The following is a 60,868-nucleotide window of genomic DNA, read 5'->3' on the forward strand; positions in this document are numbered from 1 at the left end:
CCCCCCTCCCAGAATGGCAAGCAATCTGATATAAGTTGTACATATAAAATCATATTAAACATATTTCTATATTAGTCATGTTGTGAAAAAAGAATCAGACCAAAAAGTAAAAACCATCAGAGAGAAAAAAAAGTGAAAAGAGTATGCTTTGATTTGAATTCAGGCTCCATAGTTCTTTCTCTGCATGTGGATAAGATTTGTTTCATGAATTCTTGCTGTGTGATTCTAATTGTGGTACTGCCATATATAATTTTTTCTTGTTTTTTGTAATATTTTATTCTTGAGCTGGGGGTTTCACAATTTGACTGTGATAATCCTGTGTGTATTGCTTGTAAGATCTGTTTCAGGTGGTGATTGGTGGATTTCTTTTCTATTTCTACTTTCTCCTCTTGTTCTAATTCTTTGGGACAATTTTCTTTAATTATTTCTTGTATTATTGTATCTTTTTTATCACAGTTTTCAGGTAGTCTGATTATTCTTATATTTTCTCTTCCTGATATGTTTTCCATATCAGTTACTTTTCTTATGAGATGCTTCACTTTCCCTCCTATTTTTTCATTCTTTATAATTTGTTTTATTATTTCTTGATCTCTCATAACTATCTTTCCCTTGTCAATTCTGATTTTTGAGGAGTCATTTTCTTCTTTAAGATTCGGGATCTTCTTTTCTAATTGTTTGATTTTGTTTTCATAGTCTTTTTGTTTTTCTTGGATTGTTTTTGTTTTTGTTTTTGTTTTTTTTTAGTTTTTCCTCAATTTCTCTCATTTGATTTTTAAATTCTTTTTAAAATTCTTCTATGCACTCTTTTTGGGCAGGTAACCATTTGACAGTACTCTTTGGGGGTAGAAGAGGGTTTCTTTGCTTCAGTATCCTCCTCTGAAGATAAATCACAGTCTTCTCTATTCCCATAGTAACTCCATTTTTTCTCCTTTGCTTACTCTCTCTCTCTCTCTCTCTCTCTCTCTCTCTCTCTCTCTCTCTCTCTCTCTCTCTCTCTTTCTCTTACTCTCACTCTCTCTCTCTAATTTGTAGAAGTTTAATTTCTGTAATCACCTCTAGCCCTGGGGTATAGGGAATGGTGCCTCTGACCTCATTCTCATTCAGTTTTCTCCTCTGGCCAGGAACCAAAATCAAGACCATAAACCTCCTATAAGTGCCCACAGCCAGCAATGATCCCACCCTGCTGCTTCTGAACTCACTGAGCATCTCCTGGTTCCTTCTCATCCCTGGCCATGTCTATACACTACAGCTGGGTCTGACATTCTTTTGTCAGCTGAGGTTTCCACAATCTTCGGTGATTCAGACTTCCCTCATTATCCCAGGAATAAAAATTCTTGTGTTGAAGACTGAGGCAGCCTCCTAACTCATCTAACCTTAGGTGTTGATGTTTGTTGTTTAAGTGGACCTAGCCTGGAGATGTTTACTCTTCACAGGAACCAAACCTTGTCCTGGGATTTTTCTTCAGATCTTCTCTGATTGTCCCAGGAGGACCACTGTTCCGCCATTGCTCTTACTTATTTTTGCCGCTTAGTGTTTGCCTTAAGGAATGATTTTGTCTCATTTGTGCGAGAAATCTGAACAGCTTGGAATTTTCTGACCTGTTCTACCATCTTCCCAGAATTCTCCACCCAAGTCTTTTTTAACTTTTGTGCTTCCTTTTCTTTATGGTTCTATTCTATAATTCTCATTTCTTTTCTCAATTTTCTTCTACCTATCTTACTTGATTATTAGAATCTCTTTTGAGCTCTTCTAGGAGGACTTTTTCGGGTATGAGACCAATTAAAATTCCTCTTTGAGGCCACACATGTAGGCATTTTGATTTGGTGTCTTCTGAATTTGTTTTGATCATTCCTTTTGCCATAGTTACATAGTAGTTTTCTATAGTCAGGGATCTTTTTTTTTTTTTTTTTTTTTTTGCTAATTTTAAAAGTTGAGCTCTGCTTCTAGGGCACAAGGCACTGTCCCAAGCCTTTTGTGCTTGTAATCTGGGGTCTGGTCACTCACTTTCTATGCTAAGGCCTCAGGTGTTTATGGCTTGCCTACTGTGCTGGAACAGCTCAGTCTAGTCCCACCTGTTGTGCTGGGTTTCCAGGCTTGGCAACTTGCCTTCTGGGTTCTGGCTGGAGGCCTCACAGCTAGTGTACTGTGGCACTTGCCTTCTGAGCCAGAATGGAGGGGCCTTGGTTACTGATCTGTTCTGTGACCAGGAACCTGCCTCTGGTTTGCCCATACATTGTATGTGCTGCACTGTGTTCCCCTTTTACCCAAATGAGACAGATCTTTCCTGTCCTTCTAAATTCTCTTAAGCTGAAAAATTGTTTCACTTCTTCTTTTTGTGAGTTCTATCACTCCAGTATCTGTTTGGAGGCTTCATGGACACACCCTCCCAGCAAAAACTGGCATGTTATAGACTACGTGGTTGTAAGGAGAAGAGGCAGACAAGATGTGAGAGTGACAAAGGCACTGTGTGGTGCAGAGTACAGGACTGATCATAGACTTATCCTTTCCATGCTAAATATTCACATTCAGCAAAAGTGCAACCCCCGAGGTAAAATGACCACCAGAAGAATTAATGCCAACAAATTAGAGCACTTCTCTGAGCCTGAACAGTTGGTTGCTGTCTTGGAGGGAAAATTGAGCCAAGATACAGCTGGCAGCAATGGAGCAGAAAAGAAGTGGACAGCTTTCAGAGATTTGGTGTACAGTACTGCATTTGCTTATCTGGGTCAGAACACTCGCAAACACCAAGACTACTTTGATGAAAATGCTGGGGAAATTCAGAAGCTGCTAAACGAAAAATGAGAACTCCATAGGATTTACCAGAAAGATATTTAATCCACCTCTAAGAAGGCAGCATTTAATTTCATCAAAAGCAAAGTACAAACAAAGCTTAGAGAGATGCAGGATTCCTGGCTCAGTAAGAAGGCAGATGAAATTCAGTTTTATGCTGATAGTAACAATCCAAAACAATTTTATGATTCCCTGAAAGCTAGTTATGGAACAAAAACTTTTGGTGCATCACAACTACTCAGTGCTGATGGAGCCACATTGATTAGTGATAAGGACATGATCCTAGAGATATAGGCTGAACACTTCCATAGTGTTCTCAATAGACCATCATCAATCAATGCTGAAGCCATTGACTATTTACCTGAGGTTGAAGTCAATCCCTCCTTAGCTGAACTTCCAACTGAAGAAGAGGTTTTGTGGGCCATTAGGTTCCTTTTATGTGGCAAAGCACCTGGTGCTGATTCTATTCCAGCTGAGATTTACAAGGTAGGGGGAGCATTACTTATACAAAAGCAGACTGAAATTTTCCGGGTTATATGGCAAGAGGAGGTTATCCCCCAGGAATTCAAGGATGCCTCCATTGTCCATCTCTATCAAGGTAAAGGGAATAGATTGTCCTGTAACAATCACAAGGAGAGCTCTCTCTCTCTTAGTCATTGCTGGCATAGTTATTGCTAGAGTACTCCTTAATAGGCTGATCCTTCACCTGGAAGATGGTCATATACCTGAGAGCTATTGTGGCTTCCAAAAGGGTTGAGAAACAATTGATATGGTGTTTGCTGCCTGAGAACTCCATGAGAAATGCCAGGAGCAGAACAGATATCTGTACACAACATTTGTAGATCTAACCAAGGTCTTTGACACTGTTAGTCATGAGGGCTTATGGAAAATTATGTCAAAATTTAGTTGTCAGGAGAAGTTCATCAGCATTGTAAATCAATTTCATGATGGCATGTTTGCCCAGGTTCTAGATAATGGACAATGCTCTCATGCCTTTCCAGTCACCAATGGAGTAAAACAGGGCTATGTGCTTGCTCCCATGCTTTTTAGCATGATGCTTTCAGCCAAGTTGACAAATGCTTTCAATGAGGATGAACACAGCATCAAGGTCAAGTACCATTCTGATGCCAAGTTCTTCAATTTGAAAAGGCTGCTAGCCAAGACCAAAGTGCAGGGAGTGTTGGTACATGATTTCCTGTCTGCAAATGAAAGTGTACTCAATGCAGCCTCTGAAGCTAAGATGCAACAAAGTATGGATCAATACTCTGTTGCCTGTGCTAATTTTGGCTGATAATTAACACCAAGAAAACAGAGGTGCTCCATCAGCCACCACCATACCATCTATATGTGGAACCATCAGTTACAACAAATGGAGAAGTTTTGAATGCTGTGGATAAGTTCACTTACTTTGGTAGTGTACTTTCCAGGGATGTACACATTGACAATGATGTTAATGCACACCTTGCCAGAGCTAGCTTGGTGTTTGGGGGGCCCCAAAGAAAAGTTTGGGAGAGAAGAGGTATTAGACTGACTACCAAACTGAAGGTCTACAGAGCCATTGTGCTGACCTCATTGTTATATGCTTGTGAAACATGGACAGTCTCCCAGCGCCATGCCAAGAAACTGAATCGCTTCTATTTGAACTGTCTTAGGAAGATTCTGAGGATCACCTGGCAGGATAAGGTACCTGACACTGAAGTCTTTGCTTGAGCTGAACTGCCAAGTATTCAGACTATGCTTCAGAGAGTGCAATTCTGATTGACTGGCCATGTTATTCGAATGCAGAATGTATGCTTGCCAAAAAGACTATTTTATGGAGAACTCACATGGAGCAGGCGATCACATGGTGGTCAGAAGACATGATACAAGGACAATCTCAAGATCTCTCTGAAGAATTTTGGATTTGACTGTGAAACATGGGAGACACTGGTACAGGACCGCTCAGCATGGCGTGCCCACATCAGAAAGGGTGCTGTTCTGTTTGAGCAAAGCAGAATTGAGAGACCACAAAGTAAATGCAGGATATGCAAATTTGGGATGCCACCCCAAATATTCACACAAACTATCTGTGCCCAACCTGTTGTAGAGCATTCCGAGTTTGTATTGGTCTGATCAGCCACAGTAGGACACACTGAAATTTCATTTCATCATGGTGATGTCACTTTGGTCCTCTTCGAAGACAAAGGACAGCAACCAATCATCTGTTTGGAGGCTTGATTTAAGATTGCTTCTGAGGTGACTGATAATTTCACGTATTATACACGGTAAAAAATCAGAAGATTGTTTCCATTGCTAATGTGTTGTGGGAAAAAATGTTTCACGTATATGACTTCACAGTAAGAATTCACTCTGATCAAAATAGACTAGGAAAGCAAATTAGTCAATGAGATGTCAGCTTTAGTAGGGATCAAGAATTCCCTGCCCAAGGAGATCTACAGCCTGAGCATTTCAACCCAAACTTACTAGATATGTGAAAACCTTAAAATCTGAGCAGACATCAACTTGTATCAATTTAAAGCATGTAATTTATTCACTGCTACATACAATGATGCCATAAGGCTTACATCTTACTTGTTAATGTTTAGAAGAGAAACATCCTTGCCTATTCACTTGTGCTTTAGAGTTCAAGATAATGAAGAAGACAGTGGTCATAATCTGCTGAGGTAGAAACCTCTGTGGAGGTAGAAACATGAAGATTTGGCAATTGATTGCATATGGGAACTGAGGGAAAAACATAATAAGTATTTACTAATTCTGCATTCTAATTTGAGTATACATGATCTTTCCATACTCCTCAAGAAAAGTCCGTAACTTTTCTTTGATCTTGTTCTCTTCCAATACAGCCTAAACAAACAGAAGCAACTTTGTGATCCTTAGATATCACAAAAGGGAGAAAGGTTGTTGTCTTTCTAATTTTCAGGGTTCACTCTAAAGAACTTAAGTATTGCTAATATTGGGCAGCTAGGTGGTGCAATGGGGATTCTTCCTGAACCTTGAGTCAGGAAGAATCATCTTCCTGAGTTCAAAGCTGGCCTCAAACACTTACTAGCTGTGTGACCCTGGGCCAGTCACTCAACTCTATTTACCTCAGTTCCTCCTCTATAAAGTGAGCTGTAGAAGAACATGACAAAAAACCACTCCAGTATCTTTGCCAAGAAAAATCCATATGGAGTCCCAAAGAGTTGGAGGCAACCGAACAACTGCTTTAGACATACATGTTGTTCCACAGCTAACTCCTGTTATGCTAAATACTGAAGGTGCAAAATTTCCTTCAAAGCTCAGCACAAAGGCTACCTCATACCTAGTTCTAGAAATGTTAGTTCTAGCAATAGGGAAGACTACAAAATTAGAAGGATATCCATTATCCGAGAGGAGACAGGGTGGTCTATATTTCAGGAAAGAATCTATCATTGATCATTGAGCATGAAGAGCTGAAAAGGTGGGGGAGGGAGCACCATTTATTACACACCTTGAAATTCAATTCAATTAATTTATTTAAGTCCTTACTTTATGGCAGGCATTGTGTAACTCTTTACAAATATTTTCCGTGAAAAGACAGGCATCTCAGAGGCCATTTAGTCCAATTTCTGTCCTACATTTTACAGATGAGGAAACTGAAGTCTATGGAGGTTAAGTGACTTGAGTAAGGCGATGCTGGCAACCGTTGTCATAAGAGGAATTTAAATTCAGGACCTCTGATTCCAAGTCTCTAGATCAGCGCAGTCTGAAGACGCAGCCGGAAGAAGGAAAAGGCAGATATCTGGGCTGGGGTAGGGTGTCATCCCCGATCTCATCCCCAGGCTCACCCCCAGGGACCTCTAGTTCTGACCAAGTGCTAGGAGTGGTCCAGGCCCTTAAGAGTTAACAGTCAAAAAAAGAAGCCTGGCCCCTGAGCCTAATCAAGCTCCTCCTCCCTTCCCCTTTAACAAGTGGTGCAGCAGAAAATTCAAAGGTCCTAGAGTATGAGCCTGTTCTTTGCTCTTTGGTTGCGATTTCCAGGGGCGTGGCCCAGACCCACTGAGGCTGCTTGCCCGAGTCCACTTCACTTGCACTTTCTTTTCCATCTAGTCCCACTTGGTCTGAGGCAGGACAGCAGACTGGGCCGAGATGGCTGACACTGTCCGCTGCCGCCTGCTTTATCACTTGGAATACCTGACGTCGGGGGAGCTGAAGAAATTCAAGTTGTACCTGGTGAACGATCTGCCCCGGAGCTCCCTGGAAGGGGCCGATCTCACAAAACTGGCGGATCTCTTGGTCAGTACTCTTGGGCATCAAGAGGCTTGGGAGAAAGCTCTGAGTATCTGGAAAGAGATGGGCTTGAGAGAGCTGTGGGAGCGAGCCAAGAAGGGTAAGGGCCAACTCGAGTGCTGGGACATCCCCCTCCAGCTTGCACAAGCCCTTGCTAACTCTCCCCACTCCCCCGCCCCAAGTTCTCTTCCTCCTTCTTTCCTCCCTCCTCCCCTCCTTGCTCTCTTCTTTCTTTCCTTCTTCCCTCTTTCCTTCCTTGGAATCCTCTTCTAGAGTTTCTCTCAAACCAAAAATTACCTTATATGTTTGCAAAGATTTTTTATTGACAAGTAGTTTGCCTCTAAAGAATGTAAGCTTTCTTCAGAGCAGACACTATTTCATTTTTATGTTTGTGTCCCTAGCATCTAGCCCAGTGTTTGGCGCGTCAAAGATACTTAATAAATGTTTATCGAATAATTTCTGACTTTTGACTATAGAATAAGAGGATCCCATTGGGATACATGGCATAGGCTTGAGATAGGGAGAGAGGGTCATCTCTATGCTTTTTCCTAACAATGGAGATGGGAGCTCAGTCACTGTTTCTTGATACTGGAGAGGAAGAACCTCTGGGCTATGAGTAGGGTTTGCTGGTGGCAAGAGAATGTTTAGAAGGCCCCAGTAGGTGGCGGAAGGAATTGGAGAGAAAGAGAGATGGTATATCTGGGAGAATGGAGTTAATTGAGGAGATTTCATCTGTGGTCTCAACTGGGGAAAGGAGAAAAGGGGAATGGGGACCAGTGAAGAAAGAAGATGAAATTAATTGGGTCAGGGTTTGATCAACTATTGTCCCAGGAAGAGAGTTATTAGACTTGTGATCTTAAGACAATTCCCTGGAGTCTGCACTGAGTCAGGAGCAAGAGTAGAAGTTCTTTTCTTTTTTTAAAAATGAGTGTGAAATACCCAGAAGTCAATCAGATGGCAAGTTCAATAGCAACCATAAGAAACTATTTTGTTCTATTTAAAAACCTTTTGTTGCTGAGTCATGACTCTCTGTGATCACATATGGGATTTTCTTGGCAAAGATACTGGGGAGTTTTGCCATTTTCTTCTCCATTTCATTTTACAGAGGAGAAAGTGACTTGCCCAGGGTCACAAGCTAGTAAATGTCTGTGCCCAAATTTGAACTTTGATGAATCTTCCTGACTTCATGTCCAGCCCTCTACCCATTATGTCATCTAGCTGCCCCAAATCTTAATGAATCATTGACAAAAAGTCACCCCATAGGCCTGCAGAGAGTTCAGGACTGGCCCATACCCTTTCCATCCCTATGCCCATTCCCCTTTAGGACTTGATATTCAGGTACCCTGGGTCAGGGAGGAGAGAAGAAACAGGAAATAGCAAGAATTGTCATTTATAGTTCTACAGTGGAGACGAGATGGGATCTTTGAAAAAGTGATGTGATATTTGGGACTCCATCTCTCACTAAGTTTCTCAAGCTAGTTCAGCCTGATCAAGAAACAGAGGTCTAAACTATGAGCTTTCTGTTCACTTAAAACTTCTTCTAAGAGCCCTGGGGTGTGTTGAACATTTTTGTCCACTTAATATCAGTCTCCAGTTTGAACATCTGAAGCCAGTCATTAAAAAAGTTAAAACTCCCCATGTATTCACTGAGAATTAAAAATAAGAATCAACAGGATAGCAACATTAAGCCATGATTCTACTCAGATGGGGCAAAGAGGGCTTTCTCTTCTCCACCTGGGCAATGAAATTGATCCTCCCACTCCCTTGAGAACTAAATAAAATCCCTCAAGAAGTCTTTTTTAATCCATCAGCCTGCAGAGACTCCTCTCTCTTCCTGAATTCCTGGTTATCTCCATGCCTTTAGTAGAGCAGTGCCTGGCACACAGTCAGTGCTTAATAAATGCTTGTTGCTTAATTGATTCACTGTCTGGTCTAGTTAACCTTTCAAAGCTTACAAATCACATTATTGTGTTTATATCAGTCAACAAGCCTTTACTTGTGGAGTTTGTGGTGCTGGGACCCAGCATATTTCATTCCAACTCCTCAGGGCCCAAACTGAAATTTCCTCCTTAATGCTGTGCTCCATCTCCATCCCTTCTTTCAGCTCCCAACTATCTACTTATGCGATAGATCTCTATTTATCTTCTGTTTTTCTTTCCTACAGAAGATCTTGGATTAACTCCTGCTCCAGTCCTCTCAGCCTCCTCAGGTCAGTAACCACTGTAATGTATAAATCTAAGCTGAATTAGTTTTTTTTTTTTTTCATCTGTCTTCCTGGACCTCAGATTGTCCATTAATGGGGTCCCATTGGTAAATTTTAAGGGGATGTACTGCAAGAACCTGGACCACTTCCCCAACTATTGAGTGAATTAAAGTCTTGTGGGTTATAGCAGGTAATATACCTCCTTAAAGGGCAAGATGAAAAAAAAACTATTGGAAGTGCCCTTGTTTAGTAATAGAGGAAATGGTCAGACCAACCCTGTACTGATGCTAGAGGTAATAGAGAATTGCTGGAATTTATTGATGAGGAAAATGACATGATAAGACCTATGCTTTAGTAATGTCACTTTTATAGTAGTATGGTAGATGGAGATGGGAAAGATTAGAGATGACATGCTAATAATTAGGAGGCTAATGTAACAGTACAGGAGAGAGGTAATGTACTTTCAAATTCAGTGACACTGACCTAGGTTTTTACAGGTATAAGATACTCCATCTCTCTCCTCTTAGTATTTTCTCTGGCTGTCCCCTGTATCTGGAATACTCTTCCCTCATCATCTCTTCCTACTGGTTTCTCTGGCTTACTTTAAGTCTTAACTAAAATACCATTTTTTACACTGAGGTTTTCCTGACACCTTTTAATGCTATTGCCTTCCCTCTCTTAATTATTTTCTATTTAGTTTGTATGTAGCTCATGTAGTACATATTGGTTTGCTAATTTCCCCAACTAGATTGTGAGCTCTGTGAGGGAAAGGACTGTTTTTTGCCTCTTTTTGTGTACTTAGTGCTTAGCATGGTGCCTGACATACACTAGACACTTAATAAATGTTTATTGGCCTATTAATAAATACTCTTATGCATACATGTTTACTTTAACATGGGCATACAGCATACACACATACATACATATACATATATATACATACATAAACTCTGATATACATGAAAATATATATTTATATCCATATATGCAAGTTCACTCATGGGCTCCCAGAAAGCCATTCCAAGTTCTAGGTACTTTGTGGTTCATACTATTTTGCAGACTATAGCTCTTGACTCTTCCATCATTAGTGTATTTACTTTTACTAATTATCAAAACCGTGCACTTAGTTTTAATCAAAGTCACCCAAAGATTTAAAGTAGAATAGATGCATCAAAAATGTGGCCCCCAGACTGCATGCTGCCCATAACACATATGAGTACAGCTTGAAACAGATTAAAATGGTATTGGAAAATATTTAAGTAAATGAATTAAAATATAATAAAACATACATATTATATTTTAAAATTAAGTCATAGAGATCCTTATGTGTTACAGGTTAGTAGCCTCCATTTCTATTTGAATTTAACATCACTAATGGAGAGGAACTCATTCTCCTACAAATACACACCCTTAGTTAGAAGAGTAGAAATGCCTAAGAATTGTATATAGGATATATACACATGGGGACACTTTTGATCAGAGGACATGTATTGAGGTTAGTCAGTATTACCAATTCTGAGATCTGCCTGTATCTTCTGGAAGTATCATTGATAGATCTGGTACTACTTCCAGATCTTCTCCCTTTTGGGTGCCATGTCTCCAGAGCATCTTAGTGAATGGCATGGTTCCTTTTTAGTTAGCTTTCAATGCTCCAGCTAACTTTCTGGCTACCTAATACAGTTTGGACGCCTAATACAACATCTAGGTGGTATAGCAGATAGGGTCCCAGAGGAGAAGAGTCACTAAATGGAGGAGATCCTTTGACTCCAAGTAGTTTTTTCCCTGCACTACCTCTGATAGTGTTAAAGGCAGGATTGAACCCAGATCTGCCCTGACTCCATGTCTAGTGCTGCCTTTCTAGTATTCCTTTTCTCACCTATTACTGCTTTATCTTTTCACCTTTCATTGTGCTCCCCCTCCAGAGGAAAAAAAAAATATAGGATGAAACTGAAAGGCAAACCCAGTGAAACATCGGACACAAAAATAACATAACCAAGAACATGAGGCAATACACAGAATCTACTCTTTGTCTAGCCTATAAAAATATTGTCAGTATGATTAGGATCAGTTAATTTCACCCTCCGCTCTGGCCTAGCAACCCTTCTAATAAAGTCACTTTCTGAAACTCCCTGGTGAGTTGGGGATGAGGCAGGCAGGCAGAGGATCTTGGAGGTGGGGGATAAAGTTCAAGAGCTTTAATTTTTATTACAAGTCCTTGAATTCAGATTGTATAGTTATACAAACTCTCAGGGGCAATATGCCCTTGATGGGTGTTTGTTTTTTTTTTTTTGTTTGTTTTGTTTTGGTTTTTTGTTAACTGCTGTTTCTCTTCTGGGCCTCAGGGAACTGCTGCTTCATGATTCCTCATGAATCATGGTTCTTCCACACAAAAGACTTGATTCTCATTTCTGATTTTCCAATTTCCCTGTGGGATTTGTATTTACTTCTATCTACCCTTGTATTCCACATCAAGGACTAAGGAATTTGTATCTTAAGTGCTGAGTAGAAAAATCTCCATCTCAGAAAAAAAGTCCAGTCTGTGAGGGGGTTAACACACTAAGAGGAAAGTGCTGCAGAGGAAAATGATCTTATCGCAAACCTGTTACGTTTTCCCTCTCTACAGGATCTGAGACAGGACAACGACTAACTGTGTCTAATGTTGAAATGTTTTGGAAAAATTCTCCTTCCTTAACAGGTAAACAACCACAAAAAACATGCCCTGGGGACCCTTTCTGCTCAAAACAAAACAGACAAACCTTCAGGGTAAGGGTGACATGGATAATGGAGAGTTCTCTTTGCAAATTCCTGAGCTCAAATTCCCCACCATCAAATCAAGAAAAGGCTTATCAAGGAATAGTGGCTAGGTTAGGGGTAAAATAAGTGGGAAATTTGCCTTCATCCTTGGTCATAAGCAAAAACATTTTTATCTCCTTTAGTATAGAGATGTGTAGAAAGCGCCAAGACACAGGGACTAGGGGAGGGTTGTAGACAGTTCTTATTCACAATATCTAGAACACCAGGAGTGGCAAGTCAACCCGGACAACAAGACTGTGTTAGGCCCCCAAACACCATGATTTGGCCATATGAGTTCATTATAATTCTCTATGCCACACTTATTTTCTTTCTACATTTTTTTTCTTCCTCAGGAGTAACTCTTTTTCTTTGACCAAAGGTTCACCAATGGTTACTGTACTATTTTCTCCTTATTGTCTCTTTCTTCAATCCCAGTTGGTATCTCCCTGATTCCTATATTTTCTTTGATCCTACTTACCCTGAATCCTGCTCCAGATCTGCCTTCACCTTCTACTATGCTCTCTAGTATGTGTTCTATTATTAACATCTTAAAAAAAGAAACAAACATATCTTTTCTTTTCTCACTCTTTCCATCTTCTGGTACTTAGTGAGATCAATCTCCATTTTGATGACAATGATTGCCAGAATGGCACTGGTTGTGGAATCAGGGAGAGAGAATATTCCTCATTTTTCCTTACCACTTGCAGTTGCTGTCTTTGCAGCAGTAGCTTAGCAGCCTTGAAGAATGCTGTGAAAAATGACTGATGTTCTCTTTATTATAGTATATTATGGGCTTTTTCTCAACTCTCACTCTTTTCAAACTCTTTGCAGCATTCAGTACTGTCATCTTCTATTGGACTTTCTCCTCTCCTTTGGTTTCCATGGCACTACTCTTTCTGGATTCTCCTACATTTTTGATCTCAAGCTCTTTTAATGGATCTTCATCCATTAAATGGATGAATTAATTAAAATGGATCTTCATTCAATTCAATCTGTAATGGTGGGTGTCCCTCAAGGCCTTGCCCTGTACCCTGTTTCTATACCATTGTTTTTCAGACCTTTACAACCAACCCTACTTATTTTTTAACCAACTTCTCTTTTTTGTTTAGGCATCTCAAACTAAAAATATCTAAAGCAGAATTCTTTATATTTCTTCCCACACTCTTCCTTCTTTTGAACTCTCCTATTCTATTGAAAGTTCCACAATCTTCCCAGTCTTCCAGGTTTGAGACTTTGATATATTCCTTCACTGCACTTACTTGACCTGTGTCCAAATCACTTGTCAATTCTTATTATTTCTATCTTTACAACATCTCTCACGTATATATTGCTTTATCCTCATTCACAAAGCCAAAACCCTAGCTCAAGTTCTCATCTCCCTTCACTTCAACTATTGCACTTGCCTTCTACTTGGTCTCTCTGCTTTAAGTCTCTTTCCCCTCCATTCATTCTTCACAGGGATGTCAAGTCTGCTTGAAGAAATGTACTGTTCTTGTGTTATTTCCTTTCTTTGTATCCCCAGTGCTTAATATGATTCTTGTCTCACAGAAAGCACTTAATAAATGCTTCTTGACTGATTGAATTCATGGAAACAAAAACCTAGAGGCTTTTCACTAGAAGACAAGAGGATCATAGCATGTAGTAAGGATTCTCATGCAAGCAATATCACCTATCACAAGATGTCTTCTATTTTGTAGTCCCTCAGGCAATCCAGGCCAGTGCTACAGATACACTCAAGCTTTGCTCTCATGAAGACTTCCAAACTTTGAGAAAGAAGATGGCAGCCCAGGTACTATGTATGCTCTTTTCTGTCAGGTTGAAGGAAGAAAGAATTGATAGCTCACCTAGTTACATAAATATGTGATGCTCTGGTGGGAAGGGGGTCATTTCTATAGCTACCTTAATGATTGTGAGACATCAAAGACCAAGACCTTTTCAGTTCACACACAGCTTTCTTGACCCTTTTTTCTCCAGTTGCTAAGCAAAGTTCACATTGTTGTCCAAGACCTTTCAATGAACGCCAGTACTCCACCCTGGATTTCTGATTTTGGATATTTTCTTCTTCTGCTCCCTATGTCCAACACCATATCTATTTAAGACAGTGTTTGCATGGTGACATCCCATAAAGGTTGGGGAAGAAGTCTACTGTACTCTTATCTGAGAAATTTGTATTTGACTGAATTGAAAATGGCTGGGGAAGACTCATTCACATTCATATTTATCCCCTACAGATATACCCAGTGATGGAGAGAAAAGCCCGCACACGCCAGGCTCTCATCATCTGTAACAGGGAGTTTGACTGGCTTGATGAGCGGAAAGGGGCTGAACATGACCTCAAAGGCATGCAAGACCTCCTTGAAGGTCTAGGTTACAGGGTAGATGTTGAAGAGAACCTCACAGCTTTGGTAAGTACAGAGGCAAGTCCTTTCCTGCTCCAAAAGTGATAGAAAATCCCTATCCCAGGCAATGCAGAAGTTTCATTCCAAAGTCTAAGAGAACTTAGATTTATCTCCAGAGAGTTCAGCACCATTTAGCACACTATTTCACAGCAAGATGGTAATAAATCTTTACTGTGGATAGTATTTTGTGGACTTGATGAGACAACTCTCATCCCTGATACTTCTCTAAAGGTGCTGATTTTGGAATGTTTCTGTGCTTGCTTTAAAAAGTAACTTGAATTTCTCCTTTCAATTCAAACCATCCATTTTACCCCTAAGATACAGCTAATTCCCCTGAATGTCCACATTACCAGTTTCTTTGACTTTACATTCCTGGGTCAGCCAATCTAGACTTTCCCTTAGGCAATGGAGTCAGTGCTGCAGCAGTTTGCCTTGCGTCCAGAGCACCGGACTTCTGATAGTACTTTTCTGGTACTCATGTCTCATGGTGTGCCAGGTGGCATCTGTGGGAAGGATTACAGAAAGGAAGCCCCCCGGATTTTACCTGTTGACAGGATCTTCCAAATTTTCAACACTTCCAACTGTCCCAGTTTGAAGGACAAGCCCAAGATCATCATCCTTCAGGCTTGCCGAGGGGGTGAGTATAGATTAGGATTAATCTGGAGCATAATTACTCCAGGTTCTTCATCTCCTTTAAGATAATCCACACATCTCAACTATTATGGATTTCAACGGGGATGGAAAAAGTATGCAATGTCACCAATAGATATATTTTCCTATGGGAATTCTTTGAATTGCCTGATGCTCATCTTGGGAATAGGTCTAGTAAGTTAGGAAGAAGTTGCTTTAATTATTTGAAATATTCCCATGTACCAGTCCTTGGGAATGAGTCTCATCCCATTCTATCACCTTACAATCTAAGCAGTTAGGAGATGTCCTGTGGTTTAATGGAGAGTAGTGGACCTGGATTCAGGAAGTCTTTGGTTTAAATTAAGTGGAAAGATCAATGAATTTGACATATGAGGACCCAGATTCAAATCAACCCCTGTATAATACAATCTCATATAGGAAATGGTCATAACTCCTAAGGCAGAGTTGATTTTACTCTTGTAGTATCAGGGAAAGAATACTAACTCTAAAATCAGAAGACTTGGGTCTAAATCCTTCCTCTGACACTGGGGGCAAGTCACTTAAACTTTCTTAGTTACTTTCAATCTTAAAATAATTGTGTTAACTAAAATGTCTCTGAGTTCCTATAGATTCAGCCTTTGACACTAATTAGACAGGTCATTATGTGAGTTTCTTAAAATCTCACTGTGACAGTTTCTTGTTCAATAAAATTGGAGACGTAGCATCTGTTGTGAGATTTCAGTGAGGTAATATATGTAAAATATTTTGCAATGCTTAAAGTTCTATAGAAATGTTACTGTTACAGTGATCTTGAGAAAAGCCATATCAGTTGTAGAAGAAATAGGTTCTCAGGGGTCTGTGTGTGTGTGTGCACACGTGCATGTGTGCATGAAAGAGAGAGAGATTGAGAGAGAGAAAGAAGGTATATAAATTGTTAGTGCCAGATGTTAGCTTAACATTTGAGGATATTTGCTCTGCTCAATGCCCAGATCTCATGTTTCTGCAGATAATCCAGGGGTTGTTTGGGTCAGTGACTCTGCAACACCCTCTACAGACAGATGTGACCAGGACTTACACAGCTTTGAAAATGATGCTCTCCGTAGAGCCCATGTGGAGAAGGACTTCATTGCTTTCTGCTCATCAACTCCAGGTAAATTGTTTCCTGGGCAAGAATTTTGTATTGAGGGCCTTCCAATGCACAATCTCCACTAATCTAGTGCAAAATGGAACAAGAATCCTTGTTTGTTAGGGATTTGGTGGAAGATCATATGATGACTGTAGCATTCTTGCTTTCTCTAGTCCTTTTCCAGAAAACCTTATTAGTTCTTTCCAATTAAATTTTATGTACATTTTCCTAGAAACATTGATCTCATGCACATGCTTCTATTGTTGTCATTCAGTAAGGCTTACTTACTGTAAGGCTTAGTGAAAAAAGAACAATAAGAAAGCTATATTATTGAAGAAGTTATCCTTGGGACAAGAGGAACTAACCTAATGTCATTTTTTTCATTCACTTACCATTTATTAAGCATATATTATAAGTAGGATATTATAATTTTTTCTGGAAATTGCCTCTTTGCTTCTCCTTCTTCAGAATGACAGGGACATAAGTTGCCTAGCTTATAGAATCTAAGACCAGGTTAATTTAGGTCCCCATTACTTCTAGCTCGGACTATTGTAATGAGTTCCTAACAACTGTCTCTTTCTGATCCATCTTTTACATAGCTGCCAGAAGGATCTTTTTAAGGTACAGATCTGAAATTGTGTCATTCATTTGCTCAGAAGTCTTCAGTTGTGTCTCATTTTTATCCCTTGCACCCTGCACAATATCTTGCAAATAACAGGCATTTAATCAATGGCTGCTTAATTGAATTTCCTAAAAGGTAGAAGAGGTTGATCCTTTGTCTTGCCTTTAAGGCCCTCCAAAATGTTTATGACATCATACCTTCTTCTTTCCTTTTATCTTCTAGTTAAACCAAACAAATAGTACCTTCATCTTACCCTCCATCCTTTTCTCTACTGTCACTGATGAAATACTTGTACTCCTTCAGAACTCCCTTTAAGTGGCATTTTCTCTGGGAAACCTTCTTTAATCCCCTTTACCAAGGTGAAAATATTCTTTCCCTTTACAGCAATTTTACTGAATCTCTTCTTTGCCCTTATTACACTCTACCTTTTTATGTACTTAAGTGTGTTTATGTCCACTCTTGAATTTTTGATTGTAAATACCTTGAAAGAAGGAAATGTATTATTTTTCATATTTGAAATGCCTTGCATTTATCAGATGTCTAATACCTGGAAAATTTAATTCAATTCCCAGATAATATGTCTTGGAGACACATTCACAAGGGCTCTCTCTTCATCATCCAATTAATTCGTTACTTCAGAGAGTATGCTTGGTGTTGTCATCTGTATGATATTTTCTGCAAGGTAAGGTAATCAACACATCATAGGCTTTTATCCCAGTGCTTTACGAGTCCATTTCTGTTCATCTTTATTCTCCATTTTGCCCTTCTGTCACGTTAAACTATGAAGATATTTCCTACGCTTGAAGACCTAGGTCAGAATCAGCCTGACCTTTCATAAATCGCAATAGCCATGGGACAGTCATTTCTTCATATTCGTTTCCTGCCCTGTAGCAATCTATTTCAGTGGTCACCAGTTTCGGGCAAAAACCTAGAACTACTTCATTTGCTCTCTTCTCCTGGAAGGCTAGCAAATGGGAAGGGAGATTTGCTTGGTACCATATTTTCCTTGTTTCTGGGACATACGACTGTTTTGTTTTGTTTTGTTTTGTTTTCTCAGAAACTCATCTCTTTTCGTTTAGGTCCAGAATTCATTTGAGACCCAAGAACTGAAAATGCAAATGCCAACCATTGAAAGAGCAACATTAACAAAGTATTTCTATCTTTTCCCGGGCAATTAAAGCTAGTAATCAACAGCAACAGCGGCTATTGGCAGCTCAGGTAAATTACACTAATGTGGAAGTGATAAAATTTTCCATCTCTGGGTCTAATTTGGTTAACAGAGAAAAGTGCAAAATGGCAGTTGTTTTTGTGAATAATGTAGAACTCTCTTCCTGAATTTTTAAAACATCTTATATGTTCTTGCCCTGATTGTATAAATGGAGAAGGTAATGATCAGGCTAATAAAAACCTAGCCAGAGCATTCTCTTGCCCTTGGTGATACTAGTGCCTTGGAGTTCTTCCCTCACTTAGTTCTTGAATATAGCCACACTGATGTGAATGCAGTAGAATTTTTAGGTTTGAAAGTTAACTTGTGACACTTTTACTGTGGAGTCAGTTATACCTTTTATTATAGCAAGTAACAGTTATACCTCTGTCACTAAATTATACTCCACAGCATTTCATTACAAAGGTATTCTTTTATGAGATCATCCCAAGATAGAATTTGGTGTAATTGGTAGGTTTGCAATTAATACTATTCTGAGTCTTTCTTCTCATTAGTTTGATGAGTCAATATTGGGGAATATCCAGGCATCATACTTTTGTGGCTGTGTCCTTCACTACAGGGGTTGGGCCTGCGCTAAGAATTAACTGTGGCATTACCCTTTCTCATGTTGTACTTCTATCTTTCTTTTCTCTAGGGAGTCACAGGTGATGCAACACTTATATACCTCTGGCCTCTGGAAGGATAGTTTTATCATGGTAATTGTCAATAATGTTGTTATTGTCTGAATTTTCCTTAAGCAATCCAATAAATACAAAATCAAATAATTTGTCAGCCTTTTGGATTCTTTACTGGGCAAAAAAATTCATCCAGGATAGATTTTCAAGAGTGCTTGCAGTAGTTCTCTGAGTGGGACTGAGCAGTACAGACTATTCTAGCTTTCCCAGTATAGCACTATGGAATTCAGTTAAGTAAGTATTTTTTGAGCAGGTGCTGCTATTCAGCCCCTTGTTATGGCCTGTGAGAGATACAAAAGAAGTAGAAAACTCAGACCCTGTCTTTTAGGAACTTACAGTTTTGTTGAAGATACAGGATATATACACAAAATAAATATGCAAATAAAGATTACAAAATCCTTCCTCTGCTATTCACCACTTCAGAGTCTATCTAATTCCAATCTTCTTATTTTACAGATGAGAAAAAATGATTTGCTCAAGTCACACAGTAACAACCTCTCTGGGAGATTTTTTTAAATCTGTTACCCAATAGGATTCAATTTATTGATTTCTGAAATCCCTTTCAGGTCTGCTCTATGCTCAGAAATGCTCATATGTACATTATTGTAAATTCACTGCATGCAGTACCATGTCCTTAAAACATGCTTGTTGTTCATGAGTCACTAATAGCTTCCTCAGAACAGCACTATGTAGCAGGTTCTGTTATTATTCCCATTTTACTAGAGAGAAAACTAAGAGTCATTCTCCTCTGTCTCTGAAAACAATTCATTTTAGAGATGCCTTATGATTTATTCTCCTGGTTACTACAGGGAAATAGCCAGGTTTAAAATAATACAATAAGTGGGAAAGTTTCAAGATGCTTTGAAAACGAATCCTCATCTGTAATTAATATGTGAATTTAGTTTGGACTAGTGTGTCTTATTTTCTCTCTCTTTTCCACTGACTTATTTTGTAACTCTTGTACCTAAAGTAAAAATTTTAATCAGTGTACTCTGGGTTGAAGGCTAGACCCTAACTCATACATAGTTTGAAGAATGTTTGATTTAGCAAGGTTGCCAGCACTTGAAAGATTGCAGATAAAGGTATAAGTAGTGGATTAATCATGCAAGGATCTGGTTTCAAAAATGTGTGGTCTCTTTCTTACAACCTGAGAGATTTTGGCCAAGTTCTTTATCTCTGAAATTTAATTTGCTCATTTGTAAAATTAGGTGACTATAGTAGATCTTTTCTCAGCTCCTTTCCAGCTCTAAGTCTTGTGGCAGAATTTGTAGGTCCTTCTCACATCTGCTTCCTAATTTTCTGACATGGTGGTCTGAAGAGCATTGCTGACAAAAGACATTTTCTTAAAAAGAACTCCTGCTCCCCCCCAAAAAAACCAACAACTCCAAACTCTTGGAATGAAATCACTCTGAATGTCATGTCTTTGAAGTCATATCCTACATCCTTCCTGGTGTCTCTAGGCACTTGGTAGCTTTGTCTTCTGTCTTTCTGGATACAAATGGCATTTCTCTATCTATACCCACAAACTGGTAGCATCATTTAAGAAGAGCAGGGCTAAAGCTTACAATGAACTAAATTTGGTCCTAGAAAAGAAAAGTTTTTCCCCCTATATCTAACTTTCTATTTTGGCTATGTGTTATATAATATAAGAGTGAAAGAAGATATGGGACATAAATGTATATAAAAGAGATGATAACAGATAAAGAGTAGTCAGAACTACCCACCTCTAGTTTTTTGTTTGTTCACTTTATTCAATTTTCTTTGTCAAGGAGAATGATCTTCAGGATATAAAAGATTACACAAAGGTGTATTGCCAAAGCAGAATTCACACCCCTGACCGCGACTATGGATATACTGGTGTAGTTCTGAATGGCAAAGAATAACAGACTCTCCATATAGAAGGCAGAAGAAAAACATTTATTCAGACACCAGAAAGTCAAATCCCAGCACCAGAAAGTCATATCTGTCATAATAACCAAAAAGTCAATACCTATTAACACTTCAGGGGCCAAAACCATTTCCAAGCCTTCCCCCCTCCTGACCCCATGGTGTTCCCACAAACAGGCACTCACAGCCTAGCTGTCTGCTTGCCTTTATCCTCTCCTCCCACAGCTCTAACTGCTCCCACCAACTTCCAGTTCTGCTCCACCCTTCCTGTTCCACTTGTGCAGCAAGCTCCTCCTACCACATGTGACTTCGGCTTCCATGTTATTTAAGCAGGTCACATGGGCCTATTAATGAATAGGAAAGATCTTCCCATTTAAACTAACATTGCAATTTGATCAAAAGAAATTTGAAATCCAAAATAAATGAGATAAATTCAGTTAATCAGGTTCTGAAGAATTATTGCTCGTAACAGTATAATAAAAGAAATGATAGGTATGATTGTTGAGCTGTTGTGAGCAATCTTTGAAAAATCCTGTAGAGCAAAAGAAGGGCAATTATTTCACTTTTCAAAAGAGGAGAAAGGGTGGAGTCTTTGAAATATAGATTCGTGACTATGATTTTTATCACTGCTAATATTCTAGAATTCGTTAAAAGGGAGATTTTAAAAATGTGAAAAACAAATATTCATTACTAACAACCAGCTTCATAAAGAACAGATAATAGCAGTTAGCCACCCTCATTTCCATTATTCATAGGGTTACTAGGCTGATATGTCTAGTAGACAGTATATTGAAGGAGAATACCTAGCTATTAGCAAAACATTTCACAATTTTCTTTGTGGACAACATAGAGAAATGTAGTACAGCAGACTATAAAATTCAATGCATTCAGAACAGAGCATGATTCTGCAAATAATTATAAGGAAAGAGGGGACAAGTATTGAACTTTCATTAGGCAAACTATGAAATTCAAATAGTTATAGTTCAAAGGAAAATATTAACTCAAAATTCAAATAAAAAGGGTTACGATAAACTCTGCTTAGTCACGTAATCCTTTTTGCCTTAGTTTGTCATCTGTAAAATGAGCTGGGGAAGTAAATGGCAAACCATTCCCGTGTCTTTATCAAGAAAATCCCAAAAGGGGTCGTGAAGAGTCTGACACAACTGAAAAAGGACCAAACAACAAGAAAACCTCTACTTAATACAAATATTTCTACCAAGGAAGGAAAAATCTCCAAATGTGGGATGCAGAATCAGGTTCAGTATAGAAAAAATAATAAACAAATCTACTTCCACGTAAGGGCTTTGTTCATCATTTAACCTTACTCCTTTAACATAAAAGGTCACACAGATAGCAACTGGAATATTTTGGACTAAATCCAAATCTTCTGATTTCAAATCCAAATCATTTCTGTTATATTACACTTTCATATCCTCACCACCATCCCTAAATAATAAGAGATTTCCCTCATGTTCATGTGTCACAAATTTATCCCTAATGATAACCCAGTGCAGCAAGAAGGGAATCTCTGATGGTTCTTTGACCTTCCAAAGTTGAAATTAAACAGATTTTTCTCAGTACACCATAATAATGTAAGTAAAATTCTTCTTATTATTTCATATATACTACTTTCTCTCATATAAGTCCTTTTGGAAATCTATTCACCATATTTTATAAACATTATATTTTTCAAAAGCATCCTCTCCATGAATTTAATTTCCTAGTGTTATAAGGAGTGAATGAGAAAGCAGTATTGTATTGCCTTCTAAAAGAGAAGAATAACGTGGAATAGGTTCTATTGAGAAAAGCCTGAACAATATAGCTCTCTTACGCCATCTGGATTTGTCTGTATGCATGAGCTACAGTAGAAGAAAGTAATGACATTAACAAAAATAATGACAATACTTGCTCATATTTATTTTACAGAACTTTCCTTAACTCTAACGTATGAGTTAGGTAGTTTCATACAACCATACTAAATTTACACATAACCCTTGTGTTAGAGTATTTCTGGTCACAAAAGGTACAAGTATTCTTTGGGCATTTTCTCTTTTGATTCAAGAAGCCTGAGAAAAGGTAAGTATGGTCCTATCTAATGTATTGAGATGGATTTTCCATTTGCAGGCATACATTTCACAGTATGTGTATGTTCGGTGGGGAGAAGATGGGAAAAGCAAAAGTGGAGTCCAGAGCTTATGGCAACTCCAGAAAAGAAAGAACTTTGTTAAAACATTCCAAAAAAAAAAAAAAAAAAACTACACAGAAATTAAAAGAAAAAATTCAAAGACGAACAAATAGACAAATTTTGTCACTTGCTAAATCTAAGAAATGCATAGTTTTATATGCAGTTCTTTCTCTTTTTGTTATTTATACATTGAAACATTTAGGCTTATTGGGGATTAAGTCTATAATATAACATAAAGTAATAAAAAAAAGAAACTCTTACTGTCAGTGTAGAATAGTAGCCCTCAATTTTCAGTCTTTGAAAGTTGTCTGAGGCACTGAGATGTTATGCGAATTGCCTATGATGCAGTATGTGTCACAGTTAGGGCCCCAGGTTTTCCCTGAATCTAATTCCAGCTCTCTCTCCCTACTACTACACGACTTCCCAGAATTACATAGAAATTTAAAAAAAGGAAAGATAAACATAGGCTTTGAAGTGAGCTACTATTAGTACCAAAGATGGATATAAACCTCTCAAATAAGCATCCCTCATACACATTATTACCACTATTGCCCCCTCGTGCATGAGAAGGGAAAGGCAGAAAAAGTACCATAATTAGGGCTGACAGGACCATAGTAGTAAGGGGAGAGAGAGAGAGTTGTTTGAGTTAGGCCTTGCCAAATAAATCTTGGGATGTTTCTTGAGCATCCATGATCAGCAAGAAAGGGATTGGAGTGATGCTTCTGAAGAGACTCACAAGAATAAGCAAAGACCATTGAGATGGAAAAGAATCCAAATGGAATCCTGCTATATCCAGACCAAGCCAAGTGGTCTCACTACACTCCAGTATACCCTGAGAGGGTAGAAGATCTCAACATTGTCCTGTGAAGACACACTGAAAGGAGTCAGGGGACAAATTAGCTGTTTCTTCCCATTCCCTCTTCCTCCACTCCTCACTTCTTACCCAGAGGGACAATTTCCTCACCCTTTCCTGAGTTTTGCTAGAAGATTTCTATTCCATCCTTGTATCTAGGAAGATTTAGAAAGATTTGTACCGTTTGGTACATGGGGTCATAGTGCTGCATCCCACACAGCAGAGTTTGGACAGGGGTCCCCTGTAAGGAGATAGGAGCGCATGCGGGAACAGGAGAGCACACAGATATTAAACTATTCAAAACATAGCCTGGGCAGGCTCTGGAAACAGTGACTGCCCCGAGCCACTTCAGGAATCAACTCTTACTTCGAGATATTGACTTCATGATTACATTCCAAGATAAGGAGAGGAAAACCTTTGTTTCCGGGGAGAGCACACAGATATACAATGCATAACTTTTACGACCCTTACAATATTTAACTTTTACCACCCATTGTCCTGTCTTCCAGACATAGAATTCTATGCAATTTACTTAGGGGATTTCCTGCCCAGCTGGGTTCCCAAGGAGGCATGCTTGACCTCACAGTCATGTCCCTGCTGTTGCAGGAGACATATGTGTCACATACAACTTTTACCGCTTATGAGGCTTGTAAAATCAAGCTGCAGTAGGATGTAGTCCTGCGTCATAGAATGACTACTACTTTATTCTCTTTCTGACTATTTACATACACAGTTAAGTTTTTTCTATTGTATTACTACCTCTGTCTTGGCCTAGTAATAGACCATGACGTATTGGATCAGCTCAGGCTGTGATTTGCATGAATGATTACCCTAAACAGTCACGCTGAATTGGGAAAAATAGCTAGGGGCTTCAGAGCCAGAGTTGTCTACAGACTTCTGGTATTTTATATTCATATACCTCGAAATGAACATGCACCATATATCTTGCAACTTCAGTTTTCTTCATCTGTAAAATTTTGCAGTTTAACTAGATGATTTCTAAGATCCCTTTGTTTCTCTTTGTCGATGATCTTATAGGGGAAAAAGTCATTTAATTTCCCTAGCAACTCAAATGGGAGGCAAAAGGTGAAAATGTTGTAGCCCTTATTACATACAGATAAGGAAAGTGAGGTTTGTAAAGGATGACCTTTTGTTTATTATTAAACAGCCAATGTGATCTAGACCTTTTGAACTCATTTAGAACTCTTTTGACTATGCAATTATCACCCATTAAGCAAACTAAATGACCAGAATTTGAGACTAAATGCTCTCTTTGTAGACAGTGTTATCTAGGACAGACTTTCCGCTGGTTCTGGAGGTCAGCTAGGTGGGGCAGTGGGTAAAGCTCTAGCCTTGGAGTTGGGAAGGCTGAAGTTCAGATTTGGTTTTAGACACTATCTGTGTGGCTAGAGTAAGTCACTTAGCCCCTGCCTTAATTTTTTCAACTGCAAAATTAGGGTAAAAATAGCTTCTGCTTCACAGCGTTGTTATTAGTATTAAATGAGATAATATTTGTAAAGTTCTAAGCATAGTGCCCGGCATATAGTAGGTTTTTATTAAATGCATGTTCCCTTCAACCTCTCTCTCTCTCTCTCTCTCTCTCTCTCTCTCTCTCTCTCTCTCTCTCTCTCTCGTCCAACCGCAAAATTTTACAGATGAAGAAAACTGAGATTGCAAGATACATGATGCATGTTCATTTCCAGATATATGAACATAAAATGCCAGAAGTCTATAGATAACTCTGACTTTGGAGTCCTTAGCTCTTTTTACCAAGTCTAGTGTGACAGGCTGAAGTAAGCATTTATGCAGTCACAGCCTGAGTTGATCCAGTACATCACAGTCTATTACCAGAGTAGGAAAGAGGTGTTAATTCAATAGCAAACATTTAACTGAGTATGTAAATAGAGAAGAAGAGAATAAAATAGTAGTCATTCTCTGCCTTTTTGGAGAAAGAGAAGTTAGGAGGGAAGAAAGAAGGAGTGAGAGAGAGAATGAGACAAAGTTCTAGGCAGAAACAAAGAAGCAAAATATTAAAGAAGGGAAGGCAAAAGGGAAGAAAGAAAAAGGGTGGGGGGGAAGAGAATGAGAGAAAAGAAGAGGGAGGGAGACAAAAAGTGAAAGTGAAGCTGGGGTGGGGGTGGCAGAACCAGCAAGTACTTTGACAAAATCACAGGGAATTTCCTCACAAAAGCTCTGCCTTACAGAAAGCAGGAGTTTCACAACTGAAGTCTGTCCCCTCCTCTTCTTAGAGGAAATTCTTAGTAACTTTCGATATCCTTCCATGTTTTCAGACCTGGCGTGAAGTAGAACAAGAGGCACAAACCTGAGGGTCATGGCTGGTGAGTAAGGGGACTTTAACTGACTAAAAGTTCAGATCCTGGAGCAAGAGCCCTCTGGATCTTATAGTCCACTCGCTTTCTCCTTGATCTCACTTTGAAGGAGGAAGAAAATCAGGGAGGCAGATAGCATGGAGCTCTCTGAAACAAATTGTTTTCATTCCATTCTTTATTTCCATGATCTAAACAGGACTCTGTTCATAGATACTGGGGAAGTGAGCCAAGGGCTATTTAAAACCAGGGAGTGGCAAATTCCTATCTCATAGCTTCCAAGAAACAAAACGGAGAGGCGGGCAGAGACTGGTAACTGCTGCCTTGAGGACATTCTTAGGCTTTCACTCCAAATTTTCAAATGCTTCTCTGCTTTCCTCATATTACCCTCTTTCAAAGATTTGCACCACTCTCTGTTGCTCATCATGTAAAATCTAATTCCTTTTACCTTTTGAGACCCTCCACATTCTGCTACCAACCTACCAAATGAAATCTCTCTCTACCCCCACTGGAGTATAACATCTTACAGCTTTCTCTAATAAACCACTGCTCCCTCCCCAACAGTGTAGCTCTGCTTTATTCAGACTGGTCTCCTGACTGATCCATTTTCAACCTAATTCTCACATGTCCTTACTTTTGCTGCTATCATATGTTTGCAGTGCCCAGTACTTTCCTTTCTGTCAGTTAGTCTGATTTTTCAAGGTGTAACCAGATCATTTCCCACCAGCTCTATAAAGCATTCTCTACCTCCTTAAAAACCAAATCAAATCAAACTTTTATATTATGATCTTAAACACCCAAAATGGGCATATCTAGTTATATAGAACACAAAAGAAGGAATACAATGAAACCAACAAACTCTGTCATATATATATATATATATATATATATATATATATATATATATATATATATATATATATATATATATATATATATATATATATATATACATATGTTTCCATATTACTTTCAAAACTCTCTTACTTTTCTCTGATTTTTTCCCCTATACTACCTTATTTTCTCTTCTGTGCATTAAAAAAAAAAAATTTACATGACTCTCTCATCATTACTGCTACTTCTCTCCTTCAACTTCTCCTCAATTAAAAAAAAAAATTAGAATTAAAAACAACCAAAAAAAAAAAACCCAACAAACTATTAACAATCATAGTCAAATCCACTTAATCAGTACTGTCTAAAAATTTATGTTTTTCTCTGCATTTTGAGTCTGTCACCTTACAGGAGGAGGTTAGCATGTTCATATTGGGTCTTAGAGGGACAAGGTTGGTCATTGCATTGATCAGAGTCCTTAAGTATTTCAAAGTTATTTTTTTATATTGTTGTTCTTCTGTGATTTGGGCTGCTCAGTTCACATCCATCCATACTATCCAGGATTTTCTGCAATTATCTTTTTTGTCAACCCGCATGGTTCCAAAATATTTCATTACATTAAATTCCATAGGTCATTTAGTCATTTCCTAAATGATAGGAAGTTACTTGAATTCTTATTCTTTCTGCCCCCCTCTAACTTTTCTTTTTGTAATTATTTTTTCCAATTACATGTAAAGATAATTTTCAACATTAATTTTTATAAGATTTTGAGTTCTAGATTTTTCTCCCTCTCCCCCAGACTTTCTCACCAAGACAGCAAGCAATCTGATATAGGTTATACATGCATATTCATGTTAAACATATTTCCACATTAGTCATAGTATAAAGAAGAAACAGAACAAGAGGGGAAAACCATGAAAAAAATTAAAAATAGCGTGCTTCAATCTGCATTCAGACTCAATAATTCTTTCTCTGGGTATGGATAGCATTTTCCATCATGAGTTTTTTGGAACTGTCCTGGATCATTGTATTGCTGAGAGGAGCTAAGTCTATCTATCATTGCTGATCTCACACAATGTTGTTGTTACTGTGTATAATGTTCTTGTTCTCTTCACTTCACTCAGCATCATTTCATGTGAGTCTTTCCAGGTTTTTCTGAAATCCACCTGCTCATTCTTTCTTATAGCACAATAGTATTCTATCACATTCATATACTACAACTTGTTCGGCCATTCCCCAATTGTTGGGTATTCCCTCACTTTCCAGCTTTTTGCCACCACCGAAAAGAACTGCTATAAATATTTTTGTACATGTGGGTCCTTTCCCCTTTTTTATTATCTCTTTGGGATACAGACCTAGTAGTAGTAGCCCCTTCCCTCTTTAATCCCCTTATTGATCAAGAAGTTTGTTTTGTTTGCTACTATTTCTTTCCCAGTATTTTTGTCAATCTAAACTCTCACTCCTATTTCCTTGTTGAGTTTGATGTATTGCTATTAACAACTTGTGTGTTTTCAACATTCAACTGTCTATTTCAGATAACTGTTCATTTCATTTAATGCCTGCTGCCTCATCCATTCATTCATGTTTTTAATACTCTACTCATGAATCTTAATTATGAGAAATAGAAAGCTATGTCCCCTTCTTTCATTTTTCTACCTTAGTGTATCCCTTTTAACTATACTTCTCTTTCTCCTCTTCAAATTGTCAGATTTCAATTTATTTAACTCCCTCATAATCAGCCTTTGGAGACATTAAGTTTCTGAAGGGGCACTTGTTTATCTCCCCCTGTTACATGTTAGCATAACACCATCACATGGCCCCATCTAATTATTCCAATATATTTGCCTTTCTAGGCTTCTCTTGCCTCTTGTATTTGTGTTTCAAATTTCCTACCCACATCTAAACTTTTCATCCGAAATTATTGAAAATCCTCTATTCCATTGAGGGTTTATATCATTTCCCATAGAATTATACTCAGATTTGAAAGAAAACTTATTGTTGGTTTCAAATCTATTCTTTTGCCTTTGGGAATACTGTTCTCGAAGATCTCCTCTGTCTTTGGAAAAGGGTGACAGATTTTGACTCATGTTAAATATTACTCCTTGATACTTGAACTGCTTCTTTCCACATATATGCAGCATTCACTCATTTATCTACTTACTTATTCATTTATTCATAAAAAAGTAGTATGGGACCTCTGGATTTTGGTAATAGCACTTCTGAGACTTCTGGTGTTTGTTCTGTTTTTTCAGGTTGTGATTGATAGGAGTCCTTCTTATCTTACTTTGTTATCTGGTTCTAATAGATTGGAGAAGTTTTCATTTATGATTTCTTGACATATTTTCCAGGTTTTTAAAAATATGGTCTTTATCATTGCTCTTTGATATGTTTTTGAAGTCAGGTGTTTTGAGACAACTTAAATTTTCTTCTATCTTTTCAAATCTTTTGATTTTATTCTAATATTTCTCACTCTCTTATACAGTCATTCCTTTCAATTGAGCCTACTCTAGTTTTTAGGGAATGCATTTCTAGGTTTAATCATATGTCCTTCTCTTCTAAGCTACTTATTCTTATTCCCGTTTTTTTTTCTCAAGTGCTTCTATTTCACTTTTTATCTCTTATCACATTTCTTCTAGGTATTCATGCAGACTCTGTGGAAAATCTATCCCTCTCTCCCCCTTGCTTCACTGCTTCTTGTTGATATGAGGTGACTCACTCCTTCAGTGGGAACTCCTGAGATCTTCAATTATTTTTAATATCAGTTGACATTTTATTTGATTTGTTCTTTCTGCTTCCTAGTTTTTTCTTTTAAACTTTTTTCAATTAACAAACATTTATTTTCGCCCTGTTTCTCGACTCCTCATTGTAAAAAGAAAAACAAAACCCTTAAAAAAATATACATTTAAGAAAAATAAATTTTGACATTAGCCATGCATAAATGTATGACTAACTCTGTATCTGAAGTTCATCACTTCTCAGTCTAAAGTGGGGGTGACACTCTTCATCAGTCTTCTGGAATTATGGTTGGTCATTGCATCGATCAGAGCTATTAATAAGTTTTGAAACTTTCACTTCATTCTGTCCCTACATTTCTCTGAAACTATCCTTTTCATTTTGATATTCCATTACATTCTTACAAGAAAATTTCTTTAGCCATTCCTCAACTGATGAACACCTCTTTATTTGCCACACCAATAAGAATCACTATAATTCTTTTCATACATATGTACCCTTTTCCTGCATTTTTTATCTCTTTCATGTAAAGATCTAGTAATACTGTTACATCAGAATGTGTCAAAGTTGCAGTTTAGGAACTTTGGGGTCATAGTTCCAAATTACTTTCCAGAAATATTGCACATCTTTTCCAAAACTGTTTTGTATTTCTTTTCTCATTTTTGCAGCCTTACTTCCTGACTTTGATTTTTTTTAAATTTCCTCTTAAAGTGCTGCTTCTACTTCTTCAGAATGTTGAATATTAAGTTTTATTATTAATTAATTACTATTAATTAATATTAAGGATCTCAGGGACAGCACAGACTTGAGACTTGTAAGTTTTTAGTGAACTCAGAGTGGTCTAATCCCGGGCACTGTCTGAGTGTACCTTCTTGATCTGAGCTCAGCAAGCTCCTGAACTGGACTTGGGTCTAAGCAACACAGTTATGGACTTGCCTTTGGTTGCAATTCCATTACAGGTTCAGAATAACAGAACTACAGGGTTCTCTTTGGTCAGATCTGCTTGTTATTCTACTTCAGGCTTCAGACTGGTCTTGGGGCTGTATCTGAGATCTATTCCATTCTCCATGATCAAAATCACAAAGTTACTGATTGCTTCAATATTTTCTTCTTGCTCAAGTGCATAGGTTAGGGACGCTTTATGGCTCCTTGCCCTGAAGACTAAATATCTAGGCTTCAGGCTTCTTCTTCAGTCCCACACTAGATTTGTGACACAGAACTAGATAGTGAACTACCTAGGATGTGCAAGACACTCTAGAAATAAATGTAAAGAAAGAAACAATGCTGTTTCTCAAGAAGTTTACATCATGATGGGAAGACAGCACAATAACTTTAAAGAGAATAAATACTAACGAATACAAAGTTAAATTAAAGGTAGTTTGGAAAGGAGGGCTTTAGCAGCTATGGTTCTGGAGGTCAGCTAGGTGGTGCAGTGGGTAAAGGAGGGCTTTAGCAGCTATGGTTCTGGAGGTCAGCTAGGTGGTGTAGTGGGTAAAGGAGGGCTTTAGCAGCTATGGGAATCAGAAAGACTTCATGGAGGAAGTGGTGTTTGATCTGTGTGTCAAAGGAAGAGAGGACCTTCATGTTCAATAGAGAGTGCATAACAGGTATGTGGGATAGTCAAAATGGAGGGAGAGAGACAGAGGAATGGAGTGTCATATATAAGGAACACAGAGAAGGGCAATTTTGTTAGAATGAAAAGTGAGAAAGGGGGAAATAATGTTTAATGAGACTTGAAAGATAAATGAAAGCTAAGTAATAAGAGACTTTAAACATTTATAAAAACTCATTATTTATATTTATTCTAGGGGCATAAAGAGTTCCTGTAGTTTATGGAGTAAGAAAGTGCCATGGTCAGATCTTCCCTTCTAGAAAGTTACTTTGATAGCAATAGTGGAAGTGAGAGATCTGATGTAGAGAAATCCACTGGGAGGCCATTGAAGTAGACTAGATCAGAGGGTCTGAACTAAGGTACTAAGTGCATGAATAGAAAGAAGGGATTAGAAATGGTGAGAATTAGAAATGGTAGAAATGGTAAGATTTGACAGTTGGTAAGATATGTGGCATAAAGGAGAATGAAGAGTTTAGACTATATGATATATATGTATATGAAATATACATGAAATCCTAGAAGGATAGTAGTACCTGATAGAAATAAAGAAGTTTGGAACAGGGTAAGGTTGAAGGAGATGGGTTAGAATAATTCCATTTTGGACTTGGTGATTTTGAGATATTTCTTTGAACTCTTACTTCTATGAACTCCTCAGCTGTAGTTAATATCATATAATTTATCATAGAATTACAGGTTTAGAGATAGAATGGAAAACAAAAATTTATCTATTCCAACACTTCCCTCTCCTCCATTTTATTTTTAAGGAAAAAGAGACCTAGAGAGGTTATGGCTTACCTAGGCTCACACATTTTGTAAAAAGCAGCTCTAGGATGTGCACCCAGATAGGGATTATCTTTTATATCTTTCCAATCTTGCCAGTGCTAGATTCACAAAACACTCTGATATATCATAGGAAACAAACAAACAAAAACCCATTAGGTTAAGAGTTCAAAGACCTGATTTCTCATCTCAACTCTGCCAGTAAAATACTAGATGATCTTATGTGAGTCATTAACAAGTTCCACACTTCAGTTTACCTGTGCAACAGAGTAGTATAGTCTTTAGAGTTGAAGTGAAAAAAAAATCAGAAAACTTGGATTTGAATCATGTCTAATTCTTTCTAGATACTTTGGTTTGAGCCATCTATTCTGTAAGCCTTAATTTCTTCATCTATAAATTAAATATAATATCTTTACTCTACCTACCTCACAAGGTAGTTGTGAGATTGGACTTTGTAAACTTTAAAAGGCATGTAAGCATGAAGTTTTTTTTTCACAGGGCTGTTGTGAAGATAAAAGAGATATTTGATATCAAAATACTCAAAGGAAAGTAAGATCCCTGAAAAAAGTATGAGGTAGCATGGTATAATACTTCCATAAATATTTGTTACAACAACATGTTACAATTGGAAGAATGTTGAATTCGGAATTTGAACTTGGGGTTGTTCAGTCATGGCTGACTCTTTGTGATGATATTTGGGGTTTTCTTGGCAGAGCCACTGGCACAATTTGCCATTTTCACATTCAGCTCGTTTTACAAATGAGTAAACTGGAGCAAACAGGGTTAAGTGACTTGCCCAGGGTCACACAACTAGTTAAGTGTCTGACAGTGGATTTGCGTTCATGTCTTTCTGACTCCAGTTCTGGTGCTCTATCCACTATGCCACCTAACTACCTTGAGGTGTGAGGACCTGAATTCAAATCCCAACTCTGTTATATACAGCTGTATGACTGGGCAAGTTCCTCAACTTCCTTGGGACTCTGGTTCATTATTTATCAAATGACATTGTTAGACCTCTAAGGTTTCTTACAATTCTTATCCTGTAGTTTTAATAGATAGTCACACTGGGTTCTTATTCTTGGAATCAATTTGACAAATGAATGATATTTGATCGCTGACTTGTACTGAGTATTCTCCTATGTTTTCGCATCATGATTCTCCACATGCATTTATCAATTGCCTTAAAACAAATAAAGGTATTTGTGATAACCATACTATTTATCTCATAGACCCTGTCTCCTGACAACCCTGGTAAGTCTCTTGTCTCATGAAAAATCTATAAAAGCTTAGAGAATTGCATCCGTTACTTTGTGCCTGAATTGTCCTGACAGCTTTTTAATTCAAGTCTCTGCTCCAAATCCATTGTGTCTCCTTGTATGCATCTGTTAGACTAACTTTCATGAGTCATGGCTGATCATATCATTACTTGATGGAAAGACTTTAAATAACACTGTTAATTAATTTTCTTCTTTTACAATGAATATCTGAATTATCAAAAATCACAGACTTTCCAATATACAAAGAAATGAGCTTTTCAGATCCTTGCCCCTACCAGACTGTCACATCCATGAGGCCAAGGAAAATAACGCAGGATTTATAATCAGAGGAACTAGATTCAGCCTCCGTCTTGACTTGTTGTCACATGAGCGACCTTGGTGAAGAAGTCAAGTATTCTCATTTAAATTGAGAGAGTTGGATTGAATCTTTAAGATCCCTTATAGCTCTAAAATAGTCATTTAAATTTTATACCATTTGAAGCATCTAGCATAAGTCTCTGCACATAGTAGGTTACTAATACATTTGTGGAGTTGAATTATTTGGGAGAGCTACTCAAAATAATTTCTAAGTACTTTGGGGGAGAGTACAGGTCCACATGAGGCAGTATAGTGGAAGGTGGGAGAAAGAGAAGTTGGGTTTTTTATTTTTCAACATCCACTTTCATAATTTTTAAATTTTCCCCCTCCCTCTCCCCTCCCTCCCCAAGACAGCATACAATCTGATTTGGAATCTAAACATGCATTCTTACTAAATACATTTTTACATTAGTCATGTTGCATAGATGAATTTTATAAAATGGAAGAAACCATGAGAAGGAAAAAATAAAATAAAACAACACAAAATAAAACAAAAAAGAAAATAGTCTGCTTTACTCTATATTCCTATTCCTTAGTTTTTTCTCTGGATGTGTATGCATTTTCCATCATTTGTCATTTGGAATTGTTTTAGGTCTTTGCATTGCTGAGAAGTCTATCAAAATCAGTCACTGCACACTATGCCTCTTTCTGTGAACAATGTTCTCCTGGTTCTGCTCATTTCACTCAGCATCAGTTAGTATAAGTCTTTCTAGAATTTTCTGAAGTCTGCCTGTTCATCATTTCTTATAACACAATATTATTCTATTACATTCATATACCACAACTTGTTCAGACATTTCACAATTGATGGGCATCCTTTCAATTTCCAATTCTTGGCCACCACAAAAAGAGTTGCTATAAATATTTTCTTACATGTGAATCATTTTCCCATTTTTATGATCTCTTTGGGATACATTCCTAGAAGTGCTATTGCTGGGGGAAAAAGTATACACATTTTTGTAGCCCTTTGGGCATAGCTTCAAATTGCTCTCCAGAATGGTTGGATCAATCCACCAACAACGAATTAGTGTTCCAACTTTCCTACAACTTCTCCAAGATTTATCATCCTCCTGTCATGTCATGTTAGCCAATGTAAGAGGTAGGATGTGGTATCTCAGAGTTGTTTTGATTTATATCTCTCTAATCAATAATGATTTAAAGTATTTTTTTCATATGAATATAGATAGCTTTAATTTTGAGAGAGAAGTTTTTAAAGAGCATTGTACTAACACAATGCTTGGCACACAGTAAGTGCTAAATAAATATTTCTTGATGGATTGGAAGTAAAAGAAAAGTGAATAAGGAAAATGGAGAAGAACACTGAAGGGGAGGAAGGAGAAACCAAAACCAGATTAGCTTATTGACTGTTATTTTATAAAAGAGTCAAATATTGTTTTGAGTGAGTAAGTGAGGGCATGGGAGTGGGAGAAACGGTTTCTGAGAGGTTAAAAAAAAAAGATTAAAAGGCAAAGGGTGTTGAGTTCTAAGGAGTTACAGACCTCAGGGATCACAGTCTGTTGGTAACTTTCTCTAAAATTTAGGGCAAGTATGTCCTATTTCCATGATCTAAGAAATATATTTGCTTTCAACAGATAAAGATACCAAGAAAAATCCACTTAAGGCTTTTGAAATACTGGGAAAGAACATACTCAATAATGCTTTGGATGATTTGCTAGAAAAGGATATACTGAAGTTGGAGGAAGATGAACAAGAGGAGTACCGGGAAGCTCAAGCTGATGCCAAAGCTGAAAAGAAAGCTAGGGTCTTGTTAAATTCTTTGACTCGGAAAGCCCGCCATGTAGGACAAGCATTCACTGAAAGCCTGCTTACCAGAAATGAAGAGGATGACAATGAGAAGTCACTACCTTCTGGTAAGATTTCTAGCTCAGTGAAAGGAGTGCCTAAATAATTTCTGAAATAGCTCACTTCTCTATCTTTGTAGTAGGCAAGATAAGGTTACCTCACTCTTTCACTTCTCAGCTATTATCCCCAAGACTTAAGTTTTGTCTTTCACTTATTTCTCATCATCATCTCAACATTCTGTACTTCTGCCCTCTGTGTTGTCACCTGGGCTTGCATGGTGGTACTTCTTAGGAGAAGGGATTGGCTACTGTGAAAATAATGTGTATTATCCCATTTATTCTTCCTCAATATTCAGGCTATTAGATTTTAGATGTCAAAATTCTTAAATCCCTGACACTGTTCTCCAAGATGAAGAGTTAAGATCTAGGGAAGAGGAAAGGAGTGCTTACCATGCCCCATTCTATTCCTTCCCTTTTCAAATTTTAAACCAGAGGGATGTATAATGTAAAGGCCTTACATTCCTGAGTCACAATCTTTTCAATGACTTGATATGTTCATTGGTGTATGGATCTGGAATTCAAAGTGATGCTCAGTTGAGACCCTGTTTTGCTGGATCTCACCTTTTATAATAACAGATGGCACAAATGAGGCAAAGTTTACTGTGGGAATAAAGCTACCCTTAGGAGTGCCTTTGATTGCTTCTTCAGAGTCTGGAGATGACTCTGGCCTCTAAATGGGTCTTCTGAAAACTATAGTACACCATCTACTCGGTCACTTGGAGCCCTGCAGTTTCAGGTCTCAACAGGAACCATGCTCTTCCACATTGTATATACTCTAGCGTCTGATGATTTCCTGAATCCCATTTTCATTTTGTAGTAAATCAAGAAAATGAGAATAATAAGAGTAATAATGGAAACAATACATAGCAAGGGTTGATCAATTATGGTTTAGTAATGTAATGTAACAATATTGTGCCTTAAAAAAAGATAGCATGTAGATCTACCCAAGGTGATGAAAAGTGAAATCATAAGAACTAGAACTGTATGTACATTAAAAATGATATTTTTCTTTTAAAACAAGATAATAGAAGTTAATAAGTAAACCAAGTAAGGTCAAAGGTGGTGGAACTTGGAATGCATAGAAAAAGACACATACTTATTTGCTGCATGTTAATTCATTCTCTTTTTTTCCTATCAAACACTAAGTAAGGATTTTATACTTTGTGGATTTTCAAAATTGTTTACTAGATATTTTAGCTCATAATTATTGTATATATTATAAGCAAAAAAAAACCTTGGAAGGAACAAAGGAATGAATTCCTTTTACACACATACATATATATGCATATATATGTATATGCATATATATATATATGTATATGTAAAGAACCTGGTTCTTTGTTTACTGAAGGAAAAAAAAATGAATGTCAGAAATAAAGTTGGCCTTGATGACATCATAGAAAGATGCTTCTTCTTTCATGAGGTCTGTCTTTATCCTCCTAGCTAGAAATAATTTCTTTTCCTCAAATCTTTCGTCTAACTTTCTTTAGCCTCTTTCAGTCACTTTAGCAAAATATGACTTAAATTGTCTGTCAGTTAATCCAGTAGAAAGTAAGTATTTTGAAGACAGGGGCTGCTTTTATCTTTGTATCTCCAGCGCCCAACACAGTGCTTGATGTATAACAGGAGTTTAATAAATGTATACTACATGAATGAATGAACTCACATTTATAGGTATTTACACGTTCTTAGGCATAGTGTTTTGGTACAGACTCAAAGTTAAAATTAAAACAGTTTACATTGTATTGAGAGGAAATAGATGTGAACATAGAATGAAATACAAAATATATTCAAGTGAATACAGAATAACTGAAGAGACACTGGCATCTGAGGGAATTATAGTAATGTGTGCGTACACATCTTTTATACTCTTATTTGACTATAAAGTGATTGAGGTAGTTCTGTCTTCTTTTCAGGGTATCACAGAATATAATAAGTAGAACACTTCAACAGTCTTCTAGTCCAATCTACCTGCTTGAGAAAGTCTTTCCACACAAATGATTATCCATCTGTTGATTAAATATCTCAAATACAGGGAAACCCAAGGATTGTCTAGTAAATGGAATTGAAATCCTTCAGCAGATCAGTCTTTTCAATCCCTGCCCTTTATTTTCTATCAGATTCTCAAACAGGAAAACAAACTGACTAATATTTTAAGGAACAGGTCATCAGAGGTCATCTAGTCTAAACTCTAATTTTATTGCAACCCTAGTTACTTCCCTCTGAACCCAGTCCAGGTTGTCTGTGTTCTTTCTAAAATGTGACACTAAGAATTGAACAGAACAGAGAAGATGTGTAGACTGAGCAGAAGAGAATATTGTGCTACTATTATTTGGCTGATTCTGGGCTCCACGTCTCCCTTAATGCAGCCAAAAATCGCATTAGTTTTGGGGGGCTGCCATGCCACACAACTGATTTGTGTTGAACTGGTAATTTACTTCAAGCCCCAAACCTTTTTTACTTCAACTGCTGCTTAGTCATGACTACCCTATCCAAGTTCTAAATAATGTAATCTACCTGAGCAACTGTATACAAGACATTTCATTTTTCTTTGCTTTTGTTTCCTTATCTGTAAAATATGGGGATTGGACTAGCTGATTTCTCAATCTCCTTCCAACTCTAAATCCTGTGAATCTATTTTGCAGAAAGGAAAGGAGAATAAGAACTGTATCTGTGGTTTCATGTGTATGAGATGTCCCTGGTGAGGGATTACCTTTGCCAGTACAGATCTTCACTTTTTCTGCCACTTATGGGCTTAGAGATTTTCTTAAGACTAGTGAGATGTTAAGTGGGCAGCTCAGTGTAATGCAACTAGTATACAACCAAGGCAAGACTTCAGCTCAGATCTTCCTGGCTCTGATACATGATATTGAGAGGAAATGGCATATAAAAAGAATAAATACAAAACATATTCAAGTGAATATGAAGTACTAACCTGACATTGGATGTTTTGCTTCTGCATATATTGAAATGTATTTTTATTAGTTTTGATTCATCTTTTTAGGCATTGGGTATGTCATGGAAACTTTATTTTGTCATCCAATATGTCATTCTCGGTTTCATGTAATCTGCAAATTTAGACATAATATAAAACCTTCATCTTTGTCTTCAATAATTTTAAACACCATTGTATCAGACAAATGGGTGGAGCACTCTTCTAGAGAATTCTTAGCACAAATAACAGTACTTTGAATGTTGGAAGAGATTAATAAATACATCGTTAATTGATTTTGATAGTCAGCCTGTGGTTCAATCATTTAGTCATGTTCAACTCTTTGTGATCCTATTTGAGGTTTTCCTTGACAAAGATACTAGAGTGGTTTGCAATTTCCTTCTCTAGCTCATTTTATAGATGAGAAACTGAGGCAAGCAAGATTAAGTGACTTATCCAGGGCTATCCAGCTAATAAGTGTCTGAGGTCAGATTTGAACTCAGATCCTCCTGAGTCCGGGACTGGCACTCTATCCATTGTACCAACTAGCTGCCTGATAGTCAGTCTATTTGCATTTATTAAACACTTACTGTGCCTCACGTGCTGTGTTAAGCATTAGTGTTCTATAGGTACAGAAATGGAAACAAAGAAATGCTAGCAATGAAGAATTAAGTAAAAAACAATAGATATTTATTAAGCACCTACTATGTTCAGAAAATGTACTAAATTCTGGGGAAGATACAGCATTCAGATTAGATATGTTCTCTCTCTCTTCATAGACCTCCTGTTATAATAAGAGAATAAGACACAAACAGAGATAGGTGTTGTAGAACACTATGTAAACTTTGAGAATCATTATTGACCAAGAGGATTACAGATTTCAAAGGAGTGTCTTTTAAGGTGGACTCTAAATGATAGATAGAAGTTTAACACACAAAGCTATTTTGGATTGGAGGACATTTCAGGCATTGCGAAGAGGTGACTTAGTTATAGGATGGCTAAGTGGTGCAGTGGATACAGTACTGGACTTGGAGTCAGGAAGACCTGACATTAACTACATGACCCTAGACAAGTAACTTAAGCTCTTAGTCTCAGTTTTCTTATCTGTAAAATGAGGGTAAAAAATGACACCTGTCTTACAAGGTTGTTTTATTAAATGACTTAATATTTGTAAAGCGCTTTACAAATCTTAAAGCACTACATAAATGTGATGATGATGATGGCACTAATGATGATGATGATAATGATGATGATGGTGGTGCTGATGATGATGGTGACAGACATTTAAATGACATGGGAATATCGTAATGTAGACAAGTTTGGATGTAGTGTGGGTAGAAAGGAGTAATGTAAGATAAGGCTAGACTGTCAAGGCAGCTCCAAATTGTAGAAGGCATTGAGTTCTGAATAGAGGAATTTGACCTTTACTTGAGAGGTAATAGGGAGCTATTCAAGATTTTTGAGTACCTTAGTGACTTAACCAGATCAATCCAAGGCCAAAACGTAATACTGGCATATCCATGCAATGGCTCCTTCCTATAAATTAGTAACTGTGCTTCTGAACCAAGAACAACCACTGAATCCTACCACTTCTATCTTCACTGGGTATTTTAAAGGGAGTAACCACTGAGTCACATCTCTCTCTCTCTCTCTCTCTCTCTCTCTCTCTCTCTCTCTCTCTCTCTCTCTCTCTCTCTTTCTCTCTCTCTCTGTCTCTTTCCCTCTCTTCTCTCTCTCAATTATTATCCTTTTGGTTTAAGAAATCTTTGAAAAGATTATCTCTTGTTGATACATATTAGTCCTCTTTTCCAGTCTTTAATGAGAAAAACAATTTGGCTAGAGGATCAGTTTCATTTCCAAGACAATCAAAGTTACTACTAACAATATTTTTATCTTTTGTAGCTTCTGCAGCAAGCCAGGCCATGCCAGCTGAGACCACTGGTACACTCAAGCTTTGTTCTCCAAAAGATTTCCAAAGGCAGAGGAAAGAGAGAGAAGCCGAGGTACTAAACTTTTTTTTTAAATAAATTTTAGGCCAAGGTGGCAGAGTAGAAGTAAGGACCAAGTTGAGGTCTCCCCCTCAAATCCCTTAATAAAATTGTAAAAATGACTCTAAACAAATTTCTAGAGCAGCAGAAGCCACAAAATGACAGAATGAAAGAGATTTCCAGCCCAAAACAACCTGGAAGACTGAAAGGGTCTATTACATGGGACTTAGAGTGGAGCACAGTGTAGCCCAGCATTGGCCACTCCAGCACAGACTGGACTGGAGCAGGCCTCAGAGCGCTGCTGTAGTTTCCAGATTTTTCAGCCCACAAATGCCAAAGAAAGCTTTGGGTGAAAAAGCTTTCTCTCACATGGGTGAAAGAGAAGCGTGGTCTGGCTCCAGCCCCAGTCCCAGAGTGGCTTTAACCATGCCATACCAGTTGCTGCTTCTTGAGCACTTGGCATACAGATGGTGGGGGAATTGAGAGGCTGATCTGAGTCTCACTCCTAAGTGGCAGCCCTGGTTTGAGGAAGAGTGCTGAGTATGTTTGAGTGTTTGAGGAAGGTGTAGTGCAGTTGGTGGAGGCTATGGAGAGGGAATCCTACTTGCAGTTACAGGGCAGAAAAGAGTGCTTGTGGTTGCTCACAGATGAGAGCACAGGACAGGAGAGTGCCTCTCCCTTGGTTACACCACTTTGGAAGAACTGAGAGCTGTAACTAGAGATAGCTCTGAAAGCAACTGCACAAAACCTTTGAAACCTAGGATAGTATATCCTTCACCTAACAAAAAGCTCAAAAGTCAAGTAATTGGCTTTGAAAATGCCACTCCCCCCCCAAGGGAAAAATAATACTGTAGAATGTTACTTTCTTGGTGACAAGGTATTTTCTTTCATCCTTTTGGATGAGGAAGACCAAAGAATATAACTGGAGGAAGATAGCAAGGTGAACACTCCTACAACCAAAGCCTCCAAGAAAAATATGAAATGGTCTCAGGTCATGGAACACCTCAGGAAGGATTTTGAAAATCAAGTAAGAGAAGTAGAGGAAAAAATGGGAAGAGAAATGAGAGTGATGCAAGAAAATCATGAACAATGAATCAACAGCTTGCTAAAGGAGACCCCAAAAAATGCTGAAGAAAAGAATACCTTCAAAAATAGAGTAATCCAAATGGCAAATGACATCCAAAAAACCAATGAGGAGAAGAATGCCTTAAAAGCATTGCTTGCCAACTGGAAAAAGAGGTCCAAAAGCTCACTGAAGAAAATTGTTCTTTAAAAATTAGAATGGAGCAGATGGAAGCTAATGACTTTACAAGAGATCAAGAAATTATAAAACACAAAGAAGGAAAAAATAGAAGGCAATGTGAAATATCTTATTAGAAAAACAACTGTCATGGAAAATAGATCGAGGAGAATTAATTTTAAAATTATTGGTCTATCTGAATACTATGATAAAAAAAAAAGCACCTAGACATCATCTTCCAAGAAATTATCAAGGAAAACTGTCCTGATATTCTAGAACCAGAGGGCAAAATAGAAATTGAAAGAATTCACTGATCATCTCCAGAAAGAGACCCCAAAATTTCTATTTACATGCTTCTCTTTATATCTATCTCCACATCATTCAAATCTATATGTATAAAGGCGTGTGTATATAGTATGTGTGTATGATTGTATATGTATTGATATGTGTATGTATGTATGACACACTCTCATGCACTCACACACATCTCAGGCCTATACCAGTTTTCCACACTAATTACTTTCTTTCATAGACAATATTCATAAACAAGAAGGAATGAAAGAACAATGGGGAGAGTCATTCTGATTCCCTAAGTATGAGCACTTTGTTTGGTCTGTGAAGGAGAAAGGAGAGAAAGCTCACCCTATATTTATTCTTTGCAGATATACCCAGTGAAGGAGAAGGAAGGCCGTACACGATTGGCCCTCATCATCTGCAACATAAAATTTGAACATCTCTCTGAGAGGACCGGGGCTGAACTTGACATTGAAAGGATGAAAATTCTTCTTGAAGAGCTAGGATACAGTGTGGATGTCCTAAAGAACCTCACATCTTTGGTAAGAACCAGAGGTAAACCCTCTGCCCCTCATAATAGATCCTAGACTCTTGATCTGGGTATCACCAGGGTAGAGTTTCAGTGTCCTGTCAGAAATCTGATTCCACTCTGGGGATACTTGGGGCTTTAACTCTGCATAGGTCACATTCACAGTGTATGCCTCAGCACATCGATGACTATTAGACCCTCTTCAGAGAGTTGGTATCCACTAAATTTGGTGACTATTCACATGCCCTTTTGAGAAGCTGTTCCCTGAGTTTGTAAGGATAATAGCATTTATATGGAACTTAAGAGAGGAAACTGATTTATAGTAAGGAAAATCACCTGCTCAAGGACAAAGACACAATCTATCTCCTCTGACACTAATATTTCTATTTAACCAGGAAACTCTGATTTTTGGAGACTTTTATTTTTAGAGTTATTTGGGTGATGTTTTCCCTCCTGTTTCCAACATTGCTGCCTGAAACATTTACATATCCCTACATTAACTTGGCTACTTATTGTATTTTTTTTCCAAATGTCCTAAATGCCTTTTCTGTAAAATAGCATAACTTGTATTCTCATTTTAAGATCACTAAGCCATGCCCTATGCCCATCATCTATTCTTCCTCTCAGTCTCCATTTTACTAAAATAACACAATTTCAGATATATTAGTATAATATGAAGGAATGAACTGAGTGATCTTTGTATTTTAAATATAAAATAAAGGAAATTAGAGGTCATAGGTAAGGATCTCAATAATTTTTATACTGGAGGTTAGAAACTTACAAGTTCAGTGAATTTGGATTATTTTGATTTGTTTCATGGCTTTTCACTTGCTACCTCTTTGATTTTGGGCACATCCCTCAGTCTCTGGTGTCTTACATGTCAAATAAGTTGGTAGGATGAGGTGATGTCTAATTTCCCTCCTAGCTCTAAAACCATCATTCTATATGACACAGATGAAGGAACTTTCCCAAAGTCACAAAGGGGTAAAAGTAGAGGTTTGCCAATTGCTTTTTGATTTGAATTCTTTTTTAAAAAATATCAGTAATTATACCTATGTGCCCTAATGACATTAGGTAGAATCAGAAATTCATCTTTGATCAAATGAACCAAATTAACTTTCCGTTAATTTTCACTCAGATAAATGCTGGACTTCACACCAAATTCATGAGTTTCATTGCTCTCTTTTGTTGAGTTCTTAATTTGGTAGTTTTTAAGAATAGATATTCCTCCAAGGAAATATGCACAAATATGCTCTTAATTATCACATTTTGAAGACTATTAGAAATGTTTCGGCAGCTATTGGTGTAGGGCAGGGTGACTTTGAAGAATTATTCAAAGCCACTATGAAACATGATTAATTTAAAATAAGGCAGAAAGGAAAATATAGTAGAAATGAATGAAAAGAAGTTACATGTTATCTAATCTAATCAATCCTCAGAAAGCAATCAAAGACTTTTAGAAGGACTTGAAATATGGGACAGATTTTATTGATTACACTGTTACCTAGATTTTTTGATGTTCACAGGAGTAGCACAGTTAAAACAAGTAAACAAACTAACAATTGCTTTTTGGGGAAAAATGTTATGGCCAAGACAATACAAAACTTAGGGTAATAAAGATTCAAAAGCAGGAGAACATTATACACAGTAACAGCCACAGTGTGCAAAGGCTGATTTTGATAAACTTAGCCCTTCTCAGCATTGCAAGGACCTAAAACATTTCCAAAAGACTCATCATGCAAAATTCCATCCACATCCAGAGAAAGAACTATGGAGTCGGAACACAGAAAGAAGCAGTCCATTTTCTATTTTGTCATGTTTTTCTTACAGTTTCTCCCATTGGCTATAATTCTTCTATGCAACATGACTAATATGAAAATGTGTTTCATGGGAAAGTATGTGTAGAGCCCATGTAAGACTGCAGACCATCTTAGGAAGGGAAGTAAGAGGGAGGAGGAGAAAATTTAAAACTTATGGAAGTGAATGTTGAAAATTGAAAACAAATAAGTTGATAAATTTGAGGAAAAATTTCTCATAGTCTGACCTTCAGGACACTCCTTTTCTTCTGTCAATGACTTCAGTGTTTAGTACATGAATTTTCTCTCTTCCTCACCTTCTATCCTCATACTGGAGAACTTTACTATATATATTTATCTTATTTTTAATTTATGGAATAAAAGAAGCATTTCCATAACATAGGATAATAAAAAAGATAATTGCACATGGAACTGTAAATAAATTATGTACAACTTTCTATTCTTATTAAATATATGACATACACAAACACATAAATACATATATATCCTCTACATCAATTTTTCTATTGAGCTCTCATCTTTTTTGTTACAAATACCTTAACAGTAAGTTTGTTAAATGTCTGTGTTCTGACATTGATTTTGTTTTGTTTTTTCCTCCATTCAGGATTATACTCAATTTTGCTGGGTAAATTGTTCTTGGACTCAATTCTAGTTCTTTTGCTCTTTGAAATATAATGTTCCAAGACCTATAATGTTTTAGAGTAGAAGCTTCTAGGTCTTGTGAAATCCTTACTGTATTTCCACAGTATTTAAATCAATTTTTGTTGTTGTTGTTTTTGCCTGAAATATTTTTTCCCTACCACAGAGCTTTGAAACTTGACTATGACATTCCTGTAAATTTTCTCCCTGGGATTTCTTTCAGTTGGTGAACCGTGGAATTTTTTTCTTTGTATCTCTACTTTACCCTCTTGTACTAGAACTTCAGAGCAATTTTCCTTATAATTTCTTATAATATTTTTGTTTACTTTTTTTGTTGTAATTTTCTGTAGTCTGATGATTTTTGTATTGTTGCTCCTCCATCTATTTTTCAGATTAGTCTTTTTTCTAATGAGATGTTTCACATTCTCTTCTGTTTTTTTTCTAGGTTTGCTATGTCTTGGTGTCATATAATGACATGTGATTCCTGTTGCCTAGTTCTAGTTTTCAAGGCATTATTTTCTTCCTTAGATTTTTTGTCTTTTTCCAATTGGCTAACTTTCTTTTCATAATTTTTTTGAAATTTTTTCCCCTAATTTTTCCTTGATTTCTCTTATCTTATTTTTAAGTTCTTCCAAGAACTCTTTTTGGGTATGTGACCATTTGATGTTACTCTTTTGGGCAGGAGTGACTTCTGTGTTAATTTTTAGCTCATTATCTTCCTCTGAATATAAACCTAGATCTTCTTTTACAGCAAAGTAGCTCTCTGTGATCAAATTATTTTTTCTCTGCTTACTAATTTTAGCTTTGTTTTATTTATTAGCTTCATATTATTATTATCTGGTTTTAACCCTGACTTGTGGTAATGTTCTTTAGGCCTCAGGTCCTTCTTACTTCTTTGAATTCTGTCTAGCAGTTCAATCTCAGGGACTCCTCTCCCCTCCTAAGCCATAGTTAGGGTTCCAGCTCTGGTACTGCACTCTCCTGGCATGGCTGCTCCTCCTTGCCCACAACCACAACCCCTCTAAACCCATTTTCCAGACACAGGGATGTAGTAGGTGGGTAGGTAGAGGTCTCTTTAATCTTCTTCCATTCAGCCCTTTCCTGTTCCTTAGATGAAAGTTTGTGAAGTGAGAAAGTTCATGAAGTGAAACTTACTGAGCCCTAACTTACTTCCTAACAGAGCTGTCATCAAGGTCTACTGTTCATTCAATGAATTCAGCCTGGAGGTGTCTATACTTCACTCAGGTCAAATGTTAACCCCTAAAGGGACTATCTTTTCTGAGGTCCTCTCGAATTATTTTTGGAGGACAGCTACTTTACATCTTTATTTTTTTTTTTTTTGCTCAACATTCATGTTGTTGTGATTTTCTCTTAGTTTGTGGAGGAAATTTGGAGAGGTTAGAAATTTCTACTCCTCCATCTTACCAGAATAGTCCCCTATCATGTGTACTGATGCCATTTAACTTCACATTTTGTCAATTTACTCATTTCAAATGGCTTTAACTTTATCTCCTTCACACATCTATAAATGCATTATGTCCATGTTTATAAACTCTGGAATTCCTTATCTAATCACAGAGAATCTCTCTCTCCCTGTCTTCCAACTGAATCCTTTTTTTAGCCCACAATGTAATCTCCAGTTCCTTGCTCAACACTTTTGCCTCTCTCCCAGACCATCACGCATACCTAAGCTATACTCTCTTTTCTGCATCATAACACCTTAGTGAACTACTTAAACTCTATACTGTCTTCCTCTCTTAGAATTCCTTGTAGCTTTGTCCTTTCACTGATCTTGCCCTGCTAAGTCTGAGTCTTGGATCATTCCCGGTTTCTGACCCTTTGCTCCTATTTGCTGCTAAATGCCTTGCTTTAAAAAGTTAGAGAAAATCACAAAATCATCCTGATTGAATTTTCTACAAATTCATGTTATACAAGTTGAAATGGGCCATCACTGCTACAGGCAATCCTTTCACACCTCTCTAATTAACTCATTCTCCTGCTCATCATAGCATCTTTTCAATACCTTTTTATCCCTCTTCAAACCTCCTATGGCTCATAATCTTCCACCCTTCCAAGCTGTGAATCTTGTACAAAATTTTACTGAAAAAAATGAGGTCATTCATCAAGAGCTCACTCTTCTCTCTTCCTTCTTAACTCACATCATCCCAATGCCTTCTACCATTATTTCCTCCTCCTTCACCCCTCTTCCACATAATTTGGTGTCCCTTCTTGCCAAGGTCAATCTTTATATCTACATAAGTGCTACCATTTCATTCCATTTTCTCTAGCATATTTTCCTCTCTACTATGTCTACTTTCTCACCTCTCTTTAATTGCTCCCTGCCTACGGTTACTTCCCTACTGCCTATAAACATGTCAATAACTTTTCATTTTACTTGGTTCCCACTAATTCACATACAATTGTACATTTGTTTGATTTGGAAAGGTGTATAGACTCAGAGATGGCATAGTGATAAAAAAAGAAAGTGTGGAGTCAATCATATTTTATGTCTTTCCGAACCCTCTATATTTTATAATTCTATATTCCAGCTTCAAAGCTTGTTTCAATAGCATTTCTGCTAAGAAGTAAAAATACAGAGTTAAATACATTTAATTGATTGCTACTGAAAAAGAAAAAAACAGGTAAAGAAAGAAAGAAAAATCCTCTTAAGCTGAAAATGTTCTCCCTTTTACTAGCTCTCTCCTTTGTTATTTTAGCTTAGATGACACTGTGGAAAAAACAGTGGACCTGAAATCAGGATGACCTGAGTTCAAATACAGCCCTAGAAACTTATTAGCTTTGTGACTTTAGATAAATTACTTGACCTCTGTTACTCTCCATTCTCTCATTTGTAAAATGGGGATAATAAAAAATATCTCCCTCACAGTAGTTGTAAGGCTAAAATGAATCTTTGTGAAGTGCTTCAAAAACCTTAAAGTTCTATGTGATTACTAGCAATTTACTGTGGTTTTTAATAGTATCATCATCATCAATACTAATTGGATTCATGTTATAGTTTCTTCATTAGAACATAACATCATAGATTCATAGTCGAAGAGAACCTTAGACATCACTTGATCAGGACTCCATTTTACAGTAGAGGAAACTGAAGTCAGGAACTGTGTCTTTTTCATCTTTATATCCTCTTTGTCTAATGGTGTTGTACACACAATATGTGTGTGTGTGTGTGTGTGCATGTGTGTATGTATATGTATATACACACATATACACACATATGTTTAAATAAAAGAGGAGATGAAGAAATAAGTGAGACCCAGTAAAAATCTATGGACACTGCATTTTGTATAATAAGATTTAGGAATTCTTTTAAAGGCCATAATTATACTACCTTATCAGTTAGTACTGAAGTAGACTGTATGTTGCAAATGAGTGACTGCTAATTTCTCCTAGGAAATGAAGTCGGCCCTGAGAGAGTTTGCTGACCGCCCTGAGCACAAATCATCTGACAGCACTTTTGTTGTGTTCATGTCTCATGGTATTCTTGATAGAATTTGTGGGAAAAATCATGAGAGTAATAATCCAGATGTACTTGCTTATGACACCATATTCCAAATTCTAAACACCAAGAACTGTGTCAATCTGAAAGACAAACCCAAGGTCATCATAATCCAGGCTTGTCGTGGGGGTGAGTACTATGTTTGATTACTCTGATTAATGTCTAGATAGTTTCCTTGTGCTGAAACAGAATGGCGTTATTTTCTTTTCTATTGAAAGTGACAACTGACAAGACTCAATCTATGGCTTAATCTCTAGTGAAATTGAAATTAACAGTATCAGATTCTGTATATATAATTCATTAGAAATTTATCTCAATGGGCAATCATTATGGGAAATAATAGGAGCTGTTGGCAGGATATTTTTTTCTGTGGGGACACTGGGTACAAGATAGTATTTCAAAGGTTAATGTTGGGGGGTGGCACAATAAAGTAGAATTTTCCTAACAATAAGAGATGTACAAAAATGGAATGGGTGGCTTTCCTGGAAGTATTGAGGGTGAGTATAGATTACAATTTATAGATGATTTAGAAGGTATTTTTGGTCACTTATTGATTAGGTTAGAAGAGCCCTGGAGACTCTTCCAACTGTGAAATTCTGTACCTCCTGTTCTATCTGGTACCAAAAGACTATCTTACTTCTCCTAGGCACTGAATAACTTTCTCTTCTGAAAAGCTAACACTCAAAATTGATATGGTTTCCCCAGTTGAAAGATCCTTTAGATAAGAATAATGAGACGCATTCAAAAGAGTAATAGATTTGTAGAGAGGGGACTTGAATATAAATATTGACTCTCCCACTTAATGTGGGAAAGTCTTTTACTTTTTCTGTGGTTTCAGTTTCATTATTTGTGAAATGAGAGGGTTAAGTTAGATGACCTCTAATGTCTTTTACAGCTTAAGAGCCATAAATTTATGAGACAGGGGTGGGAAAGAATAGTCCATGGTCTGGCTGGTGAAAGATGAAATTACTGAGGAAACAAAGGTTCAGTCTTCCAAGCATATCAATTTATTAAGCAAGCACATGTCAATTGCCTAACAAATCAGGACCAGGCCCCTTCCTTAGCTTAGGGAGAGACACTGAATATAGAGGGAGACAGACTTTTACACATTAAAAATAATCAAATAATAATCAAATAAGGCCAAAAGGAAACAGTACAACATTAAATAATCTGATTTCTAAGTGGCTGAAAGATTAGGAGCTTTCCAAGTTGGGAGGGGAAGAGTAAATATATGCAATTCTCTGAACTCAGAAAAAAATATATCCCACTCCCCCAAGTGTATGTGAACACTAAAACAATAACTGATTGATTAGTATGGGGCTATTATTCAGATAAGATATATGGGTTATTTGAGATGTACAATTGTGAGGAAAATCTTGGCGTTATTCTTTGTATCTAATCAGGTTTCTGATCAACATAACCTAGGTCCTTAGTAAAGGGTCTGTAGCATCAATGTGATATTCACAGCATCTATGGCAACCAAGACTATCCCAGGGCAATTTTGAATAGCAAAATGAAACAGACTCTCCACAAGGAAGATGGAACCAAAACATTTATTCAAACACCAGAAAGCCAAATCTATCATAGTCACAAAAACCTACACACAATAACAATGCAGAGTTCAGCACCAGCCCAAGCTTTCCCTCTGTTAGGCTTCCCACAAACCAACTCCCTTACACAAATCACAAACAGGCTTCCCTTAAACAAAATGACCTTCTCACACTCATAGCCAGCTATGGGCTTGCCTGTGTTCTTCAGTCCTGACTGGGCTCTGACCAATTTCCTCTCAGTTTTGCTCTAGCTCCACCTCTTCTTGTTTCACCAATTCAGCAAACTCCTCCCTCCACAGGCTTCATGTGTGTTAGACTTCCATGTGAGCCAGGCAAATCACATGGGCTAATGGATGGGAAAGATCATACCATTAAGAAGTAAAATTCCATTGACAATAAGCAAAAATATGTTATCTATACAGGACCTCTAAGCAGCAGGTAGGAGTGATCCAGCTTTCTAGAAATGCGGGGTTGGATTTAAACAATGCAATAAAATTTTCTCCTAATCCCTGCAATTGAATAAAGTTTTTTCAAAAGAGGAGAAGTTGGACTAGACCCATAATTGAATATAAAGGAAACTGAGCTAGCTCTAGAATTCAGTCACAAGATGGAGTCAGTGTGGTTCATGTAATTCCCACAGTTGCCACTTGTTGTCCTAGTGCCCTCAGTTACCTCAATTTCCTCATGGGTCTCATTGTGTTTTGGGGAAATAATGATAATAAAAATAATAACACATCTTCAGCACTTTGAAAAAGGTAGAGATGGTACAAACAATGAATTTCTTTTTACTCAGTAAACCGTGGGGACGTGTGGGTGAGTGATGCCCCAGAAATTGCTGAAGATAGTCAAAGGCAACCGCAAGTCTTTGAGGACGACGCTGTCCGGAAGACCCATTTAGAGAAGGACTTCATTACTTTCTGCTCCTCAACTCCACGTAAGTCACTAAATCTAGAGTGTCCTTGAACAACAGACCCAACCAACTTGAAATGGGACGGGAAACTTTAGAAGCATTAGAAAATGTAAGAAAAAATGAAATAGATCTCCTAGTTTCCATAGTCCTTTTCTGCTTTTCACATGGTTTCCCTGCCATATTATCCATATCTGAGTTACCAAATGCTCCAGTCACCCTGTGTGCATACCCTCTTTTCAAGTGATAGATCAGTCATTCAGTAAACAGTAAAGGGGATATACTTGTATTTATAAGTGTATATAAATATACATACATGTATCTGTATGTGTACATGTGCATTTTTGTATATTTGTATATCATATCCATCCACAAAGCAATGTATACATGCATGTATGCTTACACAATGCATGTGCTTATGTTTCTATTGTTACCCACAGAGTTTACAACATAGCTGTGCATAGGAGATTCTTTTCCAAAATTGTAGTAAAATACTTAGCAAGCAAGGTAATGCATTTGCAAATTAAGAGAGTATTTGCTAAGCACATAAGGACAGAGTAAACACACTGAAGTAATGTTGGAGTCCAGTATGATTTATTAAGTAGGATTTTCTACTTTAGTTGTAGGTTAATTTTATACAAGATGATGAGTATAGCAAGAAAAAGTAAAGAAAAAAGAATTTCATAGAGTTGGGAAATATGATGTGGGTAAAGGTAGGCACAATTGATATTACACTTGGCTAGATTATTACAAGTACTGCAGCAGCACTTTTGTTCCCAGCCAGCAGGAGGGAGAGGACACACTGTGAACTGCTAGTCTCTAATTTTTGCCGTGGGACCAGGGTAGTCAAAACTCAGTAACAATATGCTTTCTGGTTAGGGTGATTTCAGGACTAGTACTTGAGAGCAACCAGAATGGGACAATGTTAAAGAGACACTACCAGAGAATAGAAGAATTTCTTCTGAGTGGTGGTAGAAAAAAAAAAGAGAGAGAAGATTGCATTGACATTGCCAAGGAAAGCTAGTGTTTCATTCTTGTTTCTCACAATCTCACTCCATCTCCTAAGTTTCTGGAGATTCTTGAACTTATCAATATCCAGTTCTCCCATTTTGGCCAGGCTACCCTAACATGGGGATCATTTTTATAGAGTCAGTTGCTTGGACAACCTCTGCCTATTTTGGTGCACTTTGTCTCTGAGTCACTGGACTAATTCAAGAATATGTCTTTGTGTTCTTCTATGTAATCCTAATGGAAGAAAGGAAAGGGAAAGAAGAAAATATGCATTTATACAGTCATTACAATGTACCAGGTACTAACTGGTTTTACACACATTATCTCATTTAATGCCAGAAAATCCTTTGAGGTATGCACTATTATTACCTTTATTTTACAGTTGAGGAAATGGAGGCAGACCGAGGTGAAGTGACTTGCCCAGAGTCATGAAACTAGAAAGTGTCTGAGGCTGGATTGGAACTCAGATTTTCTGGACTTCAGGGCCAGCTCTCTGTCCACTGTGCTACCTAGCCACCTCTAAGAACACTCTAAGTTGCAGGTCCAATATATTTTGCCTAAGTGAAACTTACGGTCCTTGATGATTAAAATCTCTTTTCTTCTTAGATAATGTTTCTTGGAGAGACATTCAAAATGGCTCCATCTTCATTACAGAGCTCATCCATTCTTTCCAGCAGTATTCTTGGTGTTACCACATAGAAGAAATTTTCAGAAAGGTAAGACTTGTTTAACTGGCTTCTTTCATTCATTTACTCATCTGTTTGAAAATATTTTATTTATAACCTATTTGTCTACTTTATTTGGCCTTTTGGGGCAGAGTAGGGAACATAAAAACCTACGCTTATTGAATTTAAAGTGCCAATCAAGAATGTTAGAGGCCTAAACATAAACCAGGAAGAAAAAATTTGGGACACAGTAGAAACCAGTACAACATTATTTGATATAGACTATCAGTTGTGTAATACAGCAAAGAAAAATGTCACTTTGAGATATGGTTAGTGAAGGAAAGCTTCACTGAGGAGCAAATTTTACTTCAACCATGAAAGGATAATAGGTTTTTGATTGGTTAAGTGAGGGGGACAGGACCTTCCAAGGAAAAGAAAGAGAAGCACAAGGAGACAGATGACCCCTCTCCCTACTTTCAACATATGTGCTAGTTAGAATATTTTCTTTCCTTCAAGAGCATCTCAAGAATCATATTGTCCATGAAGCTTTACCCTTTCCCCTGTGTTGAAAATGATCTCTTCATCCTCAGTGATTTTTACTTTTTTTTCTGGCTATTTTCTTTCACCAATCTCATTATAAATGGTATTATATTTACCAACGTGTGCATCATTTCCTCCCATTAGATTGTAAACTTCTTGATGGCAGGAACTATTTTTTAAAAGCACCTTCGTATCCACAAAGTGTATCACATAGCACCTTTTTATGTAATAACTATGTGATAAATGTTTGTTCGATAGTGTAGGAATAAACATCACCTTTGTGAAAGGTAAGAGGACTGAGGTTAAGAATTATATAAATTGGGGAGTACAGAGAGAGAAAAATGCATCAATGATGAAAAAGGATACAGTCCTTAGAAAGCTTATTAAAAGGAAGTACCAACATGATATGGTCATCACATTGAACTGTAGACCTAGTTAGAAACCCTGATAATGAATAATAGCTATGATTGTTTCCTGCATACTTCTTCCTTTGATCTTTTGAGATGCTTTCCCTATGTGGGCTAAGGTATTCTAAATTCATCAGGTGATGCTTATCTTGGCTTTACCACATATGTTACCCAATACTCATTTATCCAGATTATTCTGTTCCACATATAAAAGTTCTAAAAGCCAGTATTTCCAGGGCAACACATATTTTGCACCATCCTACTATTTCTAATATAATTTTTAATTTTTATAGATAAGGATCTGAATCCCTTAGTGTTTACTTGCCTTAAACTAAGTTACACAGCTATTTAGTGACAGCTTAAACTAACCAGTACCAAAGATGCTGACAGCCACAGTCAACAGCTATTTATTGGTAGTTTGCCAGGAGCTATGTAGACAAAGGAAAGGAAGGAAAGCAGGAAGGCAGGAAGGCAGGAAGGCAGGAAGGCAGGAAGGCAGGAAGGAAGGAAGGAAGGAAGGAAGGAAGGAAGGGAGGGAGGAAAGAAGGAAGGAAGGAAGGAAGGGAGGGAGGAAAGAAGGAAGGAAGGAAGGAAGGAAGGAAGGAAGGAAGGAAGGAAGGAAGGAAGGAAGGAAGGAAGGAAGGAAGGAAGGAAGGAAGGAAGAAAAAAGTGCTTGGTGCTTTCATTCTACTGAAGGCATGGGCTTTGTATTAATGCAAAGTAATTTCAAGACTGGGAAAGAACTAACTGGAGAATCAGTAAAGGTGTCCTTCAGGAAGTGACATATGAGCTGTGCTTTGGAAGAAGGTCAGCATTCTAAGAGACAGAAGTGAGAAGGCTACTACATCCTAGGTAATGAGAACAAAGGTGTGGAAGTGAAAGAAAAAAACTTCGCATATGTGGGAAACAGGCCATACATATCCTAGAACCATAGAAACCTTGTGGTACAGGTATCTCTAGGATTTTGTTGTACCCATGACAGATTGTTGCCTGTTTTCTATAGTCAACCCTGGCATTTTGGGAGAATCTCAATTTAATTTCAGGGTGATAAATATGTATTTCACTACACAATTATCTTCTCTATCTAAATCATTAAAAAATAAACTGAATTCATAAATGTGTAGATTTAATGGCACTTGGTATGAAAAGAAACTTAAAAACGGGTGGAAGTCAGTCCCCCACACCTGAAATGGATTCACTACTCTCATTTAACTCAGACACTCCATAACTTCCTTCAAAGCACAGATAAGGCATGACCTCCTGTATGAGTTCTTGCCTGATTCTCTTATTTATTAAAGCTTAATTTTTTTGGAAATTAATTCCTGTTTTGGTCGCAAGAAGGAGGGCCTTCAGACACATACTAACCCTGAGTGAAAAAGCTCAGCATCCAGCTGGGGCAATTTTTCTTGCCATAAAAATCATTTGGGACAAAGACCTAGGCTAGTGATTTTTGAATTGACCAGTATGGGAGGAGGCTGAAATTCTTTGACATACAGCCTCTAGGAAAATGTGTGTGTGTTTGTCCTTCATTGCCAAAGAAGACCATGCCATCAGAGAAATAATGACATGACTTGCACTTGACTTTGTTTTGAGTGAGGGAGGGCTGTGTAGGTCACCAGCCTCACTTCTCCTCCAGAGCCACCTGAATCCAGTGACTGGATTCATCAGGATGACTGGAGATGACCCAGGATGAGGCAATTGGGGGCAGCTAGGTGGTGCAGTGGATAGAGCACCAGTGCAGGAGTCAGGAGGACCTGAGTTCAAATCCCACCTCAGACACTTGACACTCACTAGCTGTGTGACCTTGGGCAAGTCATCTAGGAAAAACACTATCAAAAGGGACTGAATCAGAGAGTCAGCAACAGAAGACAATGGGAGGGGTGGGGACAGATTGACATTACCAAAGATCTCAGGAAGAAGACAACTCAAAGTCCTTGAATATAAGCAGGTAATTCAACAGGGAAAACATTAATAGCAGGAGAAAATTTGATCTCCAGATCTAGTAAGGAATTTTAGACGTATGTAAATAAATATTCCAAAACAAAGGACAATGATTCAATACTTGATAAGAAAGAAAACACTGTAGATTTTAAGTACATGAAATAACATACTATTCCTGAGGGATCTAAAAGAAAACAATGAGAATTATGAGAGTAGAATTTATTACTTGAATAGAAAAAAATGGAAAAATAGATATTAATTTGTATTTTTTTATATCCACTATAAGTTTACTTATTTATGTGTCTTTTTCATCTCCTACCCAAACTCCTAATGAATCACATGTAAACTTCTTTAGGGCAGGAACTGTTTCATTTTTAGTCCATATATTACAGGACCCTATGAAGATATCTGTATAGTAGGTTCCTAACAAGTATTTGTTGAAATGAATTGTGCAAGAAAGGAAAAGTTATGGTATGTTAAGGATTAGAATCAAAACCAAATGAAGTTGGCAACCAATAGAGAAGAGGCTCTGAGGAGTATAATTTTTGAGGGAGAGAAAGTGAAAAAGATCAAGTTCTCAAGTCACGGTTAAATTCCAGAATTAAGGTCAACAAGATGCTTGTGTATTGAAACGGATCATGATTTCAGTTAATTCTGGTAAATAAATTTTCATGGCTGGGATTTTCAGGGACAACTCTGGTTAGAGATTGGGTATTACTATTTGAGAATAATTTGGAATCTCATTGGTTAGGACCTGGAAAGGCAGCTGGAAAAGGGAGAGCCTTTGAGAATCAGATTCTTTGGGGAAAAAAATTAAAAAGTCACTCACTGCCTTAGAAGTCAGGATCATGAGCATGTATCAGAGTATCTCAGAATTAGTTTCTCCAGGGTTAGGCCCTTTTAAAGAGTAATGGTCAGTCTTTGAGGCCAGTATCCTAGTGATTCTGGTCCTGAAAGATCATTGGTGGTTAAATTTAGGGCTTAGAATATTGAGAGAGTGGGTAAGGAATTGTAAAGTGAAGACGTTGACCTAGGAAAATGATGCCTTGTAAAGAAGTAAGGTATTACGCTCTCTAAGGACCCATATGTTCTTATAAATATACATACACTCAGCTGTCCTGCCAGCAACTGGCAGATGAGAGGCACAGCGGTTATAGAAAAGAAAGAGATGGCAGCAGCAGGGGCTAGGTGAGCCTGTACCATCTGTACATGACTGATTTATTGATTTGAGGGTCAAATTTATATACTCTCTCAAGCAAACAAACAAGGTTATTCCCATGAGAACATTTTTAGCTTACATCTTTTACATCTTTCCCTTCCATATCTTAGTTCCTTCTGCATAACAACCTCAGGGTACACAATCAGAGTCAGGACGATCTTGTCCTTCCTTATCAGGAGTAGGATGGTGACCCAATTTCCTGAGAATGTCAGTCTTTATGCTAGTACAAGTCGCAAGTACCTCACATTCCAGACTCCATCAGAACTGACTCTCTACACTGTCCCATATTCTTTTATGCTACAATTTGTTCCTTCTTTCTCTTTCCTCTCAAAGATGACTACCTCAAAACTTTATTTTTGCCTTTTAGGTTCAGAATGCATTTGAAACTCCAAAAGTTAAGGTGCAAATGCCCACCATTGAAAGACAGTCCATGACAAGATATTTCTACCTCTTTCCAGGCAATTAAACCTAGTAAGTAACTGTAGGATGTATAAAGGATGAAACAGGAGAGAAGGTGAAATGTGGGTGAGTTTGCACGTCTGTTGGGGGGCAAGACCAATCTGTTTGAGTGTCTGTCAGAGATGAGGAAAGGTCAGAAAAATATGGCTATGCTACTGCAATGCAGCCATTGTTATTTGTCTGCACTTGAGTTTGTCTTTGACACACTGAATTTTTGTGAGGCTTGGGGAGGGCATGACATGACAAATATGAGGAAATTGCATGGTTAATAATTAATGTGGTAAAACATTCTTCAGTTCTACTGTCAACCAGGATGGACAATGCCTCTGTTAAAAAAACAATTGAGCTCCATGTTGGTTCTGACACACAGTTGCTCAAGTCCAATTACAATTATTCCCTCTTTTTATCAGATGTGGAGATAAGTGGAAAATCTTACTTTAATTAGAGTGTTTGCTAGGAACTATTCTCATCACTTATCGCCTCTATTACCATCTGTAATCATATTTATTTTCTCTATTTTTTTCTTTAGGAAAATTCAAACAGCTGGCACTTTATGTATCCACTTATTTCAGAAGAACACTTCCTAATGCAACTAGGATTGGAAAGAAAGGATTCATTGGGAATACACACATACACACACACACACACACACACACAGTATTTCTGATAAAGGTCTGATATCCAAAATATATAGGCAATTAAAAGAAATATATGAAACTAAAAGTCATTTTCCTATGGGTAATTCATTAAGCTATTCTCCAAAGAAAAATCCAAACTTTTCAGAACAACATTAAAAAATGATGCAGATCAATAATAAGATAAATGTAAAACTAACAATTCTTGAGATTTTTTCCCTCACACTCATAAAATTAACAAAAACTTATTAACAATATAAATAGTCAACATGGGAAGGATTACTGAAAGATGGACATATTAGTGAACTGCTGGTCAAGATGTGAATTAGTTCAGCATTTTTGTAGAGCAGTTTTGGATTATTCAAATTAAGTGACTAAAATGACCACATGCTTGGATCCAGAGCCTCCATTGCTAGTTGGGTGGTTGTCTTCCTTCATTCCTGAAGAGGACCAAAATGATATCACTGTATTGGAATCAAGGTACAGTGTGTCCAACTGTAGCTGATCAGACTAATGTGAACTTGGAAGTCTCTACCACTGGACAGGTACAAATAGTACACAAGAACATTTGGTATGGAGATGTTTCTAAATTTGTGCATCTCATGTTTCTTTTGAGATACTACAATTCTCCTTTGCTCACAAAGCACAGCACTTTCTTTGATGTGGTCATGCCATGTGGGATGGTACTTTGCCAGGAAAATAGTTTTTAGATTGACTAAGTGAAGGGGACAGGAAGGAAAAGAAAGAGAAGCACAAGGAGATAGATGACTCCTCTCCCCAGTTTCAACATATCCACTAGTTAGAATATTTCCTTTCCTTCAAGCACAGTTCAAGACTCACCTTGTCCATGAACCTTTCCGTTTTCCCCAATGTTAAAAATGATCTCTTCATTATTGCTTACCTTTTTTCTAGCTGTTTCCTTCTGCTGAACATATTATAAATTGTATTATATTTAACAATGTATGCATCATTTCTTCCCATTAAACTGTAAACTTCTGGATGGTAGGAACTATTTGTTTTTTTTTTTAAAGCATCTTTATATCCACAGAGTATATCACGTAGCAGTTTTCATGTAATAGCAATCTTATAAATGTTTGTTGGATGGAGTAGGAGTAAATATCACATTTGTGAAAGGTAAGACAACTGAGGCAATTGTTAGGAATTATATAAATTGGGGAGAATTATATATTATATAAACTATATATAATATATAAAATTAATATATAATAATAACATTAAAATATATGTTATATAAATAGAGGGAGAATAATGCAGCAGTAATGAAAAAGTTCTTCAGAGAGACCTTGAAAGTGTCCTTGTATCACTTCTTCTGACCTCCATGTAAGCACTTGCTTTGCGTAAGTTATTTGTAAAATAGTCTTTTAGGTTAACATATGTGCTAGGCATATATACCTAGGAAGTTAAGGGGGAAAAAAATAAAGAGCCCTCATATACCAATATATTTATAGCAGCTTTTTTGGTGCCTACAAAATTTTGGCAACAAGGTAAATGTCCATTAGTTGGAAAGCAAATAATAAATTGCGGCACTTGAACCGTGCAATGAAATATGACTGTGCAGTAAGTAAATCTAATTATTATCAATAGGGAGAAGCATGAAAAAGACTTATATGAACTGATGTAAATGAAGCAGGATGAGGAAAATGAAATACCTAATGACTACAATATTAATAAGAAGAACAAGAGTAATGATCTCAATTGAAAGTGATAAAATTAGCATAGCAACCAAGCTTGTTCCCCAAAACGAGATATAAGAAGACACTTTCCCCAGCTTCTTTGCAGATGTGGAGGACTATGTATCCTGCATAACAGTATAGATAATATCAGACTTTTTTTAACATGTTGCTTAGTTTTACTGAACTTTTTTATTGCTCTTAAAAAAAAATATTCTAAAAGAATTCATTTCTTTGTGAGACATTGGGTGAGGGATTTAGGTGACACAAAAAATAAAAAAAAATTAAAAATTGGTTTTGATTTTGTCTAGAAACCTAATAAACACGAAAGCAAATAAATGCTGACCTTTTACGTTCTTCAGGAGGGGATAAAATTTCACATGGTGTGAGAGAAAAAAAGTCATCTAGGTCTTAGTTTGGACAATGCTTCTATCTACACCATGCAGCTAGATGGTAAAGTGGCTAGAGCACTGGGCCTGGAGTCAGGAAGTTCAAATCCTGCCTCAGACTCTTTACTAGCTGGGTGAAACTTGTTTGCCTCCTTTTCCAGGTATGTAAAATGAGCTGGAGAAGGAAATGACAAACCACTCTAGTATCTTTGCCAAGAAAACACAAAATGAGGTCACAAACAGTCAGACATGATTGAAAAAGGACTGAATAGATACTACCTAAACCCTGTCAACTAGGAAGCTAGGAAATGTTCAGAATGTTGTGAGGTTTTTAAAGTTGTCCATGTTATTTAAGTTCTTATTGTCAAATGAGGAAGTAGTTTTGTGCAGCAGTCAGAAAATGTAGCTTCCTGAATTCTCAAGTCATTGAACCTAGAAAGCTACTTAGAAGTCCTATATTTTATTATTAACTCTTTCTATATGTCCTCCCACTCAGAAGGGAAATCATTGACTTTAAAAGATTTTCACCAATTTAAGTTGCAGATTCCTTTTTCTCAGTAGCAGCTCTCTGCCTCCATGGATTAGAAAGAATCATTTCTTTCTATGTACTGTCAGATAAGGGACTTTTTACTCTACTATTAGCTTGGATTGTAGTGACCCATACATACTAGAGCTAGAGCTAGATGGGCCTAGAGCTAGATGAGTGGTAGTGGTAGCAGTGGTAGAGTGGATGGGAGGGGTTTGGGATAGTCATATGAATGAAGCAAGCTGAGAAGTGACAAAAGTAGCCTGATTACTAGTTAAAAGAAGTGATATTCATTGCCATATCCATTGATCCCAGAGTAAATCTTTCATGTCAGCTCAGTCAATTATTGAGGATCTAGAGAACAGCCATCTGACGGCACAGATTAGGAACTAGAGCAGGTCAGTAGAAGTACAGACACTATTCATAGAGGGTTTGGGGTGGGAGACTTGTGACTAGAAAATGACAAGGGTGAAATATACCTTTTTCAAGAGAAACATCAGGGAAGAGGAAAAAGGGGATAACATTGAACATGAAGAAAATAGACTTTGGCAAAAAATC

General features: G+C 37.4%; 2 protein-coding genes across 3 annotated transcripts; both read left to right on the top strand.

Annotated features, from left to right (window-relative positions):
• The first annotated feature begins 6,697 nt into the window (after nt 1–6,697).
• LOC140505342 (caspase-13-like) lies at nt 6,698–18,800 on the top strand. Of its 2 annotated transcripts, XM_072611225.1 has the most exons (10): nt 6,698–7,138; nt 9,203–9,247; nt 11,865–11,936; nt 13,732–13,823; nt 14,266–14,439; nt 14,836–15,070; nt 16,070–16,213; nt 17,384–17,493; nt 17,891–18,029; nt 18,671–18,800. In XM_072611225.1, the coding sequence occupies exons 1-9, from the start codon at nt 6,898–6,900 to the stop codon at nt 17,987–17,989; spliced, it is 1,212 nt and encodes a 403-aa protein (XP_072467326.1). In that variant the 5' UTR covers nt 6,698–6,897; the 3' UTR covers nt 17,990–18,029; nt 18,671–18,800. The 2 variants fall into 2 exon arrangements, with proteins under 2 accessions (XP_072467326.1, XP_072467327.1); XM_072611226.1 differs by lacking the exon at nt 11,865–11,936 and having other exon boundaries at nt 6,699–7,138.
• Nucleotides 18,801–25,807: 7,007 nt separating this feature from the next.
• Nucleotides 25,808–58,709, top strand: LOC140505343 (caspase-4-like). Its single transcript, XM_072611228.1, has 9 exons — nt 25,808–25,974; nt 35,145–35,423; nt 40,249–40,349; nt 42,237–42,410; nt 48,265–48,499; nt 50,714–50,854; nt 52,445–52,554; nt 56,978–57,081; nt 57,599–58,709. Exons 1-8 carry the CDS (start codon nt 25,968–25,970, stop codon nt 57,074–57,076), a joined length of 1,146 nt encoding a protein of 381 aa, XP_072467329.1. The 5' UTR covers nt 25,808–25,967; the 3' UTR covers nt 57,077–57,081; nt 57,599–58,709.
• The last annotated feature ends 2,159 nt before the right edge of the window (nt 58,710–60,868 follow it).

This window comes from Notamacropus eugenii, chromosome 5 (assembly GCF_028372415.1).
Source record: "Notamacropus eugenii isolate mMacEug1 chromosome 5, mMacEug1.pri_v2, whole genome shotgun sequence".
Taxonomy (NCBI): domain Eukaryota; kingdom Metazoa; phylum Chordata; class Mammalia; order Diprotodontia; family Macropodidae; genus Notamacropus; species Notamacropus eugenii.

Bases quoted from the DNA above. Each gene is read 5' to 3' on its own strand.
- LOC140505343 (XM_072611228.1), top strand. The intron at 35,424-40,248 runs GTAAGATTTCTA...TATCTTTTGTAG, and splicing joins TGAGAAGTCACTACCTTCTG to CTTCTGCAGCAAGCCAGGCC. The intron at 42,411-48,264 runs GTAAGAACCAGA...AATTTCTCCTAG, and splicing joins TAAAGAACCTCACATCTTTG to GAAATGAAGTCGGCCCTGAG.
- LOC140505342 (XM_072611225.1), top strand. From the start codon at position 6,898: ATGGCTGACACTGTCCGCTGCCGCCTGCTTTATCACTTGGAATACCTG. The intron at 9,248-11,864 runs GTCAGTAACCAC...CCCTCTCTACAG, and splicing joins AGTCCTCTCAGCCTCCTCAG to GATCTGAGACAGGACAACGA. The intron at 17,494-17,890 runs GTAAGGTAATCA...CTTTTCGTTTAG, and splicing joins TGTATGATATTTTCTGCAAG to GTCCAGAATTCATTTGAGAC.